General features: G+C 44.3%; 2 long non-coding RNA genes across 2 annotated transcripts; one reads left to right on the top strand and one right to left on the bottom strand.

Annotated features, from left to right (window-relative positions):
* Nucleotides 1–341: 341 nt before the first annotated feature.
* Nucleotides 342–2,990, bottom strand: LOC123382865. Its single transcript, XR_006591955.1, has 3 exons — nucleotides 2,829–2,990; nucleotides 1,925–1,985; nucleotides 342–1,149 (listed from the first exon to the last, which is right to left on the bottom strand). It is a non-coding gene; the product is annotated as an uncharacterized LOC123382865 (long non-coding RNA).
* Nucleotides 2,991–26,757: 23,767 nt separating this feature from the next.
* On the top strand, nucleotides 26,758–43,916 carry LOC123382789. The gene is made up of 6 exons (XR_006591741.1): nucleotides 26,758–27,201; nucleotides 28,186–28,261; nucleotides 28,640–28,733; nucleotides 38,083–38,211; nucleotides 40,117–40,245; nucleotides 43,687–43,916. It is a non-coding gene; the product is annotated as an uncharacterized LOC123382789 (long non-coding RNA).
* Nucleotides 43,917–60,948: the final 17,032 nt, after the last annotated feature.

Below are 60,948 nucleotides of genomic sequence, written 5' to 3'. Positions count from 1 at the left end.
AGCCCCGCGTCGGGCTCCGGGCTGACGGCTCAGAGCCTGGAGCCCGTTTCAGATTCTGTGTCTCCCTCTCTCTCTGCCCCTCCCCTGTTCATGCTCTGTCTCTGTCTCAAAAATAAATAAAACGTTAAAAAAAAAAAGTATCTGGAACAAACCAAGCGCTCTATAAGTGTGGTTGGTTTAAAAAATTATTAGTAAACAATATAATAAGTAAAATCTAGACTGTCCTGTCGCCTACCAAGTTAAACTGTCATTTGTTTTAATATATTTTTTTAATGTTTATTTTTGGGAGAGAGACAGCACGAACAGAGGAGGGGCAGAGAGAGGGAGACACAGAATCTGAAGGAGGCTCCAGGCTCTGAGCCGTCAGCACAGAGCCCGACGCGGGGCTCGAACTCACAAACCGTGAGATCATGACCTGAGCTGAACTTGGACACTTAACCGACTGAGCCACCCGGGTGCACCTAAACGGTCAGTTTTTCATTCATGATATAGGTAATGGAACAGGAACTTAAAACTACTTTTCATTCAGTGTCCTTATTACTGAGTTTTTCTTCACGCACCTATCTGCCACCAATGCCAGAGCCTGTGGCTTAGTGCCCCTGGGAACAAGGGCTTCAGGGAAGTCCTACCCCATAAAAAGAAGCTCTTGAGAGGAGGAGAGTGAGGGCTGAAGAGGAAGGCAGAGACAGCAGATGCTGGTGTGCTCACTTCCTCCTCCCGTTGGCGTTATCCATGGAAAGCCAGGAGTAAAGCATCAACAGAGCAAGCACTGAGCTGAGTTACTTCCTGGGCAGAGGGATACCCAGCAAGGGACTACTTTTCCGAGGGTAAGTCAGGGGGGTTTATGCACTAGAAAGGGAGGCCGTCATGCTAGGTTTGCTAATTCATGATTGAAAGTTTGTGCTCTGCAAAGTCAGGTGCATCCATTAGTCTGTACATGGTTGGTTAAAACAAGTCCTGTTGTTCCTTGGGCAGGAAAGAGCCCTCAGCTGGGTCCAGTGAGGTCTGATGAACCGGGGTCACCCAGAGTTCTTGGTTGTTTATCAGCTCTTTTTACTCGTGGTGATGGTGGGGAGGTTGCTGAAGGTCATGATTCTTTTACAGCTTCAGCTGGCCGAAACCAGTTTTGGTGAAACAAAGCAAGTGCAGCTGTAAGAGGAAAGTATTTGTTCCCTTCTTTAGAAGGTGGAAGCTTTGGGGAGCAGAGCAGGTTGTGATAGAAATCTGCTGCTAGGGGGCGCCTGCGAGGCTCAGTCGGTTAAGCGTCCAACTTCAGCTCAGGTCATGACCTCGCAGTTTGTGGGTTCGAGCCCCAGGTCGGGCTCTGTGCTGACAGCTCAGAGCCTGAGCCTGTTTCAGATTCTGTGTCTCCCTCTCCTTCTGCCCCTCCCCCCACTCACACTGTCTCTTTCTCAAAATAAAGGCATTAAAAAAAAAAAAAAAGATGCCTCCAGGGCTGGGGAGCCTGAGAGCGTGGGGCTTGTGGCCTCTTCCTTATCTGTAGCTCGGGAGAGGCTGCAGGCTCTGAGGGGAAGCTGGCTCTGGCCTAGCAACTTGTCCCACGTGACTTGAGAGTCCTAACAGCTTGGCCTCAGGGACGGTCGAGGTCTGAGGCAGAGCTTCTAGCGCCCTGCAGCCTGGTGCACATGGACCCCAGCAGGGAAGGATGGCTCGGTGTCCCTGAAGGCCACAAGGGGCCGGCTGTGCCCCAGCCAGACACCTGCAGAGGGCCCAGTGTATCAGCCACAGGCCTGCCTTCCCGTCACCATGAGCCATGGCGGGGAGAGAGAGTAAGCGGAATTCTCTAAGGGAAGGCTTTACCCACAGACACTATTTCAAAGGGAAGAGCCTGAGACATCAACCCGCAAGTGTGTTTCCTCCCCTGTTCTTCAATGGGGTGTAGGCTCGGACAAAGAATACTTACAGGGAACAAAGACGCTACGTTTTCCTTAAAAAACTGAGCGGTGATGTGCAAATTTGCGATCCTGCAATATACATACAATTTAATATTTATATGAAAACATTTAAACTTAATGTTCAGTAATTTGGAAGAGAACAAACCGTTAAATTCCCATTTAAGTGTCTTTATCACATATCACCATTCCAGCCCTTCTGTCTAATCCCCTTACATGCCTATAAAACTGCAGACCAGCCAGGCTTCCTCAGTCACCTGCATCTACTCCCCTGTCAGCCTTAACTCAAGCTTCAGGTTGTGCAGGATCAAAGCCTCCACGAACTTTCCTTCCCCCTTAGAAATCTTTTTTTTTTTTTTCTCTTTGGTCTCCTCCTCTGGGCAACCAAGACGAAGGGCAAGAGACCGCCTCCACCTCTCCACAAAAATCGGAATATTATCTTCCCAAGAGGAAATATGCAAAACAGTCTTCGGCTTGAAAAGAACAATAGGGGTGTAATTTCGGTCTGAGCGCTCTCGGGGGTTTCTCTGATATTTCTTCCCACCCCTTCCCAGAGAGTGGAATGGAAGTGATGTTCGCCTCTCCTGTTTGCCAACTGAAGCTGGAAATTGCACAGATCACGATCTGCACGCCACAGGGTGCTGGCCACTTCCCTGAGGTTGCAGCCAAACGTGGTCCCCAACGCTGCCGGCTCCCCGTGAGCGCCTGAATCAGCCACTGCCCATTCAGGTCCTCCAGAAATGGTTTCTTTATGAGATGTAAAGTTATTTTGAATGAGGATTAACAGCACAGTGAAATGTTCTGTTACAACCTCATTAAGTAGAGGAATCTGCTTCCCATGCTTCCTCTCTGTACGCATCTCTGGGTAACAGCTCTTCGCTGGAACTAGGTCAACGGCAGCATAACTTGACTGACCTGTACAAACTGCCTGTTACTTGAACGTGAGGCGTTGTCCTGGTCTTGATCTGCCTTAGAGCTGATTAAGTATCCAATTTTTAAAGAATCTCAAGAGAGGGGGATTCCTCGGCAGCCCAGACTTTCACACCCTCGACATTAGGAAGTTATTCCTAATACTTTATACCCAAATCACTCAGGTGGCTCTTTAAGACTCTCAGCCGGTCCTCAGTGGAAATGGAGAACAGCTGCTTGCCGCCACCTGTGCCCAGAGTTCTTTCGCATTCTGGAAGGCCATTAAATCCTGCCTCAGCTTGTGAAATGAAGGTTCACAAAATGGGGTTTTCTTGATTAGAATTGGGGGTGAAACTACCTAAATGTTTGGAGTCTCCTGGTAGCTACAATGGCCAGACACTCCGAATTTCACTAATAACAATAATACTTCTTGACTGTTTACTTTGCATCGGGTGCTGTGAAATGCAGTCCGTGAAGTGCCCGGTATTATGCAACATTTTATAGAAAATTCCAGAGAGATTAAGCGATTTGTCCAAAGGCACACAGCTAGTAAGGAGGGAGCTGGGGTTAGAGTCCAGGTAGTCTGAATCCAGCCCTCAGAATCTGGGCTTGAAGCCACATTGCCCCTGGCCATGCGTACATTCATTTGTTCAGTCATTCATCAAACAGTAATTGAATGAATGACGTTTCAGGCACTGTTCTGCATTCCCAGCATGCTAGCCTCGACTGTTAAAATACTCTTAGTCTAGTGAGGGAGACAGACATACAGACACAGCATTTACTACATAACATAAGAACTTTTAGACTTAAAAATGTGTTCGGGGGCACCTGGGTGGCTCAGTCGGTTGAGCGCCTGACTCTCGATTTCGGCTCAGGTCACGATCTCACGGTTCATGGGGTTGAGCCCTGCGTCAGGCTGGGTGCTGACATCTCGGAGCCTGCTTGGGATTCTCTCTCTGCCTCTCCCCCGCTCGTGCTCTCTCTCTCTCTCAAAATAAATAAATAAACATTAAAAATCATGTTTGAGGAACTTAGTGCCTCGATACCCCTTAACAATATAGGGGTTTCATCTATTTATAGAACTTGGGGGCCAATACGTAATATGTTCAAATTGCACCACCTCTCGTAGGCTAAGATCAAAGTTAAATCCACTGCTCGCGTATACAATAGTAAATGTGTTGGTCAAAGTTTAAAGCGGCATCGCGGTGTGGGTGTGCGGGAAGTCTGAGGGAACAAGAGCAACAGTGCACTGTGATCACGAGTGCCGTGGAGCAATGGCAGCTGAAAGAGAGAGAATCTGATTCTGACCTGCCAGACTGCCCCAGAATCCCCTGTTGCTTCCTGCCCTTTGCACGATTCTGAGGCAGGAAAGGACGGACTATTGCAGTGGCGCTTTCTGAAGGGCGGCATGCGAGGTGGGGCCTGTGTGTGATTTTGTGTGTGTGCACACATGGGGCGGCCATCGCGTGAAGATGGCTTCTGAGTGTATCTCTTCACCTAAGTTCCACCTCTGCCTTACATTTCCTCGTCTTCACAATTACTGCTTACTCTCAAGAGAGGATTACTTAGAAGCCTCTTCATTAAGCATCATCCAAGTGGCTGACACTATGTAGATATCCATGGAGTCTCACTGTACTAGAACAGGATGTAACAGATCATATGTCAATAACTCCGAACACTTGGCTAGGAAAGTTTAGCTACTTTCTTGCGTTCCTGCACACCGGCTTCTTGGAAATCAAAGGTCTTGACTTTGAAAACTTGTCTCTGCGTACCAGGGGCCCATTTTGGAGCGTAAAAGATGATCACCAAGTGTTTTTTGTTTTGATTTTCCACTGTCCTTGCGTTCTACAATCATGATTTAGGGTCCCAAGGAGAGCTCATTGTCCTGGAGCAGAAATCATTTTGAGTTTTGGGCTTCAAGATTTTATGGCCACTTTTGGGATAGTTAAATAAATGCCCTTGAATTAAGGAACAAATCGAAGCCCCATAGTCGTGACGTCATGTTAGTTTTCAGCTTCTTCTCTGTGCAGACAGCCACAACTGCCCCCACCCCTCCCGCCACAGATGGGGGTTAGCCGTCCCAATAACGCACATCAGTTAATATCTTGAGTCAGGATCCAATTGAAGGAGCTTGTCTAACAGGTACATTGCCCACAACCTGCAGATACTTTGACACTTGCTAAATCGGTTTTTAAATGCACTAGAGTAGTTTGCAATTTAAAAGCAGTGGATGTGAGGCCCCTAAAATAAAGAATTATTTGCAAAGAAAACAATCACTCCCAATTTAACACCCTGTAGAGGCTGACTTTGTAGTCTCAGGGAAGAAGATTAAGGAGATTTTCCTTCTAGGTTCCCACCCCAGTAGCTGAACTGGTGACCTGTAGTAAGTTAATTGAATTTCTCAGGGTCCCTAAACTTGTCAGTCAAAAACTTGGATCCACTCATTCAACAAACATTTTTTAGGACCTTCCATGGGATAGAGAAATGAAAGTGACGTGCTAGCTCTCAGAGCGCACAGAGTTGTCCCAGGTGCTATTGATGTATTGCACCCTGGTTCTGTCTACCTGGAAGGAGGCCGTTGGGAAGGTTCTGGAGGGGGTAACTTTATCCCTGAAAAGACCATGGCCCAGAGAGGTTAATCAATTTTCCCAAATCCCCTTAAATTTCTGATTTTCAGGCTGATGAGCTTTTCCTTTGAATATGAAAACACAATTTAAAATGCAAAGCTTTTTATTGTTGCAATGAGGGTGTGGGGGTTTTTTTGTTTGTTTTTGTTTTTTGTTTGTTTTGTTTTCTTTAAAGAGAGAGAGCATGCATGAGGGGGGAGGGGAAGAGGGAAAAAGAGAGAGAGAATCCCAAGCAGGCTCAATCCCCACCCTGGGATCATGACCTGAGCAGAAATCAAGAGTCAGTAGCTCAACAGACTGAGCCACCCAGGCGCCCTGAGTGTGTGTGTCTGGTAATAAAAGCATTGATAATAATAATAATAATATTTTGTGCTAGGTATTGATACAAGAGTGTAAGTTTACATGTGTTTGCCATTAAATTCTTTTTTTTTAATTTTTTAATGTTTATTTATTTTTGAGAGAGACAGAGACAGAATGCGAGTGGGGTGGGGCAGAGAGAGAGGGAGGCACAGAATCCGAAGCAGGCTCCAGGCTCTGCGCTGTCAGCACAGAGCCCGACGCGGGGCTCGAACACACAAGCTGTGAGATCATGACCTGAGCCGAAGTCGGACGCTCAACCGACTGAGCCACCCTGGCGCCCCTGTCATTACATTCTCTTAACAATGAAGTGGGTATTCTGAAGAAACTGAGCACAGAGTTCAAGTAATTTGCATAACATCGCACGGTCAGTGATGGAGCTGGAAAAGCATTGTGGTAGGTGCCTCTTCTCTAATCTTTAAAACAACTCATCGAGGTGGATTTATCAGTCTCACTGCCCAGAAGAGGAAATAACGGCGCAGAGAGTTTAGTAACTTCCTCAAGATCACACAGTAAGTGGAGGAGCTGGGATTTGCACCTATGTACTCTGGCCCCAGAGCCGAGGCTCTTACCTCTTGTTCACCTAGTTTAAGGTGGTTGCACCTGTTCTGCAAACCCAAACAGGACCACCGACCCTCGTTCCCAGCCTTCCAGTGCTGTCTCAGCCAGGGTAAAACTCTGTTCTTCTGTTTCCCGTGTGCAGCTGAGGAATATTACTCATTATCTTGAGTGTTTATGCGTATGTCTGTTTTGAACGTTAGACTTGTGACTTTTCAGGGACAGGGTGATGTAACTTACCCATCTTTGTATGTCCAGCACCTTGCACAATGCCGGTACCTAATCCAGGCTCAAAATTCAAAATAGACCTGAATGAATCGTTTCTCGTCACGAGACCCTCAGAACTCTTTGTAAGGAAATGCCCACAAATTATGCCTGACCTAGAGGTTGCCATATGGGGTCATCTTATTGTTAGAATTTGATCCATTCCTGCATCTTTAGAAGCTGGGACAGGTCTTGGTATATAATACATGTGAAAAAAAAATCTGTGAATGAATGAATGGCTTTGTAAGGGAGGCCACATGAGAGGATCGCCGCAGCTTTTGGGAAACTGTCTACAGGAGAGATGATAGATGTTTGGAAGGAGGAGCCCGGGCCCCTTGCAGAGATCCCCCCCCCCCCCCACACACAGGCAGCCTCTGTGGCAGCTGATGGAAGAAAGGTGCCCCCGTTTGAGGTCAAGGGAAGGGATGTCCTGCGTTTATGACTCTTCATTTGACCCTCAGGGGTGCCTAATTTTGGCAGAAGAATGTCTTGGCTTTAAAAGGTACTTCACCCCTTTTCAACCGGTATAATTGCTGTTGCAATGCTTTGCCCCAGCAGTGTCTTAATTAGGTCAGATTTCATACCCCGGGCTTTAACTTAATCCTCCCGTATCTGCAATTCTAAGGTTCCCTACTCTTGGCATTACCAGGAAGCATTCCCATTTTCTAGATGGGGTGGGGGGGGACCCTCTGCCCTAGAGCCTGTTTTTGCACTCTTCCGGGGGTGCAGACGGGGTCCAGGGGAGCTAGGGGAAAGGAGATGAATGTGCCAAGCGAGTCATCTAAATTCTTCTAAGAAAGAAAATCTCACTGCTTTAAAATTTATTTTAATGTTTTTATTTATTTTTGAGACAGCACGAGCAGGGGAGGGGCAGACACAGAATCCGAAGCAGGCTCCGAGCTGTCCGCACAGAGTCTGACGCGGGGCTCAAACTCATGGACTGTGAGATCATGCCCTGAGCCAAAGTCGGACGCTTAACTGACTGAGCCATCCAGGCACCCTAAGAAAAAAATCCCCTTTCTAAGTCGCCCTGTTCTAAGCACTGTTTGGATATTGCTTGGATAATTGCAGGATCCAAGGCTCTTCGTGTTTAGTTAAATTATATAGTTTGGCACTCTGTGCGTTAAAAAAAAAAACAAAGCCACCTTTTTATTATCTGCCTTTTATCAAGCAGAACACGCCCCTAGAGTTATATCCTTCCTCTCCCCACCATGCCACCCAATAATGAGAAGTAAGCCATTTGCCAAGAAAACAAACACAATATAAAAATGACACAAATACATAATCCCCAACCCAGAAGGAAAAGAGCATCTGCCAGCTGGCGGTGTAATATTTATCCAGAAGGGAAGGTGCCCCAACAGACTGAAATTCCTCTGTGGGATGGGGGAGGCTGAGGGGAGGTCACTGATGGAAATCACCTGTATGGGCCTGGCCCAAATGGGGACACGGTGGAAATCAATTCGGCGAGCTCCGTGTGGCTGTCCCCTGTTATGGGTGCATTCAGGAGGCACCTGAAGAGGCCATCAATCGGTCATGTGAAAGGGGAGGGGTGGGGGGAGAAAGGAGGTAATTGGAAGTCAGCTTGACTGGGGACTTCTCCTCCAGCGGGAAGTGTAGCTAGAGAAATACAGGACAGAGACATCCCCAGGTAAGGCAAGCTGGGGCTTTAGCCCCGGCCTTGGGGAGCAGCGTGGTGAGAGAGGAAAATCCACTCTGGCTGTATGTAGCATTTCAGACGAGCCTCTTTGCTAACTCGTGGTCTGCTTCTGGGCTGGGACAAAATTTTACTCCTCCCGCCCAAGAAATGCACTTTCCGTGGCCTCAGCTGACTCAAAGCTCGCACTGATTTATATATAACTTGCATCTAATTCCTTAATCAAATGCTCTTCGAGTGAATAGAAATTCTGTTATTAGAAATTGTGCAATGCATGGAAGCTAGTCAATCTTCCGTTTTATTGATAAATTGGAATGTTAAAACAACTATGCTGGTCGGTATGACAGTTCTGTCTAAGAAAGAGGCAGTTAACAGAGCTGTGTAAATCAGAAGGGTCCTGAAACTGTGGTTGGGGAGACATGATATGGCAAAACGTCTACCAATAAAGTGGAGTATTACAGCAAATTACCCAGTTTATACATGCAGGCAAAGCTTCGTTTCTCATGCCATGTTTGAAAGCCAATAAAGCTCGCAAATGTGATGGGAGCCACTATTTCTGCCTCTGTGCAGCTGTTTATCAGCAGCTTTTTAACACATTTTCACATATTAATGAGGCGGCATAGCAGTTCCGGAATTAGAACAGTGGGATGTATCATTGTCTGCCTTATCTGAAGATGCGCCTGCTGTCAGCGTCGTTACCAGGGTGTGCACGATGGGAATGGAGTTTTGGTGGGTGCTGCACGACCCCTCCTTCCCTGGGTCCCAAACCCTCTCATCCCTGAATCTGCTCATCTCTGCGCTGCTTTTGTGGCATTTGGGCATTTTGCAACTTTGTCTCCTTGTTTCATGATTTATGTGTCAGTACGCCTTGAAAATTCCTCCGCTGCTTTCCCATGGGTTTCCTAAAATAGTCCCTGGCATTCAGTAGGTGCTCCATAAATGTTGAATGAAGGAATGAATGAGTGGCCAGGTAGAGGGATGAAAGTGTTCCTTCAACTATACTTCAAAAAGGAATAGAAAAGAAAGTGTTTTCTCCGTGGCTACCCTCTGCAGGCACCCATCGCCTGTCACTGTGGCCTCAAGACTCAAAATACATATAACGCGTGGCTTTCCTTGAATTTGCATACAGATGGCGCAATGGCAAATGAGGTCTCTAAACCAAGAACTGTCAGAGACGTAGGAGCCTTTGACACAGAGATTCCCAAACACAGGTCTGCTGCTGTGGCCAGAGCGTTGCAAAGTTTTAGCCCTTACTCAGTGAAAAGAGAAAAAGAAGCGGTGAGTTTTCATAGAGCTAACATGAATTCTCTTAGATTTCTGAGACTGGGTCCTTCTCCATTATTTGACATTGAAATGCCATTTCTTTTTTTTAAATAATGGTAATGGACACTGGCATTTTAAAAAATGCCCTGGGGCGCCTGGGTGGCTCAGTCCGTTAAGCGTCCGACTTCAGCTCAGGTCACGATCTCGCGGTCCGTGAGTTCGAGCCCCGCGTCGGGCTCTGGGCTGATGGCTCGGAGCCTGGAGCCTGTTTCCGATTCTGTGTCTCCCTCTCTCTCTGCCCCTCCCCCGTTCATGCTCTGGATCTCTCTGTCTCAAAAATAAATAAAAAACGTTAAAAAAAATTAAAAAAAATGCCTTAACTTGGCAAAACAAAAACTTCCTGAGTCTCTCACTTTTTTTTTTTTTTTTTTTTTTTGGTGGGGGTTGGGGGAAAAACTGGCTCATTTCAGCGAATGCTAAGACCTGTCAAGTGCTAAAGTACGTCTCTGTCCTGTCTCTTCAGAGCAGGCATCCGGGCAGGATCACATGAATCTTGTGGGAATGCCATCACTAAGCTATGAGAGATTTCTGAAATCCAGGTCAGTGGCTCTAAGAGAGGAGCCAAGAGGCCAGTAGACTCATGTCTCATGCTTTCTTTTCCACTGCACATGTAGTTGCTGCATTGCCTTTAGGCGGGACATACACGTGCCCCGTGGTGAAAATACAGAGCACCTCTCTGAGCTCTGAGCATTCTAGCTGGTGTGAATTGTGGGAAAAGAAAGCGCTGCGTAGGCACACCTGCACAGTCACGCCTCCTTTCTCTGAATTCCCACGGCTCTTACCGTCTACGCCACAAAGCACAGCCCTGGCTTTTTCATATTGTCGTCTGTGCCGTGTTTATCATTCTTACCTCCCCTAAAGGATAGGAACAGGCGACTTGAATCCTGTTCCTAATTGAGAAACCGGTTTGTTTGGTTTTTTTCCTTTTCTTGAAAACACAATCTTTTCTGGAGGCGGTTGGCCACTCATGGTTCTACACATGTCGGAGAGATGTGAGATTCTGTTGACCCGGTTTCCCGCGCTGGCTCTGTGACTGATGGATGACACTGTACGAGTGAGTGCTGAATCTCACGGACTCCAGAGCCCTGTCGCTAAGAGGAAATGACAGTCCTGACCTGCCTCGCTGCGAGAAGTGTCCTATGCATTAACTGCCTAATGATGCTAATGCTCTTTGAGAATATAAATGTGAAACATTATCATTGTGGGTAATACTAGTCTTCAGTTTTTAAATGTTTTTCCTCAAAGGGGAGAGGCAGAAAGATTATTTAAAGAAATAGTGAATAGAAGGCTACCGTTTGTGCTTCATTTATGACTGACTTTGATCAGGATGGAATAAACGGTGGGAATGCGGTCTTGAAGTCCTGAAGGTAATTATTTCTACTTCGGGGCATGAAGTCTTTTCTTTCTCCTCCTCCCATCAGGGAAAAAAGAAAGAAAGAAAAAGCTAGGAAAGCTAATGCTCTTAAAAAAATAAGACGATTTCTCTATGTCAGGTCTGGAAATAGTGTTTGCTAAAGTTGCTGCTACCAAAGTAGCCCAGCTGAGTAGACGGGAATTGTCACAGAGCTGGCCTCTGCCTTCACCATCTTGCCATGGAAGGAGCCAGAAGCAGGAGAGGTCATAAGATTTTTTTTTTAAAGCTCCTTTAGGTTTTTAGAATTTTAAGAGTAAAAGGATTCTTGTAGATCCTGTAATCCTTGTCCAGTGTCCTTTCTACTTGTCACAGACATCTGTGGCTCCCTGGTGGTATGTTTCCTGTTGCCGCTGTAAAAAAATGATCACAAACTTAGTGGCTTGAACCAATATAAATCTATTATCTTACAGTTCTGGAAGCAGAAGCCTGCTGAGTCTTAGGGGACTAAAATCAAATGTTAGCAGAGCTGGTTCCTTCTGGAGGCTCTAGGGAGACTCTGTTCCTTGTCTCTTCCAGGTTCTGGGGACAGCCCACATTCCTTGGCTTGTGGCCACATTGCTCCAGCCTTGCTTCCATTATTGCATGGTCTTCTCTTCTCTGTCAAATCTCTCTCTCTCTCTCTCTCTCTCTCTCTCTCTCTGCCTCCTCCTTATAAGGAGTCTTTGATATATTGGCCGAGAAAATGCCAAGTGTAAGGGTCCTGAGGTAGAGCATGCTTGGTGTATGAGTAACAGTTGAGAAGTCAGGATGCTGAGGGTGATGCAAAGGGAAGGGGCAGTAGAAGAGCTCAGAGATGGGGGCAAGGGCAGGTCATATAGGACATAGAGGTCAGTGTAAGATCCTTGGCCTCTGTTCCACAGGAGAGGGAAACTCCTACTGGCTTTGAGCAGAGGAGTGACTGCCATGATCTGACCTACATTTTCCGAGGACCACTCTGGTTGCTGGGTGGAGACTGTGACCATCCAGGTAATAGAACATGGTGGCAGGATCGAGGTGGTGGCTGTGGGGATGATGGTAGGAAGTGGTGGAATTCTGTATACATGTTCAGGGTCGAACTATTAGAATTTGCTGATGGGTTGGCTATTGGGGTGTGAGAGAAACAAAGGCGTACAACCTAGATTTTTGGGTCTAGAAGGAGGAAACTGGGGGAAGGCCACAGGAAGAGCAGATGTGGGGAAAAGATCGAGTTTGGTCTGGACATATTCGGTCTGAGATGTGTGTGGGAATTACAAGTGGAGATGTGTCAAGTCTATGCAGCTAGATTTGTTAGTCCCAAGTTCAAGTAAAAAGTCTTCAGAGAATACATACTTAAAACCTATCATGTCTGTTTATTTGTCAAAGGGCAAAGACCAAGTCCTTTAACATGACATTTAAGGTTTTCTATGGGCTGGGGTCACTTTCTTCTCTCATTGAGCTTCTCCTATACCCAATGCTTCGATCACTGATAATCTCCAAACCCTATTATGCTTTTCATGCTTCATAGTCTCCACTTGTGTTGTGCCCTTGACCTGGAATGTGCTTCCCTCCCTTGCCTTCAAAATCCTGTTAATCCTGATTGCTTCTTCTGATTGCTTTAGCTGAAACCCACCATGCCCTCCCCTGTGTTCCCAGGTAGACTGTGTTCCCTGTCTACTTATATTTGACTACTCACATTGAAGTCTATATCCCCTCTAGATTGTAAGTTCCTTAATGGTAGAGAAGGACCATGGTTCACTGATCCTTATATCTCTAAGACATCTCCATGATGGAGGTGGACATGGGTGTGGGATCCTAAAAACCATAATCCCCAATCAGTCACTCTTCACCACTACTGGTTTCGAGGTAGACTTGTGTGGAGGACATGGCCAGACAGGAGCATGCTATTGATTCCTACAGGGGTTGGTCAAAATCCCCATGTGGAACGCATGGCCTGGGGGAGCTGGCTTCAACGTGCGAGTCACAGTGTTGTCTTTGCCTCCTGAAGAGCTCAAAGGCTGGACTTCAAACTGGCTTCCTGGGTCCCTTTCCCTGACGCCCACCCACCAGTCTTGACCACTCTCTGAGAAGGTAAGAGGGCAAAGACAACTGAATCTCACAGGGAGAAGATCTAGGGAAATATAGCCCAGAGCACAGCTGGCTTGAGTCATGTCCATGAGAGACTTGGGAGAGGAGAGTTGGTAGGAAGCCAGAGGCATAACTCATCACGCTAACCAGATATGAGGACACGATCTGGAAATAAAATCAGGGACTAAATAAGGAGGAGCGAGAGTGGGTCGGGGATGCAAGGGCATCTACCTTCTTGCTCACTGCACGGGCCATTCCACTTTCCATGATTCCGTAGTGTCCCAAGCCATGTCCCGCATGAGCTGCAGTGAGGACAGCCCTGAGTCCCACCACCAGGTGGAGCCTGTCCTTGCATCTAACCCTGATTTTTCTCCTGGCAAACGCTGAATAAGGTTTCATTGGATTTGCTGAATTGGGTAAATCCTCAGAACACACACATGTTCCCAAAGGAAAGAGCGGTTAGTCTGCGTCAATAACAGCAAGTGCGGTGAAAATGTAAGAGGCTTTCCCTGAGATCCTAATATAAGATATGGGATAATGTAGTGGGAAAGAGTGAGGGCTCTGGAGCTCTGTGATCTTGGACAAGTTAACCTTCCAGGGCCTCGGTTTGCTCATCCATTAATGGAAGTGATGCCATTTCTCACATCATAGGATCTTTTTTGTTTTTTGTTTTTTGTTTTTTTTTTTTGTTTTTTTGTTTTTTTGCATTAAATGAGTTAACATTTCTCAATACTTAAAACAGTGCTGGGCACATAGTGACTAACCAATAGTCATAGCTATTCTAACTATTTCATAAAAGCGAGTTAGTTATAGAATGGCAGAGGGTAGCTATGTCAGAGGACCTCTCTAAATCTTTGTTTTAAGGAGGTTTGAAACTTCTAAGGAAGAAAGATGCTTTATCACGTCGTCCATGTCTCTTACCTGAATATTTCTCACTGCCACGCAGCCTATTTCTCGGCAGCTTGAATGACCCTTCTCATCCAGAGGGAAATCTTATTGGAGCTGGTTATGGGGCTGTTATTTAGACAGCTGCTTTTTGGCATGATCCCAAGTGAAATGTTTGAGCTGGCTCCTTCCTCAGGCTCAGAAGTCACCTGGTTAATGTGAACTTTGATGGTCGTGGGATGCTCAGCTGGCGTCTCTGGCTTGTGTCACACCAGGCAGGTGGTCTAGGACCAAGGGCACAGCAGTTGGCAGCAATGGGCGTTGGAAGGTTACCAAGGCCCGGGCACACTCTCATCAGTCTGTGTGTGTGGCCTCTCCAGATGGGTAAAAAAGGATCTTACCAGGAATCTCTGAAGCAGTATTTTCTTCCCAGTTTTTCTGGCTTTCATGGTTCAGAATTTCATTTCCATCTGGGTAGTTTGAGGGTCTTTTGCCATGCAGGCTTTTGGTCTTCTTCCTGTTAACATTTGTCTGGCCAATTAGAACTCTGATGTGGAAGTCCTGCATGCCTTTCTGATGGTGTCCTTTGAATTCTTCTATTTACCTTTTTAAACCACACTTCCCCCCGTTTCTATGAGGATCATCGTTCATCGTAAGAGGCAGCTGGCAGGGGCAGAGGGACTCTTAAGTACATACAGATTTTTGTTTTGATATCTGATTAATTCAACCCCCCTCTCCCCAATTTCCAGTGTCAATATCTCCTGTCACTTTCTGAATTCCAAGAGGGGATTTAATTTTGGAATCAGAAAAACAAAATCAATGCTTAAAGGCTTCTCTTTTTTGAACCCTATTTAGGTGGATCAGTTATAATCTTTTATTTCTATGATATGTTTTACATAAGAATATTCATTCAACAAATATTTACTAACTGTTGGGGACGAGGCTGGTTCGAACACTGAAGGGGAATATCAGATGTATATTTCCATCTCTATGTCTACATATTTAATAGGGATTATGATCTAATAGGGAAGACACAATACATGCAAAAGTGGGGAGACCAGAGTGAAGAAAAGGCTGAGACACAGTGCTCGAGGACCTTGGGACTTTTGCTCAGTTTGAGGGACATCTTTTCCTTTCCTCACAGGGAGGAAAGAATTCTGATGTCACTAAGATGTGTGAAGGCTCATTTCTCCTTCCTAGAGTGCTCGTTCGGAGGGGGTGGCCCATACGTAGACTCTGCCCGGGACATTGCTGCTTGCTGCCCACCAGCCCTTCGGGGTGACCCTGTGGCCGCCTGTGGGGTCCCGTGCCATCTTCTCCCATGAGGCAGCTGAGCATGAGCAGATCTGGGTTCCACTCCCAGCTCTTCCACCTGCTGGGTACCCTTCTGGGTATCTTTGGGTGGGTTTCTCAGCTTTTGTGAACCCCGTTTCACTGCATGCAAACCCAAGATTGTGCACTTTCCTCGCGACGTAAACGTGAAAATGAGACATCCGTACCATACATGGTACACAGAAGATGAGCAGTTAACGCGAGTTCTCTCTGCTCTTACACCAAGATTTCCTTTCTTCTTCTTCTTCTTTTTTCCCCCCTCTTTTACTCAGCGTGAATGTCGATGAGTTTTTTTTGGGTTGCAGGCACATCTGAGATTAATATCAGCCAGAACTTGAGCGTGGTTGCCAAACTGTGAGCTCCTTACGCTGACACGCGGACCCCAGGAAGGGACTTTTCTCAGTGCTAGGTGATGCTAATTGCCATCTGATCTGAAGCCAGAGTTGCTTTCCTTTGTTTAATAATTTACATCTTCTCTGAGAACACCGAGCTAAAGTTTAAAATTACAGAAAGGGATGATTTATCTAAATGCCAACAAAGCTAAACAGCAGTAAAATCACCCAAACCCCCCTCTGTGGGCTGCCACTCACTCACCACCCGAAATGCCAGGTGGCGCTTGAGGGAGGGTGCACACGAGACTGAGAGAGAGTTAAGCCCCTGAGATGTTGGGTCGCCATCAAGGCTCGCTCTGTGGGAGCCACGGGCTCGTGCTGGCGCAGGAGCCTGGTGGGGCTCCTCAAAACAAGCCCGCGACAGCACTGTGCCCCGTTACATGTCAGTTCCCGCACTGTCATTTCCGTTTATTCTTTCATCAGGCATTTAGTGAATTCCTACTAGTGGCAATCCTTTGCTGGGCATCATCACAAACTTGGAGATTGGTATGCTCAAGCTGCTCACAGTCGGGTGCAGAAAACGTACATTAGTGGCCAAGGATCCCTTTCCTCCCCCTCCCCACCCATGCTCCCAAGTAGCAATGGGGCAACAGCCTCCTCCAGTGTTTTTCCTTCTTTGTGGCATTTTGGAAGAGTGGGAGTTTGAGGAAGTTGAGGGAATGAGATTGGAATAACAAGAATAAGCGTTTAAAGCAATTATAATGTGCCAGGTTTGGCACTAGGCTATATGTAAAAATATATATCAGTTAAATATGTATATATGGTATATCTGGAAGGAAAAAGAGATTTATGACCTGTAGGTGGAAACATCTGGAATTTTCAGGAGTGTCCCTTCCTCATCAGACTGAGAAACCCTATTTCACTCTACAAACACGCATTAGTCAATAAAGGGCTGTTTCTATTTGTGCCTCGACTTTGCGGGAAAACTCCGTACCATAATCTGACTTTGATCACTCAGGCGCTGAAGGAAACCCTCTCCACTTTCGTTAGGACTGTGATAGCTGAGGCGTCACCTGTCAGAACACGGTGACAATGAGCTGATCTTTGCACTTTCGGTTCCCTCTACCCGGAAGGCTGTTCCCCAGCATCCTCGCGGCTGGCACATCCTTCCTTCCCTGGCTGACTGCAAGGATACCCCTCTCAGGTCTCCCCCCGGGAGCTACGGTTACACTGAATATCCCTGCTCCCCAACATTCTTGCCATTCAGTTTTTCTCCATAGTGTAGATTCACATCTAACGTGCTGCATTTTACAAATTCATTTTGTGGTTTCTTTTGTGTTCCCATGAGAGGCAAGCTTCACGAGGCCCAGGAGTCTTCTGATGTCTGTCCCCTGCTGTCTTTTCAGGACCCAGGATAGCGCCTGGCTCGGAGCCTGTGATCAATAATTATCTGTTGAATGAATTAACCTGATGCTATTAGGAAGCGAGGCCTCTGCGCTGCCTGAGGGTGGAGTGAGGCCTTTCTTACCATGGCAGGGTTAGGGCATGTACCACTCATTCATTGATTCGGGTCTTTATTGTGCCTGGCACCGTGCTGGGCTTTGGGGCCACAGATACAGCGAGACCTGGCTCCTGCCTCCAGAGAACCCAGTCTGCTGAGGGAAAAGGACGCGTAAATCGTAGGAATATAGTAATAATGGTGATGGCTCACATTTAAGGGAGCACACAGCTGTGTGCCAGGTGCCGTTGAGGCACGTCCACATACACAGCATTAACTCTCCTACTGCTCACAACAAAACGAGGCATTGCTCTTTTGCCTCTTTGGCAGATGAGGGAACAGAGGCACAAAGAGGCCACACCCCCAATTACAGAGCAGTGTGGGAAGTGTTGTGAGGTGGGAATGGGTGTGTGGAAACAGCTTACATTTTAAGGCATTCCCGGCGTGGGGAGGGGCAGCGGGCAGCTCTGAGAGACCTTGGGTGTAACCCCGCTCGGCTGCCCATCTCTACTGACCGGCTCCTTTAGTTGCTGGACGTTTCTCCCCTCCTGCTTCCCTGCACTCCCGTTCCTGCTGAGGGGCTGGGTGGGGGGTGGGGGGGGTGGGAACCTGGTCTCCCCTGAGCTCATTAAATGCTCTACTCTGACCGTCATGACTCCCCGCTATTTTGATCTGAGTCTGGGGCCCCTCCAGGGCGTTAGAGCAGGCAGGATGATGGCTGAGCCCAGATATTCCAATTCCCCACTCTGTGCTCTCAAAGCTTGTGACCTTAGACACCCCGTACCGATTCCTAGTATCCTCTGTGCGAGGGAGAGACCATGAACGGCCCCAGATTCCACAAGGGCTCGCTCTGCAGGGGCCCACCAAGGTCTGCATTTGCCCAAAGGGTCTTTTGGGAGTTTCCAAAATGAGAAAGTTGAACACCTTCAACCTTCTCACCTTGCCTGCGTTCTCCTCAATCCCTTCTGGGTCTTGGGTGACCACCCTTTGTGCTTCAAAACTCTAGGAGGTCACTTGTCTTCCTCACCTAATGATGTGTTACAGAAAACAAGCTTCTGTTACTTGCAAAAGTGTGACGGGAACATGAATATTAATAACTCCCATGGGTTTCCTGCGAACATCCATCACCACGGCTTAGAAGGCTTGTTCTGACTTGCCTGGTATGGGGGTAACTGCTCAGCAGAGCAATGATAAAGCATTCATGAACCCAGCTTACGCAGAGCTTTTTCTGGGGCTTTGAACTCCTGTGCTCCTGTGGGGCTGAGGTGCCGAATGTGCTCTCCTCCACCTGGGGTCCGGCATGAAGATGTTGGACTTCTGTCAGGGACAGGACCTGGCAGATGTGCCAGGACCCAGTGGAGCTGGAGCAGGGATTTCTCTTTATCAGAAAGAAAGTTCTCCTTGTTGACAGCATCTTGGAGAGCAGGTGCATTTGATCTAAGCCGCCTCAGGTTGGAGTGATGCTGGAATCCAGAGCTGGAGAGCTGGTCCAGCACAGATTCAGAGAACAGCAAAGCTCAGAGACCATCATGTTGGGTCAACTGAGGCCACAGAAAGAAGAGGGAAATCAGCAGCAGGGCCAGGATTAGAGACTCTGGAGGTGACCGTTTTCCTTTGAGAATCCTAGGACAAGGGACATCAGGACAGTGTCACTCTTGACATTTATTCAGGGTTTCCATTGAAATTTGTTACATGTCTTCTCAGTGAAAGTCCTTTTCTTCTGGAACTGCCCCAATACATGGCATTTTGTGCTCTCTGGGTCTCTGGATGCCTGTTGAGGATCGCATAGGGTTGATCCAGGCTGTAAAAGAGTTCATAGGATTTCCGTCTCAGGCAGTGCTGTTCTAGTAAAAAGTGCTCCCTGGATCTGAAGGGAATTCCCAGAAGGGTTGTAGAATGGTTACAGTGTGAGGAGATTGGAGTCCCTGGGGTTGAGAAACATGACCGCCCTGTTTCTTGGGTTCTGTCGCCCCAGGAACCCCATGTGATCTTTGGGGGTTGGGCTCCTGGTTTGATGGCTAGTCAAGAACACTACAGCTTGGGTCCCCTAGCTGAAAAGCCACTGTTGAAATTTATTTTAATGTGTATTGTGTGTGCTTTTTTAAGATTCATGATTTAAAGATCATCCATATCTGTAGCTCAAAGAAATAAAATTTAAAAAATCTTTTGGATTTTCTAGAGAAAAATGTCTTCTTAGGTAATTTCAATGTGATCAAGGCAGCATCTGTTTTGCTGAACTTTAGGTCACTCATCAAATCTATGGTATTAATGAAAATGCTCATTTTCTCAGGCAGAAGCATGCAAAATCTCTCTGCAGTACAATTAACAGTGGTGGGAAAATATCTGCCATTTCTTCTGTCAGATTTTCCTGTAGTTGGAGTTCCAATGTCTCGCATCAGAGCAGACCATAGCAATGAAAGTCATGGAGACAGTCATGCTTTCTCTCTAAAAGACTTAATTGCAGGAGACCTCTCCCCTTCAGAGTTCTGACCCAGGTTGCTTTGGGTTACAGCTGTTTCTGCCTAGCAACATTTACTTGGGAGTAAGTACCAAGTCTCACTTGGTGTCACGGTGAAAGGAGTGAATGAGTTCGAGCCAGAAGATCTACAGAGTGAATACTGGTCCTGAAAGTTGCCAGCTGTGTGATTCTGTCCTTTTTGATCTTCAGTCTTCCCATCTGAAACATGAAAATGAAAATAATTTAGAGAATTGTCCTGAGGATAATATGAAACATCTGCATTGCTAAAGGGTTGTTGGTTTGCTGGATATTGTACAGAAACAGAGTTAGTCAAATTTCTTCTCAGGATCTCCAAGACCGTTCTTTGAACCACCCATAAAATGGTTACTGGGTATGTGCACTTAAAGCTTATAGTATAGGAAGGGTACTTTTCCAGTCAAAGGGGAAAAATTGCCTTGGTGATTATAGCAGATGGCTATCAATTCTTTGCCCCTTTCTCCTTGGCCAAAGAACCCTGATTTTGTTTACACATACACCCTCCTTCATCATAACCACAAGTTTCTAGGGAGGTGAGCTTTAAGAAGCAAATCTTGCTTGGTCTCAGCCAGTGGTTCCTAAACTTTAATGTGAACCAGAATCATCTGGAGGGATTGTTGAAACACCAGTTGCTGGGGTCTACCCTCAGAGTTTCTGCTTTAGTATGTCTGGATGGGATGAGAGAGAATTTGCATCACATGATGCTGATACAGCTGGTCTGAGAACCATACCTTGAGCGCTACTGTCTAAATCAGTCATGGTGATCCCATTCTCCTTGCTAGTCATTGGTTGGATACAGATACATGGTACAGTGCTAACCAATGAGGTGTGGTAAGTCCACTGGGGGCTTACAGGAGAGGTTTCTCCACTCTTCAAACACAATATGGGGAAGAGATGGCTTCCTTTTTACCTCTGGACCTTGTCTCTGGATGGAACACCTGGGACTACTAGATATTTGGGATTATGAAGGAAGCAACCCTAAGGACAAAGTGGGCACTCTGAGAATGACGAAGCAAAAAAGGTAGAAAGCTTCTGGGTCCTTAATAATGTCATTATGTTGCCCAAATAACTGGAGCTATACATTTCTTATTTGTTGAGACACTTTGAGTTGGAGTTCTCTGTTCCTTTCAGTCAAAGGGAACTTAATGGAAAAAGTGATGATGTTATACTTTCTTTCCCTTCATGGGGACATCCGGGTAGGTTATGTGACAGGAGTGCTGAACCTTGTTAGAGGTGATGGGAGGTGCCTGGCACTAGCAATTGTAGTCATCCATGAGCCATGTACCTATGTCAAGTTCTAACAGGAGAAGAGTCAGGAAGGGAACGATTTTGGGGAGGGGAGGAGGTAGTGACAGAGAAGGGCTCACAGGCTGTGAGATGTGACCGGCCATATTAGAATAGCATGGGAGCACATGGTAGGTGGAGAGGTATGCTGGGTGGCTTAAGAGCAACACACTTTTGAGGACTTCAGGGTCTGAGTAGGCCATGATGGGTGGGAAGGGGAACCCAGAGTTGAAAACGACAGCTGAAGAAAGGCAGGCTAGGTGGGTCAGAAATGGAAAACAGAAAATGAAAACATGGCAAGGGGACTTGAGAGCTTGTGTGCTCAATGAGATGTTATGTCCCCAAATGATACATTATTTTCTGCTGTTTTGACACCAGTAAAGATTTTCTCAGTTAAAAGAGAGCATGGGGTCCTGAAGTGGCCTTTATCCAGTGGGATATATGTTATCTGAGGCAGCCAGTGATATCACAATAGTTACTAAGAATTCTGTTTTCCTCAAACTCTAGGACATGTTGCAAATGTGTCCTTCAATCACCTGTAGGCTTGACCTGACCTTTCTGGTGTTTGTCCCACTTCCTTCCTCTTACTCTCCCGGGTGTCTTCTGTGGGCCAATTCCTGCCAACCATACCTGGAAGCATTACCCACTGTGGGTCTGCCCCTGCCCCTCTGCCCCCTGCTGGGCCCTGGGGGGGGGGGTCTCTGTTCTCAGCATTGGTGTTGCAGCAATGGAAAGATGAGAGCCTTGTTCTCCAGGTGCTCCGTCTAGAGGCAGCACTATGCAGCATAAACACAATACAAGCCACAAATGCAAGCCACGTGTGTCATTCTAAGTTTCCTAGAAATGATGTTAAAAAAAGTCAAATGGAAAATAGATATTAATTTTAATAATATATTTTAGTTATCCCAGTAGTTCTCATCCAGGGAAGATTTTCCCCCCAGGGGGCACTTCCTAATATCTAGTAATGGCATTTGACAATGTCATTAGGCAACTTTTGGTTGTCACAACTGGGAGGGTACTGATGGCCTCTAGTGGGGAGAAGCCCAGGATGTAGCTACATCTCCTGTGAGGCACAGGACAGCCTTTGTTGTGGCCCCAACTGTCAATAGTGCCAAGGTTGAGAAACCCTGATTTAACCCAATATATCCAAAATGTTTCATTTCAATACGTCATCAAATATTTAAAAAATCATGAATCTGAGAGCTTGCCATTTTAAAGTCCTACGTTGTAAAATCTGGCGTATATTTTATGCTTATAATACATCTCAGTGCAGGGCAGTCACGTCTCAACTGCTCAACCGTCACACGTACCTGGTGGCTAAGGCACAGGTGTAGGGGGTGCACAGTAAAACCCCGGCGCCTCTCCACGACTCTGGTTTCATGGGCAGGGCAAATATGCCAAGACGCAAGGTCCTCTGGGTAAGATGCAAGGTTCTGCCCCCTGTGACAGAATCACATGGTGAGGAGTTGAAATAAAAGGGTTGCACGGGGTCTCTGATTATTAAGCTCGGTGGGCATGCAGGCGTTGTTCAATATGTTTCCAACAGCATCTATCCGACTCCTGGCATTACTTCCCTGCAGAATGCCATCAAGAGGTTGTAGTTTCTCACTCTCCCGAGGCAAAGGTCAGCATACCCCATTGGGAGATGAGCATGAGGGCGAGTTCGTCTCGATGCAGCTTGGAGGATTTAGGTATTGATCACTAAGGCTTTCGTGTAGTTAAAACAAACAACCGGGCAACACCCTTTGGTTCCTCCAAAGTACTCTATAATTTTATCCATTTGAAAAATGAGAACTAAAGGTTTTCAGGTTAAAGAGAAGGCGATCGTGTAGTAATCAGAGCTTTAGAACAATCTCCGCCGACCTTGGCACAACACGTTGCACTCTGTAATCCTCAATTTGAGGGCTTTGCAGCATCTCATTAGCCTGGAGTAGCAGGACACATAATTCTGTATTGAGTGAGTAATTAAATGTGACATGGAAGCCGGCGAATGGATTAGCAACACACCCAGGGGTCCCCCAGAGGGGGCCTTTCCTGTTTGTGCCCATGAGGGAAGGCAGAGAGAAGCTTTGCCGAGCCCTGTAAGGTGGGGAATCGCGGTGCAAAGGCCAAGCAAGATTTCCTGCGTCATCCCTGGGCCAGGGCAGCGAGTCGGTAGGTGTGGGGACAGGACCTCAGGGAAGGACCCTTATGGAAGTCAAACCCCACCTGTGAAGCAACAGGATCACCTCTGGGGTGCTGCTGATCCTTCCTGGGCTACTGGGAATCCGTCCTCCGCTTTCCCAAGTAGGCTGCTCATCTGTCTTCAGTAGGGCAAGAGTCTGCTATGTTTACTTGAAGTCAGAGTGAAAAATGCGGCCTGTTGTTCCAGAGCGCTTGGAAACCTAAGCATACCTAACAGGCCAGGCTTTGTCTAAAATGAAGGAAGATAAAAAGAGCATTTTCTCATTTTTGTAGTATCGATAGCACACTTATTTTCATAGAATTGAAGGCTTGGAGAGGGGCTCACATAGTTCACCTTTCTGTTTCCAGAAAGCCCTTCACTCAGCTTTCCCACACACCTAAAAATCTACCTTATTTTTCCAATCTGCCTGGGAAGGAGTTTATAAAAATCTCTTTGGAAGCAAATTCAATTTCTCATTAACTCTCAATGAACATATATCGAGCACAGACTTTGTGCAGGGAATTAGGAGCCAAGGAAAGAGGAGAAAACACAGCTTCTGCTTTTAAGGAGCTCGTGAGAGAGACATAAAAAGATGGAGTGACAAGTGCCAAACGAATATGGCACAGCCATGAAAGCCTGTAGGAGTTGGGAAGAGGATGCTGATTTGGGCCTCCTGGGTGGGGGCAGGAAGGGGAAGATTTCCTGTAGTGGTGAAATTCGAGTTGGTCTTCTGGGGTTGGGCAGAGGGGAGCATTGGTGTGTGGAAATCTCATCCTATGTCCTCCCTTCCCCTGCCCCCCACTTTTTAAAAAAATGTTTATCCATTTATTCTGAGAGCAAGGGGAGAGGCACAGAGAGAGAGAGAGAGAGAGAGAGAGAGAGAGAGAGAGAGAGGAAATCCCAAGTAGGCTCCACCCTGGCAGCATGGAGCTGAACCTCGAAATCATGACTTGTGCCAAAACCAAGAGCCAGATGCCCAACCAACTGAACCATCCAGGTGGCCCCCAGCCCCCCACATTTAAGTTGAGTTTCTCTCATGTTTTATAAGCAAGGCCAGGCACCGTAGTTACACAGTGGATCAGGCTCTGTCCCAGCCTCTAGGAACTCACAACGGATTGACGCAAATTCCCAGAAACTTGACCTTCCACAGAGATGGGACTCAGACTCACAAACTCATTCAGGTGTTTTACTGAGCACCTGCTCTATTCCTGGTCCTGGGCTTGATACAAAGGATATAGTGGGAAACAAGACAGACACAAGCCCTGCTTTATAAAGCTCAAGTTCTAGTGGGGTGGGAGACGACAAATAATTACAAGAGTGCAAAGAGTTACAAAAAAGGAGAGAAACAGGTCCTATGGGTTGTATAGAGCAAGATATTCGACCTGATCTGGGAGAAAAAAGCTTCTCTTGGGAAGTCCTATTTAAGCCAGCAGACGAATGCTGAACTGAGTAAGCCAGGTGAAGGCGGACAGGAGAACAGGGTGGGAAGAATGCGTCCCTCAGAAGGAGGAGACTGCACAGAGGACCAAAGTGGAAGGAATGTGGAGTTTTTGAAAGAAAAAAAACCAAAAAACAAAAAATGAAAGTTGTCCATGACTCCTGCAGCCGGGATTGGATGAAGTCCGGTAGTAGTTTGGGCTTGGCCTTTTTGGGCTAGCAAGTGATCACATGTTCCCTTAGCACAAGGTCAAAACAAATCAGAGCTGAAATAAACATCCTGTCTTGTTTCTCAGGACTAGGTGTTGTGGAGGACCGGTGACGACCACGTGTGTCCTGTCTAGGAGGGTCCCTGCCCTCGTCCCTGCTGTCTCTCCCTTCCTTTCCCATCAGCCTCTTAGCACAGGCCTCATGGATGCCCTTGACCTATGAGCTTTGCTCCACTCCTCCTGGGTTAATTTGGACCATGAAGGAAGTGCTAGGAGACTAAGTTTTTCGAGAGCCTGGCATACAGGACACCCAGCAAGTGTGTGTTTCTGCGGCACCAGAAGGAGTGCCTGGCATTCAATTCTTTTAAACTTTCTTTTTTAATGTTTATTTATTTTTGAGAGAGACAGAGAAAGAGTGTGAGCAGGGGGAGGGGCAGAGAGAGAGGGAGACACAGAATCTGAAGCGGGGCTCCAGGCTCCGAGCTGTCAGCAAAGAGCCTGACGTGGGGCTCGAACCCACAAACTGTGAGCTCATGACCTGAGCTGAGGTTGGACACTCAACTGATTGAGCCACCCAGGAGCCCCTGTGGCATTCGATTCTTTGTTGTGGTGGGCTGAGCTCTGAATACCTGAGAAAGCTCCAAGTGGAAGCCTTTCCAAATGCCGCTGAGTTCATAATTGGGCTCCTGCCTCAGTTTCCCTGCTTAATATTCCAGTTACCTGCTAAGGTTGGAGATTTGCCCAGAAACTCCAGTCCCTAGTGTTTACTGAGTACCTGCTGAGTGCACAGTGTCAGGATGTTGAGGGTGGCATGCAGAATAAGAAATAATTACACCGGAAGACCTGGCCCGTGACCACGCACACTGAGTGTTTGTAACAATTTAATGTACTCGATTACTGTCAGTATTTGGAGAATGTGAAAATCGTCTTTTTCATTACTTCAAAGGAAAAGATGATTCTTAATATAACTTTTGAGTAATTTCACCATTTAAAAAAATCTGGTCTGTGTAGATGCCAACGATTTCTTCTTTGGTCTTTCTGTTGACAGCAGTTCTAACATTCATTATATTTTTGTGTTAACGGAGTTCACATGAGGTGGAAAGTGGCACTGGTCAGGAGATGGAATAGACTCCAACATTCTGGATTTGTAAAAAGTGTTTATTTTTGAGAGACAGAGTGCTAGTGGGGGAGGGACAGAGAGAGGGGGAGACACAGAATCTGAAACAGGCTCCGGGCTCTGAGCTGTCAGCATAGAACCCGACGCGGGGCTCGAACTCACGGACTGTGAGATCATGACCTGAGCCGAAGTTGGACGCTTGACCGACTGAGCCACCCAGGTGCCCCCCGCTCCTCCCACCCACATTCTGGATTTGACACACAAAGCTTTCGCCATCCACCTCCAACCTCCTTCTGCAGATCCTTTTCATGATCTCTCCTCTCCAGCTTTCTTCTCCCCATTTTCGGTCAGCCAGCCCCCCCGCCCCCGCCTGGAATGCCCTTCCCTTTATCTTCATGTGTCATGTGTCCACGTTCTCTTCCACGAAGTGCTCTTCTCTTCCATTTCCATTCGCTTTCTCTCTTTTCCTTTGTCTCTGACTTCTTCCTGTACCCCACGTTTCCACATTCTACCTCATCTGTCACTTGGTCCTCTGCACAGACTCGTGTCCTCACAAATCACCTATATATAATAATAGGTGGCTACCCTGGAAAGCTGACAAAATATCTTCCCGATTGTACAATTTAGGGGCGCCTGGGTGGCGCAGTCGGTTAAGCATCCGACTTCAGCCAGGTCACGATCTCGCGGTCCGTGGGTTCGAGCCCCGCGTCGGGCTCTGGGCTGATGGCTCGGAGCCTGGAGCCTGTTTCCGATTCTGTGTCTCCCTCTCTCTCTGCCCCTCCCCCGTTCATGCTCTGTCTCTCTCTGTCCCAAAAAATAAATAAACGTTGAAAAAAAAATTTAAACTGTTCATTTTTAAATTTGGGAAATATGGAAGGCTGAAGAACACAAGGGTCTCCACTGACTATGGAGGAGTGCTCAAGAGCACGTAATGTTGGGCAAGTTCCTTAGCCTCTCTGAGCCTTAGTATTCTCATCTGTGAATGGAAAGGGTAAACTTCATGTTGTGGGCTTGCTGTCTCTCATGAATATTACATGGAAAATGTTTAGCACAGTTTCTTACAAGTAAAAAGCCCTCAACATTTGGGGGACTATTGTTATTATGATAAACATGGTAACAATTTCAAACTCTGATTTATAACGTTACTTCTATTAAAAACACTTTGCAGATTCCAACCGACAATCTTGCAGGTCAAATTTGGATCCAACTTGTTATCGAGCCGTGGACTGCTTCTTCCCCCAGAATGGAGAAGGGGCTCGCCTTCCATCACAGAAGCATTCACAGGTGACAGCAGGAAGGGGAACAAACACACTTGACTTTCTTGTCTGTGCCTTAGAATTGTGTCGAGCAGCTGAGCACAGTCATTTTGGTGTGAAACCAGCAGAAGGTGAGTACTGAGGGTTCAGTCACTTGATTCGGTAACAGGTGCTGTTTATAGCACCCAAGTTCTTTCCTGGAACCTCTTCGTATTTGTGACGCGGGCCATGTGCTAAGAGTGCAGCCATGCCATGTTTTGTCACCATGTGACACACCAGTGGCAGACACGGCCTTTGGTTTAGGCATGATGGAATCATGGGCCCCTCCTCTGCCCACCCAACCTTCTGCCCTGAGCTACTAAGGCTGTCAGGGTAACTGGCTCACATCCTGTTAGGAGGAATTACCGTGATCACTAATGGGTAGTTAGGGGCGGCATTCCAGTTTCGGGGCTTTCGTGAGCCTTGAAAACTAGTGAGAAAATATCCGTTTATCAGCCAGTCACTTAGAGGACACCACACGGAACGATGTTTCAAGACTTCCAAATGCATAGAAGTCGTATATCATAATGGAGCGTAAAAGTTACACGTGAATAGGCTGTAAAACTGAACTGTTTACCTCAGTGAAGGTTTTATTTACATGCCCTCCAGCAGATACTTAACTGTACTTCTTACGAATCTGCCGATCACAGGCTTCAAGCAGAGCCTGATTAAGTTGTGCCGGATTGGGTAGACGTCAATTGCAGTGTGATTTTAGGGGCTCAGAGAAGGCCTCTCTGGCTCCCTCCAAAACTCATTTTGCTTGCTTGATGCTTCACATTTCTTGAAAGGAAAGCTTTATTCTTATAATTACAGAAAATTCAATTTGACCAATTCAACGTCGAAATCAACATGAAATACACAAATAGCTGCATTCTTTGCGGAGTGCTTGCATACGTGGCCTCTTCTTTCTCCTCAAACACTCCAATAAGTTGGATCATTGCCCTCAATTATGAGGAGGGTCCTGTGACTTGGGGAAGTTAAGTGGCTTTGTCTGAGGGCACATGAAGGGCATGGCAGAACTGCCTCCTTCGTGATGTTTCCACGAGAGCAAGCCTCTTGCGTTAAATACCTTACAGGAGGAAGTCCACGACTTAAACGCATACGAGCCTGAGAGCCAGTTGTGAAAGGTGGAGATGTGAACGGGAGCATCGGGTCAGCAGTCTTCCTGGGCCCTACTCAGCTGGGGCAGGCGCTGAGGTCCCCTCCTGTGCAGTGCCCCTTGCCCGTTCCCCGGTTGGCCCTGCCCAGTGCCCCAGCGGACCGTGAGTGTGCATGTGCACTTCCTCCAAGCTTGCTGAGCACACCTCATCCCACGTTCACAGTCCCTACTGGGACCAGAGCCCCGCTCCCACCCTCAGGTCCTTGGATAAAGTCCTGGAAACCTGCCACTTCCTTGCCAGTTCTCTCCCCTAGGAAGCTAAGCTGCATTCCTTCTGCTCTCACCCTCAGCTGGGATTTCATTTCTCTGGACAAATCTGTCAGAATTGGATGCTGATTGTTGCCTTTTCCCTTTGACTCCTGCTTTTTCAGGAACTACCAGTTCCTTCATTCCCTGAACTCATTTTTATGGAGTACCTACTACATACAAGACACAGTCTGGAGTTGATTTCCCGTGGCTCTCAAGGTAATCCTACTGAAATAGGAGTTTGCCACCCACCTTTAGAAACTGTGCTGTGTGCTATTGTTGACTAGCTCACCAGATGCCCTAAGGCTGGGCCATGGGTCCCTCCATCTCCCATTCACTGTCAACCCACGGGGCCTGACAGCTTGGTGGGACACTGAGAAGGCTGGAGGTCATGGTAGGTGATGGTTGGGGATGGAACATGGGAAATGGGTTCTAGGAGACCTCTAAGACAACGTGGGGATTTCTTAATATTACCAAGGTCTGGCTGGTTGTAACTCCAGGTGAGTCAGTGAGCAAGCCACTCTGCTGGGTGACAGTCACTGAGCCAAAGAGGAAATGGGATAATTTATAGAAAAGGGTAATAAGGAATGACCTTCAGCCCCATTGTTTAATCATATTATTTCACAAGCTGCAACCCTTTGATTTCACAGATACCAGCGGCAAGACTTGAATGAATCTTACCTGAATTTCTACTTTATTTATTTCCCCGCTAGCTTCATTTCCAAAATCACCTTTTCTGAATGACAACTCAATCAATTCAATAAGATGTCATTTTACAAAGTAGGAACCCATCCCCGTATCCCCCTTTATACTTGGAATTGTCGGCTGCTTTCCTGAATAGCCTGTGTGTGTTTCAAAGCCAAGTTATTTTCATCTCCAGACTCCCGAGACAGGATGTCACCATGGGATGGACACGATTCTGACTGAAGATTCTCTCCTCTTCCCCTCTTTTTTTTCACATGCATCTCTCATCTGTCTCACCTGGAGCTGCCAGCTCACGTTCAATTTCCCACCAGTCCAGTTGTGTTAAGGAATCAGTGGCTTGATCAGCTTCATTTTAGAAGCTTTCTGAGATGGTGGGGTGTTTTTCCTTCTTTCCCATGCTTTTGGAACCCTGCCAAAGCAAATGAAGGTAAAATTAACATGTATATCTTGGCTTTGTTTTTCGGAGCTGGGTAACGTGATGGACAGGATTGTATTACAAGAGGAATTAAGGAGGAGATGGGCTGCACACATTGGTTGATCCACAGAGTCTGTGGGTAATGAACTGGGAAAAAAACTGCTGATTGAAAATTTGAATCATTAAGAGCTTTGAAATCAACAGCGTTTTTTAGAATTTCAATCTTCTGTGATTTGCTTCGAGTCCGTGCTGCAGTGGTCTGAGCCACAGGCCAAATGGTCAATCAAAATGAGCAGGGTTTGCTCACGGCCTCTGTTGTTTCAGAAATTATATTAAACACTTAAAAAAAGCTGCAGTAACTCTTCCAGGGCACCGGAGTGGTCATGATGGTATAGCACTCTCTGGACTTTCATTGATTTAGAATTTGCATTTCTCATTATTTGCAAATGACCCTCCAGGTTCAAAATATATTATGATTTGTATTTTTGTTGAAGCATGAATTAGAATTGCACTTGCTGGCCGGGATGCTGGAGTGTAGTGTTGGTGAATGAGTCTAACACCCTGCCCCCAGCCGCTCAAAGAAAGTGTTTTTCCCCCATTGTATATGCATGTTATGGGGGAGCTTATGTGATACAGTGAATTGGGGAGATTTGTAAAGGTCTTGGAAAGAATTACGCTTGAGTGTCAGGCTATGCTGTGGGGTATATCTTACTCTAATGAAAACAAGTTCTGCGATGCCCTCCTTATCTGGACATTAAGAAATGACTTATTTTGTAATCAGTCTGTAAAAATAAAAGGGTGCTGCCGAGCAGATAATATAGGTGTTCCCACATCTATCCACACTAAAACTCATGCTGTTAGCTCAAAGGTAATCTCCTCAAGTCCTTGTTCAGAATTGCCCTCTGCCCTTTTCTCTTTAGTTTGGGCCTTAGATGCAAAGAATTGCAGCCATCATCCTGAGGAGCTCATGGCATGCACCTGTTCATGGTCTCTCATTTGGGTTAGTTTATTATAGTCTTTCTCCCCTTCATGCCCATCTGTACACCTATTGTCTCCTTCATGTATAGTAAACATGCATCCTAATGTGTTGACAATATGTCATTGAAATGTATGATCTTTAACAGTTTTTTTATATTTATTTATTTATTTATTTATTTATTTATTTATTTATTTAAATGTTTTTATTTATTTTTGCGACAGAGAGAGACAGAACATGAGCAGGGGAGGGCCAGAGAGAGAGGGAGACACAGAATCGGAAGCAGGCTCCAGGCTCTGAGCTGTCAGCACAGAGCCCGATGCGGGGCTCGAACCCACAGACTGTGAGATCATGACCTGAGCCAAAGTCGGACGCTTAACCGACGAGCCACCCAGGCGCCCCTTTAACAGTTTTTTTAATGTTTATTTATTTTTGAGAGAGAGAAACAGAGACTGAGAGTGAACAGGGGAGGGGCAGAGAGACAGGGAGACACAGATTCTGAGGCAGGCTCCAGGCTCCGAACTGTCAGCACAGAGCCTGACATGGGGCTTGAACTCATGAGCTGCGAGATCATGACCTGATCCGAAGCCAGACATTTAACCAATTGAGCCACCCAGGCGCCCCGAAATGTCTGATCTTTAGATTTACATGATGGTACTTTAGTATATGCCTTTTGGTTTTACTGCTTCTACTCTGTATAATTTTTCAGAGTAATTTATTATTATTATTATTATTATTATTATTATTATTATTCTTTGTAATTTTAGAGAGAGAGCTCATGAATAGCAGAAAGGACAGAGAGAGAGGGAGAACTTTAAGCAAGCTCCACGCCTAGTGCAGAGCCCGACTCAGGGCTCAATGTCACAACTGCGAGATTGGCTCACAACTGAGCCAAAATCAAGAGTCAGACCTTTAACCGACCGAGCACCCAGGCACCCCTAGAGTTCCATGTATATTTTAGACATTAATTTCTGTCAGTTTTAGTTGATACGAGTTTACTCTGATAGCTTTCCTTGAAATTATTTTATAAATGGCAAATGTTTTATTTTGGAATAATTTCAGGTTTACTAAAATTTGTAAAGACACTACAGAGAGTTTCCATGGCCCCTTAACCAAGCTTCTGCTAATGTTAACATCTTATATAACTTGGCACATCTGTCAAAACCAAGAAATTAACATTGGTATAATACTGTTAACAAACCACAGATTTATTCAGATTGCACACGTTTTTTCACCATTGATGTCCTTCTGCTGTTCCAGGATCCAGTCGGGATACCACATTGTGGTCAATTGCCTTCTCTTCTTAGTCTCTCTCTTTTTTTCTTGGTCTCTTTTGATCTGTGACAATTTCTCAGTCTTTCCTAGTTTTTCATGACCTTCTTAGTTTTGAAGAGTACCGGTCAAACATTTTGTAGAACGTCTCGCAATTTGGGTTTGACTGCTATTTTCTTATGATCAGACTGGGCGTATGCATTTCTTGGGAGAACACCCCAGAAGTAAAGTGTGCTTCTCATCATGTAGCAATAGCAGCATGACTTATCACTGGTAAATGTTAACCTTGAACACTCGGTGACGTCTGCTAGTTTTCTCCATTGTAAGGTCAAATTTTTTTCCTTTCCATATTCTATTCTTGGAAGGAAGGAAGTTCAGCTCACACTGAAGGGGAGAAGGAATTAAGCTTCACCTTCTAGACAGAGGAGTATCTACATATATTATTAGAAAGTCCATAAGGAAGAAGGGATGGTTAATTTTAACGGAACCAAAATTGACTATTTTTTACTGTATGGCTTGTCCTTTTTAGGTCTTGTCTAAGAAATCTTGCCACAAAGATATTCTATATCTTCTTTACACACACACTCACCTAATACATTATTCATCTTTAATCTTTAGACTTTTAATTCATCTGGATTTTACCTTTGTGTAAGAGGTGAAGTAGGGCCCAAATTAGAAGTATATCCATATAGTTGTTTTTTTTTTTTAATTCCTTTCCTGAACTAATCCTTCCCCACCGATTTATCATGTCAACTGTCCCATATATTTAATTCTCAGCTTGGAACTCTTTCTGGGCTCTATTTTGTTCCATTGGTCCATGAATCCATTCCTGTGCCAGGGCACGATAAGATCATACTGTGGCTTTACAGCACACCTGCATATCTGGTAGGATGAGTGCTGTGGGTTGTATGGTGGCTTCCAGAAAGATCTACAGCCAAATCTCCAGAACCTGTGAGTGTGACTTGACTTGGAACAAGAGTCTTTACAGACACCATAAAATTGAGGATCCTGAGATGAAATTTGCTGGGATTATCTGAATGGGTCCCAAATTCAATGACAAACGTCCCTTTCCGGAGGCAGAAGAGGGAAAGATGCAGACATACAGAAGAGAAGGTCATGCAAAGACAGGGGCAGAGATGGGAGTGATGTAGCCACGAGCCAAGGAAAGCCAAAGTAATGCAGATATCCAGCAGAAGGTGGAAGAGGCCCGGAAGGTGTTCTCCCCTTGAGCTGGCAGAGGGAGCTCAGCTCTGCCAACACCTTGGTTTTGGACTTCTAGCCTCCCAAACTGAGAGAATAGATTTCTGTTGTTTTAAGCCAGTTTGTGGTAACTTGTTAACAGCAGCCCTGGAAAACTATTCTAGATATTGATGGCTTCTGCCCCTTGGTTTTCAAAATTGTCTTCATTATTTTTTTTAAAGTTTATTTATATTTATTTTTGAGAGAGAGAACGTGCATGCAAGTGGGGGAGGGGCAGAGAGAGAGAGAGAGAGAGAGAGAGAGAGAGAGAGAGAATCCCAAGCGAACAGCACAGAACCCGACGTGGGGCTCAAACCTGTGAACTGTGAGATCATGACCTGAACTGAAATCAAGAGTTGGGTGCTTAACCCACTCGGCCACTCAGGTGCCCCCAAATTGTTTTTATTTATTCATATGTTCTTCCATACTCATTTTAATTCTTTTTAAAATGTATATTTATTTATGTTGAGAGAGACAGAGTGTGCATGCACATGTACCCGCAAGCACATGAGCAGGGGAGGGACAGAGAGAGGGGGAGAGAATCCCAAGCAGGGTCCTTGCTGTCGTGCAGAGCATGACAAGGGGCTCGATTTCATGAACCTTCAGATCATGACCTGAGCCCATATCTAGAATCAGATGCCTAACTGACAGAGCTACCTAGGCACCCGTTCCCTACTCATTATAGAATCAATTTGATGAAATGTTTAAAAAACCCTGCTGAAATTTTGTTTATAATTCCATTAAATTTATGAACTAATTTAGGTGGATAATTTACATCTTTACAGTGTTGAACAATCTTATTCAAGAGCATTGGGTTTTTCTCCACTAATGATTGTGTGATTTAATGGGTTTTAAAAATTTCTCTATAAAATCCTGTGTATTCTTTGTTATTTGAAAACATTGACAGTTTTGCTGTTCCCTTACAATCTTCATGTCTCATTGCATTGGCCAAGACACTGAGAGCCATGTAAAGCAATGGCAGTAATAGTAAGTAACTTTGTCTTATTCTGGTATTAACAGGAATGCATTTAGGGGCGCCTGGGTGGCTCAGTTGGTTAAACGTCCGACTTTGGCTCAGGTCACGATCTCGTGGTTCATGAGTTCGAGCCCCGCATCAGGCTCTGAGCTGTCAGAGCCTGGAGCCTGTTTCAGATTCTGTGTCCCCCTCTCTCTCTGCCCCTCCCCCACTCATTATTTGTCTCTCTCTCTCTCTCCCTCAAAAATAAATAAAACATTAAAAATTTTAAAAGAAATAAAAGGAATGCATTTAAAACGCATTGATTATGATATCGTAATAGTGGGGACAGGCGGTAGCTACACTTCCAGTGAGCATAGCACAAGGTAGAGAGAAGTTGAATCACTATGTTGTACTCCTGAAACAAATGTAATATTGTTTGTCAAAATACTCCAAAAAATTGGAAAAAAAATGCATTGATTATGTGTGAGGCTTCCGGTGGGTTTTTTGGTATATCTCCTTTTTCCTTTATCAACTTAAGGGATTTTCATTTCCTTCTTGATTTAAGGGGATGGAAAAATAGACCCTACACTGTGATAGGAGTAGATGCAAAGTTACAGTTTGAAGGTCAAGGACATAGTGGCCAGTGGAAAATTGTGATCATTTTGCCCACTGTGACCATCTATCTACCACACCCCCACTGGGTAAGTTATTAGCAATATTTGGCACAGTACATTTCTGGGTGGAAAAAAGATGATGGGCGTGGCAGTTGTGGAGTCAGGGACTCCTTGGCCATGAGAGAAAGATCCATAGTTTAGAGATGGGCATCGGTGGAAGGTAACTAATTGCAACAGGGATGTCATAGGGGCAAAATACACTAGTGTGTTGTGAGGCTTTTGTTTTTCAGAGAGTAGATTTCCAGTAGGTAAAACCTTGTATACTGTGGAACTGGCCAACAACTTGAGCCCCAATCCATGAGCAAATATACTGTAGGCCAGGCACTATCCTAGTGTCGGGAGAAATACAAACAATAAGACAGTTTGCCCTCAAAACACTTCCTATCTGGGAGTGCTTGGGTAGTTCAGTCAGTTAAGCATCTGACTCTTGATTTCGGCTCAGGTCATGATCTCAAGGGTGGTGAGATCAAGCTCCGTGTCTGGCTCCGTGCTGACAGCAAGGAGCCTGCTTGGGATTTCCTCTTTCCCTCTCTCTCTGCCCCTCCCCCACTCACATTCTCGCTTTCTCTTTCTCAAAATAAATAAACAAATATTAAAAAAAAAAAAAAAACCACTTCCTATCTGTTCGGGAGCCACAACAGTCCCCGGAAGAGGCCCAATGATACAAAGTGAAATGTAACAGATGTCAAAAGAGAGGTCCACAGAGATGGCAATAAAACACTCAGCTTTTAAGAGAGATTAAAAAAACTTGAATATATCTTCAATATAATGAAAACCAGTGGAGAGGGAGATTCACTTTTCATCACTAGGCCACCAAAGTATTTAAATTCTAAAAAGCAAGGAACGTTTATATTAAAATTTTGTCACAAATGGCACCCTACTAAGTGAATGTCCTAGAGGTATGAGAGAATTATTGTGACTTTGAAAATAACTTCCCACAATTTGGTTCTGTGAATTTAATGCAAGAGACATGAACAAGTTTCCAAATCTTCTGTACTTGAATCTCTCCACTTGCAAACCCCTAATAAGAAAACTCAATGGATGTGTTGACATGAGAATTAGCTAATAGAAGCCATTGCAAAGCACTGTGGAAATCTTAAGTGCTGTGGAACTAGGTCAATAATGCATATTGGCTTTTCTCCAGTTGCCCCTGAAAGGGAGGAGTTCAATGACAGTGGAGTGACCATTTAACCTGCTAATCAGGCAACTGGCGGGATGCCTGGTGATAGACGGAAGAAGATAATTTGTGGAAGACAGAGATAGGGGCAGTGAAAGAGACCAGATCCCGTGCTTCTCGCCCAGGGCATTGCAGGCATTTTGGGCAGGACACGTCTTTGTACATGGCTTCTTAGCTTGTTGAGGATATTTGGCATCACTGACCTTTGTGGACATAAACCCCAGTTTACCTACCTCTTGTGAACATAGCAACACCCTCGCTAAAAAATGCCAACTGATTTCCGAATCCTGTGCCCCTCCTCTGGTTGAAAATCATTGAGTCAGAGAGCTAGGAACCCTTAGGAAATAATATTTTCAGGGGAGTTAGAAAGACCAGAGTTTGAAGATGCAATTAATGGGGAAAGTGAAAGGTCTAATTAGAATGACAACAGTAATTCAGTATTTGAGTGGATTTCAAGTCAGTTCATTTTGTACAGTTGTGCCAGACTATTCTTCTTAAAAATTTGCTTTCATCTCATCATGGCTCTGCTCTAAAGCCTTCAATGGCTCCCTGTTGCTCACAAATGCAGACCACATCCTGAATCCTGACATTTGCCTTACCTCCAAAGCTCATTTCCAACCCCCCATCTTCCATTTTCTCATGTGGACCTTTCTGGTTCTAGTTAGGAGAGCCTGACGAAAGAAACTTGAACAATCCAGAAAGACTAAGATGGGAAATGAACTGATGTCGGACTATTTTGTGGTTGAAAATTTTAATGAAGAGTTTCAAATAGGGTCCATCTCAAGGCATAGTCCTTCATCACTCTGGTTTTAGTGCTTGTTAGCTGAAGCGCCCCCGAGTTGTAGCGGGTCGCTTTCTCACTTTCTCTAGTGTTCTGATCACATTCCCACCATCAGGACATCAGGCATTTGTCTTGTACCTGTATGAGAGCCTTTGCTTCCATATGTATCCCCCCACCCTCTTCCATCCGGTCTTTGTATAGGTTGTCATTTCCAGCAGACTGGACTTTAGTAGTAGATGTTTCAGTTGAATACAAGCTCTATTGCTGCCTGAAAAACTTGTCCATCTGAGGCTTCAGGGTCTAGAAAGGAAGTATTTGTTACCCATTTGGTATGATGAATGAATCTTCTATTAAGCATTGTCCAAAAATCGAGAATATCTGTAATATTGCCCAGAGAAAGTATCATATAAATCTAAATACTCTTAGAATTTCTAACTCATAAATCAAAGCTTCACTTTTCATTGATGACAGAAATCTGGGACTCTTTCATCTCTGCTTCCTCCCTTCTCTTCCTAACCAGTGCCATATCCTGATGACCTTACCTCTTAAATAGTTCTGAAATAGCTTCACTTCTTTCAATCCTGCCAATAGGTCCTCAGTTCAGGTTCTTACCAGCTCTCACTTGGATTATTACAAATAATCACTAAATGATTTCTGCTTCTAAACATTCTCCCCTGTTTCCCCCCTCCAGAAAACTCTCTTGCTTTTATCCAAAGTCAACTTTTACGGTGTTACTCCCCTGCAAGAACTGTTCAATGTTTCCCCTTTCATCCCAGAGTAACATCTAAATGACTGTAGCCTTTTCATGATCTGCTACCTGCCCATCTTCTCAGTCTCTGAGAAGACCCTGTGCCCTCCAGTGCTGCAAAATGACTAGAGTTACAAAATCACCCTCTATATTTTTATGCCTGTGTTCTTTTTAAGAGTGCCATTCTTTTATTAGTGACTACTCATCCTTTAAGAACCCTCTCTGGGGTCACCGCCTCCTGGAAGCCTTTCCTGATCTCCGTGCCTGGCTTGGATGCCTCTCTGTTCTCTGAAAGCTCCCTGTGCGTTGCTCTGATGCAGCACTTCATACGCTGCGTGGGAGTGATCTGTCCAGCTGCCTGCCTTTCCCTCTTGACTGTGACCTGTCAGCCAAAGTCTGTCTCCAATTCATCTCTACATCCACAGTCTCCAGCCAAGTGCCTGCCGTAACACTGATGGTTGGTGAATGTTTTCTGAAAGGTTGAATTCAAATTTGTAAACTTTCTGAGTGGGAGAGGCCAAAGACAAGTGTGAAGTTGAGAAACATCTGGCAATTCGAGGTGGTATGGACAATTTAGACATTTTGGGCCCCAAGTCACTAATGTTTATGATCTCTCAACAAAGGATTAAGCCAGAAGATTCCATTGGACCTCTGACCTCTTTCCTGCCCACCTGGAGGAATTTGAGGGGTCCCAGAGCAGAGCAGATCTAGGATGCTTCTGAAGACCGACATAGCTTCATCAGGAGGAGCTGGTGAGCTGTGCTTGTTATCAAAGCCTCTAGGGAGTTCGTTGTCTCTTGTGTCGGGGGACTGCTGAGGGCTGTGTGTGTGTGTGTGTGTGTGTGTGTGTGTGTGTGTGTGTGTCATAAGTGTGCACATGGTGGTTTTGATGACAAATAGGGAGTTTTGAAGAAACCCCTGGGCAAACAGAGAACCATCTCAATCAGCCTGATGGCAAGGTTCCCGAGACCGTGATGATGGAGGCCTTTGTTCACTAATTCTCACAGCTAACACTCACTGAGCACCCACTACCTGCCCGGCCGTGTTCTAAGTGCTTCGTGTGTATGAAGGAATCTAATCTTCACAACAACCCCACGAAGCACGTACCCCTCTTGTCTTCGTTGTACCGATACAGAAACACAATGTTGAAACGATATGCTCACGATCACCCAGCTGGGAAATAGCGAAGGCAGGGGTGACCCCAGGCGGCATGACTTGGGAGCTCAGGTTCAGGTTAACCTGCCTAGACCCTTCCTTCCTGCCTGTTGGTTGCCGTCACAGTCCACAGTCCGTGCTGCTCACTCTCTAGGAGCCCCGGTTGACAACCGGTCACTAGGAATGACAAGGGGCATTGCCTTTCGAGGAGATGCAGGGAAGTCTCGGCAGGAGCACATGCAGAGCTGTGATCTGTGAAGAAAGAGCCGAGAGCACGGACGGGGTACCGGACTCTGGCTGTGCCCTCTCGCCCTAGTTAGGACTGTGAGGGGCTGGTGGAGTGAGCCCTCCACGTGAGGAGCCTTGGAGTGAACCCACCGAGGCTGGAGATGGCAGTGGAGCGATGTAACCCAGAGGGGGAAGCTAGGGGCCAAGATCCGTGTTGAAATTCTAGTGCGTTGACTTTAGCTCTCACACCCTGCAAGGTGGTTATTAACCCTGTTTGCAGGTAAGGAGGCAGTCGCAGTCAGGGAGGTTACCTGATGCGCTCAACCAATGCCAAGTATTGGTAGGTCTCTGAGCTGGGGTTTGAATCCAGTTCTACTTGATTCCAGATCCCATCTTTTTAACCCATACTCGCTGCCTTTCCTGTATCATGTCTTCTCTTTTCTTTTCTTTTCTTTCCTTTCCTTTTTTTTTTTTGGATAGAATTTCCTCTGAATTCCTGAGGGCCGAGGGAGAACCATGGCCTATTTAGTGGACAATACGGTGGAAATATTTTCCCAGGATTTGGGGGGAGTGTCAGAATAAGGAGGATCATGATATGCGCATATAAAAATAAGGTCGAATTTGCTTTTAACTCCTAGATGTCTTTACTGAGAATCACCTCAAATACCGTCTTTCTCAGCTTTTCCACATGCCCGGGAAGTCGGTGTGTGGGTGGGAGGTGAGACTGCAGAGCCCAAGCTCCCCTGTGTGGCCGGAAGGAGGGTTCAGTGGGAAGCCCAGCTGGCGGTGGGAGGCCCAACAGCGGAGACCCTGCCGGTCAGCAGGTGTGGGCACGACATCCTGAAGGCAAAGGGCGCTCACACAGTATTGCTGAGTTGGAGACTGATGAAATCAATTCATATTTTATGTCGGTTATTCCGGACTCAGGTGCTCGGCGGGCGGGGTTGGGGAGACGCTAAGAGGCAGGAAGGAGGCCCTGCAGGAATGGGGTCAATGTGATATGGGCAGACACTGGAAGAGACAGTGGAAGAGACAGAGACAGCATTAAGATGCTACAAAGAGAGGAACAGGATTTGCTTGGTCGTGGGGGTGATAGTACCGTGAGATGAAAAGAATAAAGCATTGAAACAGAACTGGGGAAATCGGAAATGGGAACTCATTTGGGGAGAAAAAGAGCTTAACTTAAAACAGCATTTTGGGTTTTTTTGGGGGGGATTTTTAAAAGGATCGAGTTGGAAGTGTTTTCATTGCAGAGATCATCCCTTGCCTTTCAGAGACACCATAATTTGGGAAATGTGAATCTTTTGCCCATCTATTCAGAACTCGTGAAGACAGAGATGAGCCTTCTGCTTCCAGTGATCATGGGGCCCCCAGATGAAGCCAGCCTCAGGATAATAAACCAGGTAATTATCTCCATCCTTCCTGTGACAATAATGGTGTCGAAGCAGGCAAAAATTCATCAGAGGAGGCTTTGGAAGTCCCCGGGGAGACTCGCGATAAAGGGGCTGATTGTCAGAATCCGCCTCTGCAGCATTACACCCAGGCGGCATGATGACGGCCAAGGGCCACACGGTGCCCCCAGAGTAAAGCACTGTGGAGATGAAACTGAGACAGACACCTACATCCTAGCACGGCACCCCACCAAGTCTGCCTGGATGGTCCGGATCAGTAATTAGAAACACAGTGCAATAAATATTGAAAGAAACTTCTGTAAACATTCTAGAGGACAATGAAATTAGAAATAATAAGCAGATGGGCTTTTATTCAAAGCAAATCATGCCAGATGGACTCAGTACCTCTTTTCTTTCTTTTTCTTTTTCTTTTTTCTTTTCTTTTTTTTTTTTTTGGATAAAAGTACAAAGTTGGTGGATGAAGGGAAAATGGCACGTTTGATGTCATATGTTTGAAGAATGTTAAAACATTTGAGTCTTCCAAGAAGTCTGATTTGCAGAATTGGCTCAGAATGCCTGGAATAGAAGCACATACCTGACAAAAAAAAGTTGGATAAATGCTGCTAATTGGGCCATAGAAAGTGCTAGAACACTGGGCTGGTAGGATAGCCTCAGGAGGAGTCTTGCAAGCGACCACACACCTTTGGAACCTTAGAGATCTTTGGTCCCAACCCTCTCATTTAAGGATGAGGAAACTCAGTCGAAAGGAGACAGTGACTTCGCACACCTGGGACTAGAACAATGATTATCTTCAGTGTGGGTGAGAGCTCTCCTCTCTACCCAGCATCTCTCTTATCTAGGAAAGGAAATAAATGTGGTCAAGTACAATTCTTTTTTTTTTTTTTTAATTCAAGTGTAACTTATAATACCACGTTACATTAGTTTCTGGTTAGGTACGATTATGAAATAATTGGACTCGGAACAAATAAAGCTCGAGATGTAGACCGTGTCCCCAGAAGAGGCATCAGAGTGGAGATGGTGGTTGAGGAACCACCGGGAATGCTTCACTACAGGCCATGTTTCTGAGACCCGGGCAGTTTTCAGGCCGCCTTCGATGAGATTCATTCATCATTGCTGTGAAGCAAATAGTGCCCGTTTTGCAGGTGAGAAAATGGCAAACGTCGAGGAGATTCAGTGACCCACCTGACTAAGGGGGAGCAGCAGGCATACAGCACAGTGAGGACTGAAGGCAGCAGCCTGTGATTGTAGTCAGGCTCGCTCTCACCCATATTTGGCCTTTGGTAAAATCCTGATGGAGGCCTGGCCGTCCTTCCTGCACTGTTCTTTCTCCAGAAGGCTCCTCTCTTCCTCTGCTTTCCCAGCTCACATTGCTGCCTTTAGAAGTTCCCCAGATGCCGGGTGATCCTAACTTCACAGAGTTCTCAGGAACTTCTCCCAGTCCCTCCCTGTTCCTCCTCCAGTGTCCGGGTCTCCTTTCCCACTCCTGCTAAGCTCTGTGCTCAGCTTTCTGTTACCCTAGAAGCATGAACTTTATCTAAACTAATTTCCACCATGGCCTGTATAGGCCACAGTTTCACCTTCAGGAAATCACTTCACCTCCTCAGCCTGTTTCCACAGGTAAAAAAAATGAAACACAACAATGACGCCTAGTTTGTGGCTCATGGCACATTGTGACTTGCAGTGAGGACCATGTGTGTACCCAACTCGTCAATGCCAAATACAAAGTAGATGCCCAATGTGTATGTATTGGAGAGGGTTAGGTTGGGAACTTTCCTCAAGGTCCCTCCTTTTTTTTTTTTAAGTTTGTTTGTTTATTTAGAGAGAGCACACATGAGGGAGGGGCAGAGAGAGAGAGAGGGAGAGACAGAGAATCCCAAGCAGGCTCCAAACTGGCAGCGAAGAGGGGCTCTAACTTACAAACGCATGAACCCAAGAGATCATGCCCTGAGCTGAAATCAAGAGTCAGAGACTTAACCTACACTGAGCCACCCAGGTGCCCCCTCAAGGTCCCTCTTCACAGTTCTTCCTTTTTTGTTGTTGTTTTGTCGTTTGGAATCTAATACGTTAACTCTAAAAACCAGATTCCTCCCCTCCCTAGGGTTTACTGTTTTTGTTTTTGCTAAATTTTTGTTTGATTGTTGTCGGCTGCCTCTGCTGAGGACCAGCCTGAGCTGTGAACTTAGGATATTCTCAGGTGTTTTTTGAGCCTGTATCTTTCCCTGTGCACGTGCAGTGACTTTCTGATTTCCCCCATATACACAGTTGCTTTTGAATATCTTAGTCTTTGATGTCTGGCTCCAAAAAATTGGAAAAAGAGAAAAATAAAAGGAGAGAGAGAAGGGTGCCTGTCCTTTAAATCCTCTGTAAGTCACTTCTGCTGTAGGCCAGAGGCTCGCATCATTGGAGGGAGGCACAAAAACAATGACTGCCCGCCATTTTGTCCGCACCTCTGGGATTAAAAGTAGCATTCAGTGATCAGAACACTGATTCACAACATCCAAAGGACAAGGTCAGTTTTGCCCAGCCTGGCTCCTGCAAGCTGTGTATACTGTGCAGCTGCTTGCCGTGGGAGTGGCTCTTTCTTTCTTATGCAGAGTAATCTATTTCCCCGAACCCGTATCTGAACACCCCTACTCTACCCATTAAACAGAGAACTTTCTGGCTATCAGGTTCTAGTCCTTTGGGTGGGTGGCAGGTTGAAGTGGGAGGTAGAATGTTAATAAATGATTTTGTTCCTTTTACACATAAATTTTTCCCTGTCAGCGTATGGAAGAGTTTTTGCAACAGGCAATTCTTTTTTTTTTTTTTTTTTTTGAGAGAGGAATCATTGAAATGCAGGGGTGAAAATGGAAGGCTGTCTGCGTTTCCTTCTACTGCTGAAATATAGCTCCTTGGTCTTTACTGGTCCAGGTTTTTAAGCTCTGAGTGACCCATGAGGCAACACTGTTAAATAAAACTCGAACTTATGTTTTGCCTTTTTTGTAATAAACCTCATTACATGCTTAGTAGGAAACACCCTGTCTGCCATCTGCTATGGACTGAATATTTGGTCCTCTCAATATTCATATGTTGAAATCCTAACTCCCAAGCTGGTATTAGGAAATGAGGTCTTTGAAAGGTGTTTGGGTCGTGAGGGTAAAGCCGTCACGAATGGCATTAGTGCCCTTACCAAAGAGATCCCAGAGAGATCCCTCTTTCCTTCTACCACATGAGGACACAGGGAAGAGATGGGTCTATGAACCAGAAAGTGGGTCTTTGTTAGATGCTCAGTCTGCTGGTGCCTTGATCTCGGACTTTTCAGTCTCCAGCAGCATGAGAGATAAATGTCTTACTGATAGCCAGCCAGTCTATGCTATTTTCTCAGAGCAGCCTGAGTGGTCTCAGATACTATCTGATGTAGTACTATTTTTTTCTTTTACTTACCTTCTACAGAGGGGGCATGGAAGCTGAAGAAATGCCCTTTCCCGTTCACCTGAAATGTAAGCCATTGGAAAGAGCAGTGTCTGGGAATGACTAGACCCGTATTTGTGTCCCACTTCTGTCACCTGGGAGCCTCAGGCAAGTGTCTCAGCCTCTCTGCTGCAGCTGGTCCTGGGTCAGTTGAAGTCCGTACACTATGACCTCCCCCAGGGTGGGAAATATAGCTTGTTTATAGTGCTTGACATAACGGGAGCAAATTTAGTTAGCATTTAGGACTTCATACCTTTAAGTGTTGCTGAAACACATCCTCGTACACACACATCCATCACCAACAAATATCACTGCAGGGAGTGGCAAATATGTCTTGCATTACTTAATATAATCATTACAAGAACTCTGCAATGAAACTATTACTATCATCACTATTTTGCAAGATAAAACTGAACCACACTGAAGCTAATGTAACATTACATGTCAACAGTACTTCAGCAAAACAAACTGAGGCACTGAGTTATTAAGCAAAGTCAGGATTTGAACTCAGGTCCATTTGCCTCTGTTCTTTTAATCTGTATTCAGGATCTAAGCTCCTATTTAATAACAACACTTCACAGTTGAAAAGGGCTTTTACTTTTTAAAGGTAACAGCCATGAGGCTTTTTTGCTCTAAGGTAGAGTAAGAAGGAGCCACAGATTCTTTTTTCTTTTTTTTATTAAGTTTTAATTTTAATTCCAGTATAGTTAACATACGGCATTATATTAGTTTCAGCTGTACGATATAGTGATTCTACACTTCCATACAACATCCAGGGCTCATTATGGTGAATGTACCCCTTCATCCCCATTACCTATCTCACCCACCCCTCACCTCCCCTTTGGTAACCATCAATTTGTTCTCAAGAGTCTGTTTCTTGGTTTGCCTCGCTCTCTCTTTCTCTCTCTCTTTTTTTCCCCTTTGCTTGTTTGTTGTTTCTTAAATTCCACATACGGGTGAAATCATATGGTATTTGTCTTTCCCTGATTGGTTTATTTCACTTAGCATTATACTATCTAGCTCTATCCATGTCAATGAAAAAAATGGCAAAATTTCATTCTTTTTATGGCTGAGTAATATTCCTCTGTGTGTGTGTGTGTGTGTGTGTGTGTGTGTGTGTGTGTGTACACGTACCACATCATCTCTATCTATTCATCTATTGATTGACATTTGGGCTGCTTCTTTATGTGGCTATTGAAAGTAATGCTGCTATAAACTAGGGGTGCCTGTATCCCTTTGAATTAGTGGTTTTCTATTTTTTGGGTAAATATCCAGTGCTATGATTACTGGATTATAGGATAGTTCTATTTTTAACTTTTTGAAAAAACTCCATACTGTGTTCCATAGTGGCTGCACCAGTTGGCATTCCCACCAACAGTGCATGAAGTTTCCTTTATCTCCACATCCTTACCGACATTTATTTTTTGTGTTGTTGATTTTAGCCATTCTGACAGGTGTAATCTGATAACCCATTGTGGTTTTGATTTGCGTTTCCCTGATGATGAGTGATGTGGAGCATCTTTTCATGTGTCTGTTGGCCATCTGTACTGTCTTCTTTGGAAAAATGTCTGTTCATGTCTTCTGCCCATTTTTTAATTGGATTGTTTGTTTTGTGGGTGTTGAACTATATCAGTTATTTTTTTAAATTTTAATTCAAGTATAGTTAACATACAGTGTTATATTAATTTCGGGTAGATAATCTAGTGATTCAACAATTCCATACATCACGCAGTTCTCATAGAGTTGTATCAGTTCTTTATACATTTTGGACACTAACCCTTTATTGGATATGTCATTTGTAAATATCTTCTCCCATTCTGTATGTTGCCTTTAGTCTTGTTGTTTCCTTTGCTATGGAGGTTTTTAGTTTGATTTAGTCCCAATAGTTTAATTTTACTTTTATTTCCCTTGCCTCAGGAGACATATCTAGAAGCATATTGCTATGACTGATGTCAGAGACATTTCTGCCTGTGCTCTCCTCTAGGATTTTTGTGGTTTCAGGTCTCCCATTTAGGTCTTTAATCTATTTCAAATTTATTTTTCTATATGGTGTAAGAGACTGGTTCAGTTTCATTTGTTTGCATGTAGCTGTCCAGTTTTCCCAACACCGTTTGTTGAGGAGACTGTCTTTTTCCCATTGCATATTCTTTCCTCCTTGCCAAAGATTAATTGACCATATAGTCGCAGGTTTATTTCTGGGCTCTCTATTCTGTTCTATTGATCCATGTGTCTATTTTTGTGCCAGTATATACTGTTTTGATTACTACAGCATTGTAATATATCTTGAGGTCTGGAATTGTGATACCTCCAGTTTTGTTTTTCTTTTTTAAGATTGCTTTGGCTATTCAGGATCTTTTGTGGTTTTATAAAAATTTTAGGATTGTTTGTTCCAGTTCTGTGAAAAATGCTATTGGTATTTTGATAGAGATTGCATTAAATGTGAAGATTGCTTTTGAGTAGTATAGACATTTTAACAATATTTATTCTTCTAATACATGAGCATGGAATAGCTTCTCATTTCTTTGTGTCTTCTTCAGTTTCTTTCATCAATGTTCTATAGTTTTCAGAGTATAAGCCTTTCACTTTTGTGGTTAAGTTTAGTCCTAGGTATTTTATCATTTTTGGTGTAATTATAAGCGGGATTATTTTCTTAATTTCTCTTTCTGCTGCTTCATTGTTAGTACATAGAAACACAAATGACTTCTGTACATTGATTTTGTGTCCTGTGATTTTACTGACTTCATCAGTTAGTAGTTTTTTTGGTGGAGTCTTTAGGGTTTTATACACAGAGTATCATGTCATCTGCAAATAGTGAGTTTTACTTCTTCCTTACCAATTTGGATGCCTTTTATTTTTTTGCTGTTGTCTGATTGCTGTGGCTAGGACTTCCAGTGCTATGTTGAATAAAAGTGGTGAGTGGGCATCTTGTTCCTGACCTTAAGGGAAAAGCTCTCAAATTTTCCCCATTGAGGATCATGTTTGCTGTGGGTTTTTCATATGTTGAGGTATGTTCCCTCTAAACCTACTTTTTTGAGGGTTTTTATCATGAATCAATGTTGTACTTTGTCAAATGCTTTTTCTGCATCTACTGAAATGATCATATGGTTTTTATCCTTTTTCTTGTTGATGTGATGTATCATGTGGATTGATTTGTGAATAATGTACCATCCTTGTATCCCAGGAATAAACTTCACTTGGTTGTGGTGAATTGTTTTTTTAATGTAATGTTGGATTTGGTTTGCCAATATTTGGTTGAGGGTTTTTGCATCTATATTCATCAGAGATACTGGCCTGTAGTTCTCTTTTCTCATGGCGTCTTTATCTGGTTTTGGTATCAGGGTAATACTGGCCTCAAAGAATGTGTTTAGAAGTTTTCCTTACTCTTCTATTTTTTTTTTTTTTGAAAAGTTTGAGAAAAATAGGTATTAGTTCTCCTTTAAACGTTTGGTAGGATTGTCCTGTGAAACATTTGGTAGGATGGCCCTGTGAAGCCATCTGGTCCTGGACTTTTGTTTGGTGGGAGTTTTTCACTTTCCTTGCTAGTAATCAGTCTGTTCAAATTTTCTATTTCTTCTTGCTTCAGTTTTGGTACGTTGTATTTTTCTGGGAATCTATCCATTTCTTCTAGTTTGTCTAATTTGTTGGCATATAATTTTTCATAATATTCTCTGACAGTTGTTTGTATTTCTGTGGTGTTTGTTGTTATTTCTCCTCTCTCATTTGTGACTTTATTTACTTTAGTCCTTTCTCTTTTTTCTTTTAAAAAAATCTTTTTCAATGTTTATTTATTTTTGAGAGGGAGTGGGAGAGCATGTGTGTGAGCACGGGAAGGACTGAGAGAGAGAGAGAGAGAGAGAGAGAGAGAGAGAGAGAGGGAAACAGAGGATCCAAAGCAAAGCAGGCTCTGTGCTGATGGCAGAAAGCCTGATGTGGGGCTTGAACCCACAAAGCATGAGATCATGACCTGAGCTGAAGTCAGACACCTAACTGGTTGAGCTACCCAGGCACTCCTTCTCTTTTTTTCTTGATGAGGCTGGCTAGAGGGTTATCAATTTTGTTGATTTTTTCAAAGAACCACCTCCTGATTTCATTGATCTGTTCTATTATTTTTTTTTAGTTTCTATATAATCTATTTCTGCATTAATCTTTATTAATTCCTTCCTTCCTTCTGCTGGTTTGGGTTTGTTGTTGTTGTTGTTGTTGTTCTTTTTCTGGCTCCTTTAGGTGTAGGGTTAGGTTGTTTATTTGAGATTTTTCTTGCTTTTGAAGTAAGCCTATATTGCTATAAACTTCCCTCTTAGAATCACTTTTGCTGCATCCCAAGGATTTTGGACCATTGTGTTTACATTTTCATTTGTTTCTATGTAATTTTTTATTTCTTCCTTGATTTCTTGGTTGACCCATTCATTGTTTGGTAGCATGTTATTTAGCCTTCACAAATTTGTGCTCTTTCTGTGTTTTTTCTTGTGGTTGATTTGTAGTTTCACAGCATTATGGTCAGAAAAGATGTATGATGTGACTTTGATCTTTTTGAATTTGTTGACACTTGCTTTGTGGCCTAAAATGTGATCTATTGTAGAGAATGTTTCATGTGCACTCGAAAAGAATGCGTATTCTGCTGTTTTAGGATGGAATGTTCTGACTGTATCTGTTAAGTCTATGGTCCAGTGTGCCATTCAAAGCCACTCTTTCCTGGGGCGCCTGGGTGGCTCAGTTGGTTGAGCTTCTGACTTAGGCTCAGGTCATGATCTCACGGTCTGTGTGTTTGAGCCCTGCATCGGACTCTGTGCTGACAGCATGGAGCCTGGGGCCTGCTTCGGATTCTGTGTCTCCCTCTCGCTCTGCCCCTCCCCCGCTCATGCTCTGTCTCTCTCTCTCTCAAAAATAAATAAACATTAAAAAAAATTTTAAAAAGCACAAAGCCACTCTTTCCTTATTAATTTTGTTCAGATAATCTGTCCATTGATATAAGTGGGGTATTAAAATTCCCTACTATTATTGTGTTACTATTGATTAGTTCCTTTGTTTGTTATTAACTGTTTTATGTATTTGGGTGGACTCATGTTGGGTGCATAAATATTTACAATTGTTAGGTCTTCTTGTTGGATTGTCCCCTTTACTATTATATAGTGTATGTCTTTGTCTCTTGTTACAGTCTTTGTTTTAAAGTCTATTTTGTCTGGTATAAGCATTGCTACTCCAGCTTTCTTTTGACATCCATTTGCGTGATAAATGTTTCTCCATCCCCTCACTTTCAATCTGCTGGTGTCTTTAGGTCTGAAATAAGTCTCTTGTAGGCAGCATATAGATGGGTCTTGTTTTTTTATCCACTTTGTCACCCTGTGTCTTTTGACTGGAGCATTTAGTCCACTTACATTAAAAGTAAATATTGATAGATATGTATTTATTGTCATTTTTTTACTTGTTTTGTGGTTGTTTCTATAGTTTTTCTCTGAACCTTTCTTCTCTTGCTCTCTTTCATGGTTTGCTCGTTTTCTTTAGTGATATACTCAGATTCCTTTCTCCTTATTCTTTGCATATCTATTACTGGTTTTTCATTTGTGGCTACAATTAAGTTTGTATATACCATCTGCATATAGTAGTCTATAATAAGTTGATGGTCACTTAAGTTTGAATCCATTCTTGAAGGAGCCACAGATTCTTAAAAGGAAGCTCCAACAGACATTAATTGGCAAGGGGAAAAATCTTGTCCTTGAGATGTTTTTTCTCTATAACCATCCCTCCAGAACCCCTCCAACCCCTAGTACTTGACCTGGTTTACCTTGTATGTGGGCTATTTCAGGGTTTATTCCACTCCTGGGTTCAGATGCTCTGTTTTTCCCACTCAGCTAGAGACTTCAGTGAAGTTAGTACAGGTATTAAGCCCCTTAAATACATTTTGTGTTGACCCTGAGGGTACCCCATGAATCAGATGTGCCTCTTCTGTTTCTTCTAGGAACATACAATGTAGCAGGGGAGATAAAGAAGTAAAGGGTTTCTATGAGGACATGATTATAGGGTGCTGGATAAGTACATGGTGGTGTCACAAAACTCAGCTTTGAGAAGCTGGGAATCTCAGGCTACAGGAAGTGGTGTTTGTGCAAAGACCATAGGATGTGTAGGCTAGCGTGGGGTAGGGCAGAAGGAACAACCTAAACAAAGCCCCAGAGAGCACAGAGAATATTTTAGATGTATTTTACTAAGATTTAAAAAAAATGTTTATTTACTTTTTGAGGGAGAGAGAGAGAGAGAGAGAGAGAGAGAGAGAGAGAGAGAGAGTGAGCAATCTGGGGAGGGGCAGAGAGAAATCCCAAACAGGCTCCATGCCGTCAGTGCAGAGCCTGATGTGGGGTTCAAACTCGGGAACTGTGAGGTCATGACCTGAGCCGAAACCAAGAGTCAGATGTTTAGCTGATTGAGCCACCCAGGGGCCCCTAGAATATTTTAGATTTAGAGACTGAAGTTTTCTCTTGATTCAGAGCTGCAATATTTCAGGGGAGAAAAACCCACCCCTCCCCCCACCACCATGCCTCAATTTCATTCAATAAGGCCACTGTACTTATTCTCTGGCCCTAAGATCAGATGTTCCATCCCACCCCTCACCACCCACAGAGGTAGTGTTTCAGCTTCTCAGGCATCGACTCCTAATGAGATCAGTTAGTCCTTTAGTAACTGATGGGCTCTATGGCACACCTGCTCCCTATAGAATTCAGTCTCAAAACAGTAATACCACGTGCGGGAACTGCCACTGTATTTACCTGACACATATTTTTACTCAGTGACAACTGAGTGCTCAGATACTCAATTAACATGGTGTGTGTGTGTGTGTGTGTGTGTGTGTGTGTGTGTGTGTGTATAAGGCACATAAAGAACATCCCAGGTAGCTTCTACTGACTTAATTGTCATGTTTCCTCTTAACCTTCACATGGTTAATAGTAAGCAAATCCTACATAGTTTTTTCTCTTAAATCTTTCATTGCAATCCCCAGCTGAAAGGGTTTTTTCTTTGTACTTCTTTGGTAGGTTTGATTAATGTCTTCAGAAAAAGAAAAGATTAATTTTTCTCAGCCCATAATTAGCATTACTGCAGAGGGACACAGAAGCTGGAAGCCACAGAAGCAAGCCTGGGACAATGGCTTCAGCCTGTGTGTGACCTCCACACCCACGTGGAGCCACCAATTAATGGGGCAGCCCCCCTTGCATTGAATCTTCAAGTCTGTCCTATTAACTATCTTTGCGGCTAATGATACAATTCCTTCTATTTTCTCATATGCTAGGAGAGGTCTCTCCAAATGTCCTATTGTCCCCAAAGCAAAAATATTCCTCACAATGTGAAATATTGCACACACAACTTTTTCTGCTTTGCTTTTTTTTTTTCCCTTCTCCCCCTCAGGTTTTGCAGAGTAACTCTGAAACCAGCTTCTGCAGTGAAGTGAATCTGCCCAAGGGATATTTTTTACCCTGAAAAAACACTAACTCCCCTAAGAACTGAATAGTTTCTTTTTGCAGAGCTATCTTATTGTTATTTGGGACTGATGGACTGTCAGTCTTTTCTGCTGGAAACAGAAATGCTAATCAGGCCTTCAGCACGATGGGACTTGGGACTCACACTTCTAATGCTTTTCTTAGGCCTACGTGGACAACGGTTTTGCTGAATCTTGTTTTTGTGGGTCCTTCTGGAGACGCAATCTGTAAGAAATTTTGGCAATCAAGAGAATGTTGTTTTAACCGAGCCCATTGTAGTACATTTTTCACCAAATTGCATTAGCATATAAAACTTGGATTATTGATTTCTTCTTTACTTGTTGTGAATTCTGGGCAAAAGTCCAGTTTACAGAAGCAAAGAGAACATACACACACTTGAGTGGAGAGTCGATCCTTTATTTATTTCTTTATTTTCTTTATGTTAGAGACGGGATGAATGATCTACGGAGGTAATGTGACTTTGTACTCTGATTTTCTCCGCCTAACACCTTCATTAGGCTGTACTCAAGACTTCCATGGTTATGGGCATTCCAGTTTGAGTCCAAAATAGGGAGGGACAGGCAGGGAACCAACCATTTGCCAGGGGCAACAGAGTACTTACCGGTTATTAAGCACCTGACGAGTGTCGGTCAGTAGACGGCACTGTACTTACAATATCTCCTCTGGTAGACAGTGCCCTCATTTTGCTGATGAGGAAATCGAGGCTTCATGAGGTTGCGGGATTTTGTTCCCAGTCACCTCAAGGCAAGTGCAAGATGAGTGACTATTCACTTTGGAAAATGGTCTGGCAGTTCCTCTAAAGGTTAAATATAGAGTTACCATATGACCCAGCAATTTGACCGTATATACCCAAGTATAAATGAAAGTATATACCCAAGATAAATGAAACTTGTACAAAAACTTGTACACTCATGTTCCTAGCAGCGTTATTGATAATAGCCAAGAAGTAGCAGCCACCCCAATACCCATCAATTAGTGAAGGGATAAATACGATGGGGTCTACCCCCATGGTGGAATATTATTTGAAGTATTGATACATGCTGAGGCTGCGGGGACCTCAAAAACATTGTACTAAGTGAAGTAAGTCAGTCATAAAGGACCACATATTGCATGAGTCCATTTACATGAAATGTCCATAATATAGAGAAAATAGATTGGCTGCCAGGGGATGGTGGGGGGAGAGTTTGGGAGAAATGGCGAGTGATTAGTAATGGTTACAGAGCTTCATTTTGGAGGATGAACCCCCTCCAGAATTGATTCTAAATTTGGTTCTAAGTTGATTCTAAAAGAGAATTGGTCTTAAAATTGATTGTGCTCATGGTCGTACAGTCCTGTGAATATACTAAAAACAACGGAATGGTATACTTTAAATGGGTGAATGGTATAGGATGTGACTTACATCTCAATAAAGTTATAAAAAGATTAGTGGCTACTGTCCACTGCTGGTGTAGAGAGGCAGTGCCACTCCACTTGTGGAATAGCCCAAGATGCTCCTAATGATGGGAAGCCACATACCCATAGCAGCAGCCACGTCTAGCTTTAAAGTATTTACTGAATGCCTGGCACTGTGCTAAGCACTTTATATGCATTATCTAATTTCATCATCATGTAACTGCATGAGCTCAGCGTTACTCTCATTTTCTAGAAGAGGACACTGAGGCTTAGAGAGGCTTAGTCATTTTCTCAAGGTCATGTGTCTAATAATTACTACAGCTGCCTCCTACTGAATAAAAACCTTGGAAACAACTGTATGGGTTTTTTTCTTTGTTTGTTTTTTGTTTTGGGGGGGGTTTTGTTTGTTTTTTGTTTTGTTTTTGTTTGCTTGTTTGTTTGTGGTCTAAGACCCAGTATTGTATAGTAATGACTAAGAGTTGGATCAGTAGGTAGATGGCCTGGGTTTGAATCAGAATTCTGACTCCTGGGTCCTGCACAAATGTGAGCAAGTTGCTTAAAACTCTGGACTCCGTTGAGAAAGTATTCAACTCACAGAGGTGAAGATTAAGTAATATATGAAAAGCATGTAAGGCAGTGGCAGGCACATAGTGAGAGCTCAATATGTGTGAATTATTACCCGATGCAGTCTCTTTTGGAGGGTGGGGGTACAGCAGAAAATAAGTCACAGGTCGTGGATCAGCTGTGGTCTAGGGGGGAAGACAGGCAGACCTACTGAAATAGGAAACAATGGTGAAAGCTGGCAGGAGGCAGAGCGGAAGCACAGAGGCGGAGGGACTCGTGATTAATGAGGGCCATTTGCGCTTGTGGTCCTAGATCTTCGGTCTTTTAGGCTCTGGTAGGAGTGTGTTTACAGCAGCAGGTTTTTCTTTCCTTTCCCTCAGGTTGCAAGCATACACAAGAATTATGAAATCTGGTTGGGGAGTTTCATGATTGTGCTTTTCCTGACAGCATGGTAAACCTTTAGCCCTTTAAAGGGCGGAGGAGAGAGTAGAGCCCAGTCTTTTATTGGGGCTTCTTGAATATTTCCCATTGGTTAGATCCTTAGGCTAATACATTAGAAACTTAACGCTTTAGGGGGCGCCTGGGTGGCGCAGTCGGTTAATCATCCGACTTCAGCCAGGTCACGATCTCGCGGTCTGTGAGTTCGAGCCCCCCGTCAGGCTCTGGGCTGATGGCTCAGAGCCTGGAGCCTGTTTCCGATTCTGTGTCTCCCTCTCTCTCTGCCCCTCCCCCGTTCATGCTCCGTCTCTCTCTGTCCCAAAAATAAATAAACGTTGAAAAAAAAATTAAAAAAAAAAAAAGAAACTTAATGCTTTATTTATTTTTGAGACAGGGACTGAGCATGAGCGAGGGAGGAGCAGAGAGAGAGAGGGAGACACAGAATCTTCTGAAGCAGGCTCCAGGCTCCGAACTGTCAGCACAGAGCCCCATGCAGGGCTCAAACTCACAAACTGTGAGATCATGACCTGAGCCAAAGTTGGACACTTAACCAACTGGGCCACCGAGGCGCCCCTAATATATTAGAAATTTAATCAGGAGATGAAGTCGCTAAGGGAGCGTGAGGTGTGTTCATACTCTCTGTGGGTGTTTTCTCACCTTCCAGTCTCATGGAACCTCAGGAGTGTGTTGGAGATTAGCTCTTGATTGATGAGCACGAACTGTAAGATTTAGAAGTAGATGTGTCGATGTTGATGTGTCAACATAGTTGAGAGGAAGCAGGAATTCATCACAGAAGGCTCGGCTTCTGGATACGAAGGGGCAGAGGAGAGGGTAACACATGGTCCGAAACTGATGCTTATGCTCACGCCTTCGTTCCCAGCAGTGCCCCTGTCTGGTGTGTGGCAGGCACTCAGCAAATGTTTGTTCACTCTGAATAAATAAATGGGGTATATTGTAGGTCACATGTTGAAGATAACCTCTATGACCTGCAGATCCTGGGTTTGTTTACCCTCTGAGGTTTTATCCAGGGCAGCAAGGAATCGGTGAGACCACCTTTGTCAGAAGTCCCTGAGAGCAGTCATCTATCCTTGCAAAGAGTGACCCAGAGGACTTGGAGGGGCATCTGGTAGCCCACCCTGGCTGCTGCTTAGAATCACTTGGGGAGCTCTTGAAACGCATGGCTGCCAGGCTGGACCTCACTCCAGATCAATCAAATCAAAATCTCTGAGGGCAGGGCCTGGGTGTTGGCATTTTTCTTTACAAGGACTTCCCAGGCGATTCTAATGGGATCCAGGGGTGTGAAGCACCTGACAAGAGCATCTGGAGATGGGAAGGCTGGAGGCATCTGCCAGAAGCCCTGGTCTGTGGTTGGCCAGAGGTACACTGCAGGTCTCACCTGGATGAGGGTGGAAGTGTGTTGGCTACCCCTTAAGTTTCCAGGGTTCTTTCTTTTTTTCTTTTAACTTGTTTTATTTTTTTATTTTTTAAAATTTATATCCAAATTAGTTAGCATATAGTGCAACAATGATTTCAGGAGTAGATTCCTTAGTGCCCCTTAGCCATCCCCCCATACCTCCTTTAGTAACCCTCAGTTTGTTCTCCATATTTATGAGTCTCTTCTCTTTTGTCCCCCTCCCTGCTTTTATATTATTTTTGTTTCCCTTCCCTTATGTTCATCTGTTTTGTCTCTTAAAGTCCTCATATGAGTGAAGTCATGTGATTTTTGTCTTTCTGTGACTAATTTCACTTCGCATAATACCCTCCAGTTCCATCCACGTAGTTGCAAATGGCAAGATTTCATTCTTTTTGATTGCTGAGGAATACTCCATTGTGTGTGTGTGTGTGTGTGTACACATTTCTTTATCCATTCATCCACCGATGGACATTTGGGCTCTTTCCATACTTTGGCCATTGTTGATAGTGCTGCTATAAACATGGGGGTGCATGTGTCCCTTTGAAACAGCATGCCTGTATCCCATGGATAAATGCCTAGCAGTGCAATTGCTGGGTCGTAGGGTAGTTCTAGTTTTAGTTTTTTGAGGAAACTCCATACTGTTTTCCAGAGTGGCTTCACCAGCTTGCATTCCCATCCAGGGTTATTTCTAAGAGACCTCTCTGAGCTTGGACTAAAGACAGCCCAGCATGGGGGCAGGGAAGGTGCTGGAAGGATGGCTGCAGAGAAAGGAGGTAAGCTTTAGTAATTGGAACGGGCACTGGGCTTTCCAATCCTTCACTGCTATGATTTTGAGATTTCTCTCAGCCTGAGATGAGGTACCTGGTGAAGGAGGTGGGGGTGTGGGGATGTAAGGAAGGGGAAGGGCACTGAGGTATCCTGGGACCCAGACCTTGTCTCATTGAAGGAGCTGGGCTGGGTCAGCAGAAGGTTCCACTGCCTCTTGGAAAGGCTGAAAAAGTTCCCTTGAGATCTGGCTCCCCTCAGCAGCTGCATCAGGACCTGGGACTCTTACTGTGAAGCCCATTAAGATGATCAAAGAGTCACTGGAGAGCTGTGAGAGCCTCTGAAGAGTTTGCAAAGTGTGACTGTGACCATAGGAACATGTTTCATCTGGCCCTGAACCACCCAGCTGAGGGATGATTCACTTGTATCTTTTCTTTTCTTTTCTTTTCTCTTCTTTTCTTTTCTTTTCTTTTCTTTTCTTTTCTTTTCTTTTCTTTTCTTTTCTTTTCTTTTTTCTTTTCTTTTTTCTTTTCTTTTCTTTTCTTTTCTTTTTTCTTTTCTTTTCTTTTCTTTTCTTTTCTTTTCTTTTCTTTTCTTTTCTTTTCTTTTCTTTTCTTTTCTTTTCTTTCTGAGAGAGAGAGAGAGAGAGAGAGAATCTTAAGCAGGCTCTACACTCAGTGTGGAGCCTGACATGGGGTTCGATCTCAAAACCATGAGATCATGCCCTGAGCTGAAATCAAGAGTGAGTTGCTTAACCAGCTGAACCACCCAGGTGCCCCACTTGTATTTTCAACATTACTAAGGTGTCGGTCAGCCATACAGCTCTGAGCACTCCTCTGGTTAGCAAACAGCATCCTAGAAAAGCTACCTGAAGTTTCTATGGGCAGCTTGTCTCCTTTGAGATGTAAACTCTCCCTCAGCGTAGGATGCTCTTGGATCCCTTACTGAGTTTGAGGATACCAGGGAAAATGTAGGCTCAGGGAAGGAAAATTTTCATTGTACTTGAAGCAGGAGAATTAGATTAGCAACAAAAACCCTTCTCTACAGTGCATTCTAGCAAACTCTGTGCTTCTTGCTGCTGCCTCCTTTTCTGGAATCTTTCTTCAACCCCACCCCCCCTCCCCATTACCTCTCTCCCACTCTCCTCCCTCTGGATGATTCCATCTCAGCCATATGCACTTGATAGAATCTCGCACACAGGCACATTTATTATTGACCAGCTTCTTTATCTTGGATAGTATGTCACAAGTAGTCAAGACTATAGCTTTTGAAGGTAGTTTCACAGATTTAAGATGAAGAAACAGTATCCATATAGTTCCAGAGTCAAGGAAGTCTGACAGCCAGCCGTTGGGGTGTGTGTGTGGGGAGGGGGATGTAAGACTATTGGAGAGTGGAATTTTACTCACTGGAGCCAGCTTGGACTTTAGATATGAAACGTTTGATTTATAGTTTCTATTTCACTCTGATAGAAAACTCTGCTTACCCTTATTGGAAGGTCGAATGTGTTGGGTTCCTTAGCTAAGGTAGCTGTTAAAATTTATTTCACATTCAAGGAAAGGGGCACTTGTTATTCACCATGTTCCCATTTTAATTATGATTTTCCTGGCATCATTTTTAACAAGAATAACCTAAGGCCTGCAAGGAGTGATTTCCCCTAATCAGTTCTTAAACCCGCCCTCCCCCCCTCCAACTAACGGCTGCAGCTACGGCTACACAGACGAAATGAAATGGGGAATTGAGCAATTACCTGGTGAATCTGAACAGTGTAGAGTCAGCAGTCAATTAGAATAGTTCAATTACAAAAATCCTTTTTTCTCCCTTCTTCTTTTGCTCTGTAGAATTATCACCTTAACTCTTGTTTCTCCAACTGCCCCGTGTTGAACCTCGTTCTCATCCTTCTGACTCTGCTGACCCCAGAGCACTCTCAGCCAGATGCCCTGGGCTCCTCTGCACGCATCTCCACTCCTCCCCTGAAGAGGCCTCACGTGAGTCCTCCCCAGAGAGGGTGGGCTCAGAATTGAGAACCCTTCGTGTCAGGCTGACCCCTGAACTGTCACCTCATTTCCCAGGTGGGAGCCCACATCCCCCCGGGCCTCTCAGACTGTGGACCTGGGCTTCTGGAATGTTCCCTCATTCTGAGATTGCCTTTGCATACCCTGTTGGCTCTTCACTCTACACCCAGGGGGATGATGCTTATTCTTGCCAGCTTCCCTCACCAGGGCCTGGTTGGTGCCTCACCCTAGCCCGTTGTGACGAGGGTGCCTGCTCTCAGGCACAGACCTCGCAAATGCAGGCCACAGACCTTCTTTGTATGTCCGTGTTCTCCTAACAGGTTAGGGCTTCCAAGAATTTCCTCTTGGCCACAGTGTCCAACACTCGTCTGCCTCTTGACTAGTGACTTTCATATGTGGTAGATCCCCACATATGGGTGTCAGCCACGTCTTCTTAACAGTGGCCTGGATATTGGCCTTAAATATGTCTCCTCTGGCATATCTTGCTGAGAATATGAGCCATAAGTGTCTATTTATTTACTTAGATATTTATTCATTTATTCCTTCACTTAATACATGTTTATTGAGCGCCTAGTATCTGCCAGGCCCTCAGCTGCTGGGGACTCAGAATTAAACAATATGTATTCCCCTCCCCCCCATTTTATTGCTTTTGACTTTTTTAAAAATTGAAGTATAATTAACATACAGTCTTATATTAGTTTCGAGTGTACAATATAGCGACTCAACAAGTCTATATATTACTTGGTGCTCATCACCATATGTGTAATCTTAATCCTCTTTTATCTATGTCACCCATCCTCCCACCCACCTGCCTTCTGGTAACCAACCGTTTGTTCTCTGTTTTTAAGAGTCTGGTTTTTGTCTCTTTTTTCTTTGTTCATTTGTTTCATTTCTTAAGTTTCATATATGAGTGAAATCATATAGTATTTGTCTTTCTCTGAGTGACTGATTTCACCTAGTCTTATGCCCTCTAGGTCTATCCATGTTGCTGCAAATGGCAAGATCTCATTATTTTTAATGGTGGAGTAATATTCTATTCTATATATATGTGTGTGTATATATAATGGGTGGACACTTGAGTTGCTTCTGTACTTTGGCAATGGTAGATAATGCTGCAATACACATAGGGTTTCATATATATTTTCAAATTAGTGTTTTCATTTGTTTAGGGGAAGTAGATACCCAGTAATGGAATTACTACATCATATGGTAATTGTATTTTGAATTTTTTGAGGAAACTCCACAGTTTTCCACAGTGGCTGTACCAATCTGTATTTCTACCAACAGTGCACAAGGGTTTCTTTTTCTTTTTCTTTACATCCTCACCAAGAACAGTTATTTCTTGTCTTTTTTATTTCAGCTATTCTAACAGTATGAGGTGAGGTGATACCTCATTGTAGTTTTAATTTGCATTTCCCTGATGATTAGTGATGTTGAGCATCTTTTTGTGTGTCTGTTGGCCATCTGTATGTATGTCTTCTTTGGGAAAATGTCTATTTATGTCCTTTGCCCATTTTTAAATTAGATTGCTTTTGGTGTTGAGTTTTATAAGTTCTTTATATATTTTGGATACTAACCCCTTATTGGATATGTCATTTACAAATATCTTCTCCCATTCAGTAGGCTGCCTTTTTGCTTTATTGATAGTTTCCTTCACTGCACAAAAGCTTTTTATTTTGGTGTAGTCCCAATAGTTTAATTTTGCTTTTGTTTCCCTTGCCTGAGGGAACATATCTAGAAAAATGTTTCTGTGGCTAACATCAAAGAAATTACTGCCTATGTTTTTTTTCTAGGGGTTGTATGGTTTCATGTCCCATATTTAGGTCTTTAATCCATTTTGAGTTTATTTTTGTGTATTATGTAAGAAAGTGGCCCCATTTCATTCTTCTGCATGTTGGTGTCCAGTTTTCCCAGTGCCATTTGTTGAAGAGACTGTTTTTTTCCCTATTGTATAATGTTGCTTCCTTTGTCATAGATTAATTGATCATATAAGTGTGGGTTTGTTTCTGGGCTCTATTCTGTTCCATTGATCTATGTGTCCTTTTTGTGTCAGTAACATACTGTTTTGATTACTGTAGCTTTGCAGTGATCTACAAAAATCTAGGATCATGATACCTCCACCTTTGTTCTTCTTTCTCAAGATTACTTTGTCTATTGGGGGTCTTTTGTGGTTCCATACAAATTTTAGGATTATTTGTTCTAATTCTTTGAAAAATGCTGTTGGTATTTTGACAGGGATTGCATTAAATCTGTAGGTTGCTTTGGGTAATATGGACATTTTAACAGTATTGGTTCTTGAGTGTAGAATATTTCTCCATTTATTTGGGTCATCCTCAATTTCTTTCACTGGTGTTTTATAGTTTTCAGAGTACAAGTCTCTCACCTCCTTGGCGACGTTTATTCCTAAGTGACAATATATACTTCTTACCCTTAAGGAATACGTATTTGTTTGCTAGGGCTTCCTTAATAAAGTACCATAAAATGGGTGAAATTTATTGCTTTTGCAGTTCTGGAGGCTAGAACTGTGAGATCAAGTAGTTGGTGGGACTTATTCCTTCTGAGGTCTGTAGGGAGGATCTGTTCCATGCTTCTTTCCTAGGCTTGTTGATGGCTGTCTTCTCCCAATGTCTTCATATTGTCTGCCTTATTTGCATGTCTATGTGTCCAAATTTCCTAATTTTTATAAGGACCCCAGTCATATTGGATTAGGGACCTACTCTGCTACAGTTTTAACTTATTATATCTACCCTGACCCTATTTCCAAATAAGATTCACATGCTGAGGTGCTGGGGTTAGGACTTCCACATATTGTGTTTTGGGGACACAGTTCAACCTATATGCATCCTTTTATGAAGGTGACAAAGATAGTGAGAGATGTATACATGTATGTTCACTGTGGACCTAGTGTGGGGAATAGCTCCCTTTTCTTCACTTTTCAGGCTGACATACCCTCAAGACAGCCAGTATTTATCAAGCAATAACTATGTACCAGGAGCTATTTATTTTTTGAGCACTTTCTGTGTGTTGGACACTATTCGGTGATTTACAAGCATTGATACAATCCTTTGAAGAAACTGAGGCCCAGAGAGGTCAATTAACAGCCCAACTTCACATGATAAGGAAAGAGAAGCAGATCAGATATATTTTGTAGGAAATGAATTACTTAAACCTTCTA

This window comes from Felis catus, chromosome F1, assembly GCF_018350175.1.
Source record: "Felis catus isolate Fca126 chromosome F1, F.catus_Fca126_mat1.0, whole genome shotgun sequence".
In the NCBI taxonomy this organism is placed as follows: Eukaryota; Metazoa; Chordata; class Mammalia; order Carnivora; family Felidae; genus Felis; species Felis catus.
Note: the sequence above shows the minus strand (reverse complement) of the source record. Positions and strands in the feature narration are given on the sequence as shown.